Source organism: Culex pipiens, chromosome 2 (genome assembly GCF_016801865.2).
Source record: "Culex pipiens pallens isolate TS chromosome 2, TS_CPP_V2, whole genome shotgun sequence".
Classification (NCBI taxonomy): domain Eukaryota; kingdom Metazoa; phylum Arthropoda; class Insecta; order Diptera; family Culicidae; genus Culex; species Culex pipiens.
In genome coordinates this window covers 190874991-190947079 of record NC_068938.1, presented here as the reverse complement: position 1 = coordinate 190947079, position 72089 = coordinate 190874991, and the positions used below count along the sequence as shown (strand labels likewise).

The window sequence follows — 72089 nt, the reverse complement described above, 5'->3', positions numbered from 1 at the left end:
AATAAATAATAAAGTTAAATCATACTTTATAATAGGTGCAAGTCATTGGAAGGGACACTACTGATCTAGGAAAAATAGCATTTTGATAAAATGAGCCTTAAAACGGTCCCTAAGCCTTATTTTGTACTTTCCATATATTATAAGAAAACAAAAGTTAAGGAGCGGCCGTGGCTGACTGGTTACGGTGTTCGCTTTGTAAGCGAATGGTTCTGGGTTCGATTCCCATCTGCTCCCAACGAGAAAGTTAAGAACACATTAATTTAAAATGATGAATATGAACGAAAAATCTAAGTCGCTCGAGGCGGGGTTCGATCCTCCGTCCTTTGGATTGGTAAGCAAAAATGCTAACCACTAGGCCATGACGACTTGGTGAGCATGGACTGGAATTAGGAGTACTTTTACAGAGAGCGAGTTGTGGCGCTATAACCACGGCAAATAGTGTCCAGGGCATTCGTGGAAATACAATGTCCTATCCCAGAGGGTCCCGGAGTACCAAACCTTCTTAGCATGGTGCTCCCAACGAATACAACCAAAATCTCGGAGCGTATGGTGGTGTGTCCCCACGCTTCTTCCTCCCCTGTCGATTCAGAATTGTGTTGTTGTTCGAACACTCAGTGCTCAAACTCAACCCAATTACGAGTCATCTTTGCGATACGGCTTTACGCAGTAGGCCTGGCCGCTTTAACGCTTGTGATGTTTCAATGTATTCCGATGCAATGGCGCACTACAAATGTTAATAAATGACAAGAAGAGTGCTAGGCGTCATCTAACCTAAGGCACTCTCCAGGATCCCTTCGAAAGATTGGCTGCGCTAGGGTCTGATTAGATTAGATTAGATTAGATTATAAGAAAACAAAAGTTTTGAAAAAAAAACTTCATTTAACCTTATGCCCCGTGGCGTTTACGTCGTTTTGGCGGTTATGTGGTAGTAGAATCAGCTAATTGCATTGATAGCAACAATTCTTCATACTGGAAATAATCAAAATTGTAAAAATTACGGCCGTACGAGCGATTGTTCCTCTTGCCCCATATGGTCGTCTTGCCCCACCTTCCCCTATATCGTCAATACTTGGGTATTTTGGAAACTAATGATTGCAAAACAACTGGACAGGTATATAAAGCATTTTTAAACACTTTTTTTCATTCAAATGTTAAAACCATGGCTAGCAAATTGAATTTTTATACTTTTTTAGTCATTTGCATCACAAGGGGCATGTGTTTTTAAAAAAATATCTATTTTGAGAAGAGATTTTTAGACCGATTTGGTAAATGTTTGTGATAAACTTTTCAGAAAAAATAAGCAAACGGTAAAAATTCTCGATTTTTTTAACTTTTAATGACTTATAGTCCAATTCATATGATATATAATATTGTTTTCGAATTTTTTTTAACATTTTTTAGGTGGCAAAGAGTAGCACCTTTTGCTTTAGAGTTCAGGATTCTCAAACCAGAGATGTGCATTTTCGAAAAATATATATTTAAAAAAATAAAATTAAATTTAGATAAAGTTAAAATATCGTCAAACAAAATTTTGAAAATCATTTTTATGATGAAAAATCAAACTTGCAATTGAAAATGACTTTCAAAATATTTTTTTTTAGTTGTTCAGTTTTTTGCTATCTAAAAATACTTTATCAGCGAGGAAAAGCGCACCTGCAAAAAAAATATATATATTTTCGGAATTTTCCTATTTGTTGATCTCTGAATGCTGGTTGCTGAGATATCCTAAAGGTAAATTATAGGGAATTTTCTCAGCTGAGCAGTTCTCTACGGAATCGGTCTTTTTTCTTTAATTTTAATTTTTGTATTTTTTAATCCGGCTGAAACTTTTTTGGTGCCTTCGGTATGCCCAAAGAAGCCATTTTGCATAATTAGTTTGTCCATATAATTTTCCATACAAATTTGGTAGCTGTCCATACAAAAATGATATGTGAAAATTCAAAAATCTGTATCTTTTGAAGGAATTTTTTGATCGATTTGGTGTCTTCAGCAAAGTTGTAGGTATGGATATGGACTACACTGAAAAAAAAATGATACACGGTAAAAAAAAATTGGTGATTTTTTTTATTTAACTTTTTGTCACTAAAACTTGATTTGCAAAAAAACACTATTTTTAATTTTTTTTATTTTTTGATATGTTTTAGAGGACATAAAATGCCAACTTTTCAGAAATTTCCAGAATGGGCAAAAAATCTTTGACCGAGTTATGATTTTTTGAATCAATACAGATTTTTTCAAAAAATCGAAATATTGGTCGCAAAAAATTTTCAACTTCATTTTTCGATGTAAAATCGAATTTGCAATCAAAAAGTACTTTAGTGAATTTGTGATAAAGTGCACCGTTTTCAAGTTATAAACATTTTCAGGTAACTTTTTTGAAAATAGTCGCAGTTTTTCATTTTTTAAAAATAGTGCCCATGTTTGCCCACGTTTGAAAAAAATATTTTTGAAAAGCTGAGAAAATTCTTTATATTTTGCTTTTTCGGACTTTGTTGATACGACTCTTAGTTGCTGAGATATTGCCATGCAAAGGTTAAAAAACAGGAAAATTGATGTTTTCTAAGTCTCACCCAAACAACTCACCATTTTCTAATGTCGATATTTCAGCAACTAATGGTTCGATTTACAATGTTAAAACATGAAACATTCGTGAAATTTTCCGATCTTTTCGAAAAAAATATTTTCAAAAATTTAAAATCAAGACTAACATTTCAAACGGGCCAAACATTCAATATTACGCCCATTTGAAATGTTAGTCTTGATTTAAAATTTTTGAAAATATTTTTTTCGAAAAGATCGGAAAATTTCACGAATGTTTCATCTTTTAACATTGTAAATCGGACCTATAGTTGCTGAAATATCGACATTAGAAAATGGTGAGTTGTTTGGGTGAGACTTAGAAAACATCAATTTTCCTGTTTTTTAACCTTTGCATGGCAATATCTCAGCAACTAAGAGTCGTATCAACAAAGTCCGAAGAAGCAAAATATAGAGAATTTTCTCAGCTTTTCAAAAATATTTTTTTCAAAGGTGGGCAAACATGGGCACTATTTTTAAAAAATGAAAAACTGCGACTATTTTCAAAAAAGTTACCTAAAAATGATTATAACTTGAAAACGGTGCACTTTATCAAAAATTCACTACAGTACTTTTTGATTGCAAATTCGATTTTACATCGAAAAATGAAGTTGAAAAATTTTTGCGACCAATATTTCGATTTTTTGAAAAAATCTGTATTGATTCAAAAAATTATAACTCGGTCAAAGATTTTTTGCCCATTCTGGAAATTTCTGAAAAGTTGGCATTTTATGTCCTCTAAAACATATCAAAAAATAAAAAAAAATAAAAATATTGTTTTTTTGCAAATCAAGTTTTAGTGACAAAAAGTTAAATAAAAAAATCACCAATTTTTTTTTACCGTGTATCATTTTTTTTCAGTGTAGTCCATATCCATACCTACAACTTTGCTGAAGACACCAAATCGATCAAAAAATTCCTTCAAAAGATACAGATTTTTGAATTTTCACATATCATTTTTGTATGGACAGCTGCCAAATTTGTATGGAAAATTATATGGACAAACTAATGATGCAAAATGGCTTCTTTGGGCATACCGAAGGCACCAAAAAAAGTTTCAGCTGGATTAAAAAGTACAAAAAAAATCGAATGACCGAAATCTCAGAGAATTGCTCAGCTCTTTAATATGTTTTGCAATGGTGCTTTTATCTCATAAAATATTTATGAAATGCATAAAACTGAACATTTTTCGGAAAAAGAATACTTAAAAATGCCTTTTTCTTAAAAACGATGCTCTTTACCAAAAAAATGTTCAAAGTAATTTTGGATAGCAAATTTGAATTTGCATTTAAAAAAATATTTTCAAAAATTTGCTTGACAGTATTTTTGTCTTAGTTTTTTTTTCAAAAATCACATTTTTGCTTAAATTTATCAGATTTTGAACTACCCTAAACTCTAAAAATCGAGTTTTGCCTAGTACCTTATTTTTCTGGTTCAAATTATAACCTACAACTTTGTGAAGACACTAAATCAATCAGAAAATCTTTCCTCAAGAAACAGATTTTTATAAATTCACATGCCTTTTTTTTAAGACCAGCAAAATAGTATGGAGACTTGTATGGAAAAGCTAATTGGCATAGAGAATGCATGGACAAAGTATTTTTTTGTTTGGGCATTAGGGTGACCTACGCCGTGTTAGGGTGGTTCGAAAAATGGCAATTTTCGTCGATTTTCGCAAAAACCACTTTTTTTCAAAAAATCATATCTCCGCGCCATTTCATCCGATTTTAGCTGTCCTAGACGCAAAAGAAAGGTGATTAGTTTGGCTATTTGGGAAAAATAGTAAGAAGTTTCAAAAATCTAGCTTAACATTTGAAAAGGTCGTATGAAAACTTAAAATGCTGTTTTGAAGGTCTCGGGACCAAAGAGCCTATGTCTGAAAATATTTTTATCGGATTCCTCGGAAAATTTCACATAACATAACAAAAAATGGTGAAGTTATGTTTTCGATACTCTGAGATACGATTTTTTGAAAATAAAAACTGGATTTTTCGACGCGCCACGCGCAAAAATGGGAAAATGACGAAAACGGCAAAAAATCGACTTTTTTCACTAAAACTGCGATAACTTTAAAATTTCAGCGATGACCTATACATGTTAGGGTACCAATTTTTTTGTAATTAAAAGACGCAACTTTTGGTACCATAACATCTATCGCTGAAATTTTGAAGTTATCGCAGTTTTAGTGAAAAAAGTCGATTTCTTGCCGTTTTCATCATTTTCCTATTTTTGCGCGTGGCGCGTCGAAAAATCCAGTTTTTATTTTCAAAAAATCGTATCTCAGAGTATCAAAAACATAACTTCACCATTTTTTGTTATGTTATGTGAAATTTTCCGAGGAATCCGATAAAAATATTTTCAGACATAGGCTCTTTGGTCCCGAGACCTTCAAAACAGCATTTTAAGTTTTCATACGACCTTTTCAAATGTAAATCTAGATTTTTGAAACTTCTTACTATTTTTCCCAAATAGCCAAATTAATCACCTTTCTTTTGCGTCTAGGACAGCTAAAATCGGATGAAATGGCGCGGAGATATGATTTTTTGAAAAAAAGTGGTTTTTGCGAAAATCGACGAAAATTACCATTTTTCGAACCACCCTAACACGGCGTAGGTCACCCTAATGGCCAAACAAAAAAATACGGGTCTAATTATTTTGGCCAAGGATCCCCCAGAAAAAAATTGAGCTCAATCGGAAAACTTTTTTTTGGAATCATGCTGTTTTCGTGGGGAATTGCTGATATAAGTTACTAAAATGAAATGATGTTGATAAAATGAAAGGAAAGTTAAAAATGTTTTACAATTTATTATAAAATGTTAGCAATCAATTGTTTCTTCCTTTATTCTAAATGGAAATTTTTAAAATGTTTAAAAATAATGCACTAAATAATATAAAAACAGATCAAATTATGTAAAATTTTATGAGATATTTCAATCAAGTTGATTCCAGAATAAACCTCTTCATAATTATGAAATCAATATTTGATAAGGTCAATCCAATCACAAAATCAAATCGCAAAGGGTCGTTTTCCTTAACTTTTGACCTTCCTCCAAGCAGACTCACTGTCCCAAGAGCCCACCCCGCCCCGCCGCTCCAAGTAGATCATCGTTGACCATCTCATCTCATCTTCATAACGATCCGGTCCCGGTCTTGGGACATGACACATGATGACCACTTCTTCCTTTATACCCACAGCACACACACCCAAGAAGATATAAAGTTTCAAGTGTGTTTACCTTCCGTGGTCTTCTTCTTTTTTGAGGTTCTTCAAGACATTGTCCACAGCACCGTAGGAAAAAGAACCCAATAATGAGCAACGGCCCCAGAACCGTCATTAGCATTCATTTATTCATGAAAACTCGTAAAAAAAACTCAACTCCGGGCCTTCACGTCTCTCTCTTCAAGCGACAACGGATCACTCTTTTTCGGAGGCCCGACGAAACCCCGGCGGTGATGGACACACTCGGACAGCTGGTGTGGCGCTCTGGGGACTTGTCAACCTGCGAGGTTCTTAAGACGACGGGGACAAAAATCCGCGCGCGCTGGCGAGAAACTTACGTGGTCGGGGATGTTAATTTGCGCCTCAACAAGCTTCCCGGTCCGTAAATAATAATTAAAATGTTAATGCTGACGTGACACCCTGTCAGGTGGGAGAGAAAGACCTGGCAGGGGTCCGTCCGTCCGGCAAAAGTGGCCACTTCTGGAGTGAACAATTGGAGCACTAATACACAATACAAAGACCCAGAAGATCTCGAGGGGATCTCCCCAAAAAGTTCCCGCCGAGGTGTCATGTGGCGTGTGAACTTCTTCAATGAATTTTAATTTGCTGATTAGTCTGATTTTGCCGCGTAAGGAATGTTGAGCATCTTGAACCCGAAACCAAAAACGGGTGTGAGTTATTCTAATTGTTTTCCCAAACTTGACGCGGTCTCAGCTTGGGTAATAATCGTAAAGTTACACATGTTATCGCACAAAGGGTAATAATGTAGCAAATTTGTTGCGTTATAATTTTGGCGTCTAATGTGATGGAAATAGCGCCGGATTTGGAGCGAAATTAATAAGGTAGGCAGTAGATAAAAATCTCATATGGCTTCAGATAAACGTCAGACTATCAAGGAGATGATAATCGAAAAAGTATTTCATGAATACAAATCTAAGGAATAAATTACTTGTTTCCGAATAAAACAAGAATCCAATTATTTATTTGTTATTCAATTCTTTTTAAAGGTCCTATAAGGCTGGTACAAATTTTATGTGAAGTTTTTGTCTCTCCAAAGCAAAAATAAATATTTTTTTTCAAAATATTTAAAAATTTCGATGGAAATTGAACTGCAATCAGCTGAAATCAAGTTAAAATGCATTTCTCCTGCGTTTAGAATCATTTTTAGTTGCTTGGGTTGACTCCCCCCTTCCCTTCGACCCTGGTCAGAGCCGAGCGACAAAAACTTTGAAAAATATTTGCATCGGCCTAAACGAATATGTTTCATATGTTTATAGGTTATTTAAAAAAAAATCCATGTTTGTATATTATTTAAACAAACATGCATTAACAGTTTTATTGTTGGTTTTAAAAGCTATTTTTTTATTCAAAAAAAAAAATTAAAGTGGAAGTGTGATAAGTTGACAAGTTTTACCTCATGCAAATCATGTATTCAAATAAAAACAATCAAGCGATGAAAAAATCATCGACACATTTTTTTACTTAGCACAATGAAATTTATCGAAACAAAGCAATAGCAATCTCATAGGTGAATTCGAATGTAAAACGTTTTATTCAGTTTAATGTGATATTCCTTATTTAATTTAGTTAGTGAACTTGTAAAATTTTGCAAACGGTGTGAAATTTGTAAATTTTCGAGAAATTAGATATTTTTCTCAATTTCAATGCTTAAACGTAATACAAATAAACAAATTTTTCATTAATTCATTCATTTAATTTTAAATTGATTTAATGTATTTTTTCCGAAGTCAAAAAAAGTCATTCAAATCAAACAAAATTTTAATCATCAAATCAAAACAAAATACATTTCTGAAACATAACTAGAAGTTGTTGTAATATTTTAAAATATTGTTGCTTTTAAAACAAATATTGGAGTTTACACAGCTGAACAAAAATTGTATTATTTCCAAGTTTATACACACTAAAAAAATAATAATATTACACTAGACGTAATTGCAAATCTAACGTAAAATACAAGCATGTAAATTCAAAACATGCGTAACATTATGTGTTCTTGAACGCAAATGGATTAGTTTTCTTGTGCATTCACGGACACATAATTTTACATCTAAGGAATCGTAATATTCGCGCACTCTTGATGCACATACCTAGAGCGTGTTATTTGATGTAATTTTCAAGCAAATCAGACCCAATTTTATTTGTTCTCAGATATTTCACTTGACCGTGCAGCGAAACGTCAGCCATGTTGAATTTAGCTGACGGATGGTGCGCTTGAGAACAAATTTCATTTTCGCGAAACCTTTGAAAAAGCAGTAACTATCTTTCACTGAGTATCAGGGGAACGTTAAAAACATTGTAAAAGGTAAGTTGATTGATTTTCCGTTGAAAACTAAAAACAATCTAACAATATTTGTGCTTTTACAGGTGCGCGTGTTTTGTTTCGCCAGCTTTTCCATCATTTGGTACAGCTCCGGATCTCAACCTGCGCGAAGGTTGGCGGAAGAAAAAGCTCAGTTCTTGGCTTAAACGGTCAGTGTCCATTGCGGATCCGACGGAATTTGACCAGCAAAGGCGATCTGATGAAGTTTCCCGGCCAACATCAAAACACAACAAGGCACAGCGTGTCGTCGAATCGATTGAGGTGACCACTAGTAGCTGGAACCGGTGTCTGAAAACAATGGGGGATGTGACTGTCTGAGAAAATCTCCCGCAGAGGAGAAATCGTTGAAATCAGAAGTGCTAACTAAAGACAAAATAATAAAAAAGTGTGAATTGTCATGAAATAACGAGTGTTCGAATAAAAATTACTTATTTGTGAATAAATGTGGTGTTTTTCTCCCAATCCAATAAGAATTCTCCCAGCCCAATAAGAAAAAAAAATCCAATAAAATTACGTTCGATGTAATTTTACACGACCATGTCCAGTCTTGTTTGGGTCGTGTAATTTTAAAATCAGACTGAATTTTACGTCTTATTTGACGCTCCAGTTATGTGCATCAAATAGACAGAATATTACAGGATTTTTTCGAAGTGTGATATCAATTCATTTCAAAAGTAAACAAAACATTTATTCTGATAATGAGAACATTGCACAATTTTTTGTTCACGTGAATTAATAAATTTTTAATAATAGAATAGCAAAAAATCTTTTATGAGAGACATTCAGAGGATACAGATGGTATTGTTTGCCCATTTTTAAAACGTTTTGATTAAAATTAACGAATTTAACTGAGAATCAAAACATATAATGAAATTTTCTAAAAGGAACTTTGAATTCAAAACATTTTAGGCCATAAAATCAATTGAGCCATCTTAATTTTACAAACTTTTAAATTAATTCATACCCTGCCTCCCCTCCAACATTCAGAACTGTTAAATTTTCGCCTGCAAGAATTTTAAAGATTTTGTATCGATACCTTGCCAGATTTTAAAATTTTTGTCCTGGGTTCGTTTGATTGACCCCGTCGAAATTTTAATTATAATTTCTGTTATGTTTCTGCCAGAAGATTCCAAAATATATTTATTTTTGTATAAGGCCGTTGCAAACATTTTTCAAAGTTTATGTCGCACCTCCTCCCCCTTTCCTTCAAAATTGGTTCGAAAAATCAGGGGGCAAAAAAATATATTTTTTCAATAAACTTAAAAATTTCGATGGTCTAATCCACTGAAAACAATCTCAAATGCTTTTTTCTGCATTAATAATCATATTTAGCATGTTTGGGCCCGTTAAAAAATATTTGGAATTTTTAATGAAATTCCAATGTACAGCTTCGCAAAAACTTATTCTCCCGCAATTTTTTTTGTCAGTATTAACATATTTTGGAAACTTGTAAAACAAATTGACAGGTGTCTAATGCATTATAAGAAAAACTTTCTTCATGCAGATGTTAAAACTGAATTTATTCTTTTTAACAATTTTTTTTTGCCCCCTCGACTTTGGTCATAGCCGAGGGACATAAACTTCAAAAAATATTTGCAAAGGTCTAATTTCATTATAAAACATATTCTTGTTTCCTGATTTGTGTTTGAGATTTGTTGTTCAAATTTTTAAACAATTATTTAATTTTTTTGCCCCCTCCCCCTCGACTTTGGTCAGAGCTGAGGGACATAAACTTCAACAAATGTTTGCAACGGCCTGATTTTATTATAAAACATTTTCTTGTTTTCTGATTTGGGTTTGAGCTTTGAATAACATTCTGGAAATTTGTTTCAGATTGATTATATAGCAAATAATTTTGCTTCTTGACTTTTTCAATGCAATTTTTGAAGGCTATTAAAAACTATTTTATTGAGCTTAATAAAGTTATTTTATTCATTTTGACTGAACAATCTGTTAAATCGAATTGGTTCGATAAATAATGTCATGTTTAGAATAATTTCATATTTCTCAAAACAATTAAAAAAAAGGAAGAATAGATTTTCTATTCATATTACGTTAAAAATTGGTACAGAAAATTAATAATATTAATTTGTGTATAAAAAGAAATTTATTAAATTTCGACATAAATTTTTTATTTAGGTAATTTTAACATTTTGAACATTCCGTGAAATTTGGTGTTTTAAAATTAAGGTCCCCTTGAAAAAAAAAAGGAAAATTTTGAGCGTAAAAAGTAACGAGAGGATTCATGAAAATATTGAAATATTGATGTTCTTTCAAAATTTGTCATTATGTTTATCACGTCTTACATTCGTTGGTTATAAAGTAAGCTTCATGATAATTCAATTGCCGGTCATATTTATATTTTTTTTCCTTAACTAAGATCAAGAATGTATAAATTCCAGCTATATTTGAGAATATAAAAAAATGCTTGAAATTTAAAAAAAATAAAAGAGTTTAAAAATTGAATTTACGAGCCATGGTTTCAACATTTGAATGAAAAAAGTGTTTAAAAATGCATTATACACCTGCCCAGTTGTTTTGCAATCATTAGTTTCCAAAATATATAAGTATTTATTGACGATTTTTTTTTTTTGCGAAAAAATGTTTTTGCGGTGCTGTGCATTGGAATTTCATAAAAAATCAAAATATTTTTATTCCAGCTCAAACATGCTAAATATGATTATCAATGCAGAAATATGTATTTAAGATTGTTTGCACTTGATTTAACTTCTATTTTCATTAAATTTTTAAAGTTTTGTGAAAAAATATTTGTTTGCCCCCTGATTTTTCGGACAAATTTTGAAGGGGGGGGGGGGGGGGGGTGACATAAATTTTAAAAAATATTTGCAATGGCCTAACCACAAATAATGCAATTATTTAGCAAATAATACAATGATTTATTTGGATAAAGATTTAAATGAGCGATTCTCCCTGAATCCCGGAAAAAGATTTTATTTGTTTTTTTTTTTGGCTCAAACTTTTGGTGTCTTTGGCAAAGGATTGATGAGGACTATTTAGTCAAAAGCTACATGGATTTTTTTTATCTGCTTTTTGAATTTTGTTCGCAAATTCGTAATTTTTATTTTTTGAAATTTGTTGATATGTTTAAAAGGACATAAACTTACCACTTTTGAGCCATAAAGAAGAATTGGCAAAAAATTGTTCTGCCATTGAAAATTAAACCTCATAAAGATGCCAATTAGAAATGTTCGGAAAATTGTGATTTGGTTGCAATCAACCCTCCAATTGCTTTTTTTTAAGCTTTGCCAGAAAAATATGTACTGTCAGACTGTTAATTTGATTTTATGTTTCTACAATGTCTATGAAGTTTTTTTGTCCATTCTTTTTTTTATCACAAAAGATGCCTTTGAAACATTTAAGAAATATGTATGTTTTGAGTTCTTGACATTTTGCAGAACAAAAATTTATTTAAAAATAGTTGAATTTGTTTCAATGTGTAACAAAAAGTCTCCTCCTTCCAGAGCTTTAGCTAAATTGAAAAAAAAACAAACAAAATTTGTTTTTGGTTTTGAATCTGCATTTTTTTAGTTTTTTATGTAGTTGAATTACTTTTTTAAAAGCATTTTTGTATTATTGAAAAAAGGTTTTAACTTTCATTAGAAACCACATTTAGTTCGCGTAAAATTACGCAAAAGAAACAAGAAATAAATTTAAAAAAAAGTAAATCTTTCCCAGTTCCTGAGTGGAACACCCTTGAAGAGTATCGGGGCCGGCATTTACAAAGCGGATTCAGTGGCAGTTTCATTCTCAACTTAATGTTAACATGTTAAGATTAATGTTAACATTCCATAGGTCGCCTCCCTAAGGTGTCGTGATAAGGTCCAGTTTGGGACGATACACTACCTTCCCTTTACTAAGCAATCGATTCCAGAAGGGAAAAGATCACCAGTTGTGTTGGTCCGAGCCGGGATTTGAAACCCGATCTACCGCTTACGAGGCGGAAGCGTTACCACTGGGCTACGTGGCTCGGTCAATAAATTAAACCACTTGTAAAATTGTACAATTCACCTTTATAACATCACACTCCATCACCGCAATCAATCGTCTTTCCATCACATCTGCATAACGGCAAATTTGAACCCCTCTGGACACATTCCTGCTCCAGGTGCAGCTAAACCGTTTCTCACCTTGCCATTTAGTTCCCGGGGCCGGTCTTCTAATCTACCCTTCCAGATCCGAAGCCTCCGAAGCTCCAGCAATGGGACATACTTCATAGCAACAGAGAGCGTGCTGCTGGTCCAGCGATAAATCATGGACCAGTTTGGGAAGCAACACTGGCTGGGAAAACAAGCATGCCTCACTAAATACCCTCCGCAATCACGAGACAGAGTTGCAGTGGAGGACACTCCGTCATACCAAAGGCCATGCCGGCACAAGAACAGATGAGTCCATGGCCACGACAAACGACGAGGACGGAATTTCACGGAAGAAATTGCTTAAAGTATACAGAGAGATGCTAATAGATAAGTAGAGTTCTTTGGGTTCTTTCCGAGCCTTCAGGAAAACAAAGACCTGTTAATAACATAATTTGTTGTTCATTTGTTTAATAACAATTTAAGTCTGTGTTTTATGGTTTTTTTGTTTTTTTTTGTTTTTTTTTTTTTTTTTTTTTTTTTGACAAAATAATTATAAACGCGTGTAAGGCATATTGGCAATAAAAAAATATTTGAAATTTAACAAGATTTGTTCTAACAAAACTAACTAAGTTTGCTCAGGATCTCCGAGACGTAATGATAACATAATTTGTTATTTCTCCGTGTTGATACATTGAAGTCTACACTATTCTTTTTTTATAATTTAAACTTCAAAGCATATCAGGATTCACAATTTTCTAGGCTAAAAAGGCTAGTCAGTAAAGTTGGTTTGAATTTAACAAATTATGTTTTTTCAAGGAAGTCACCATTCACTCGGGATCGCCAGCGCATGACACATAGTTATGCCCGGGGCACTATTATGGAAAAGCCATTTTATTTCACCTCTCGCTGGCAGAGGCCAAATCATCCAAAGGCCAACCCGGGCCACGGCAATGGCACCGGCGTAGAATTTATTTTCCTATTTGTTTACCTTCACACGCGATGGATCGTTTGGCGTAAAGGCCTTTTTTCCCCTCTCTAACTGCCATATCTTTCATCGTCGTCGTCGTCGTCGTGATACATTGTGATTATAAACACTTGTTGGAATGGTTGGACTGAGAACGTTGTCGATGGCTTTCCTCGTTGGATAAATGCCAACCCAAGTTGGGATGAAAAACGGGGAAAGATCACCAGTTCCAAAGACCCCGAGGGTGATTAGGATCCACGGGATGAAAGATGAAATCGGTAAATGGATTTAGAGGATAGAGGTGGTTTGTCGTGGGGTCGTTTGCAGCGGAAATTTATTTCATTAGTATTATGAATTATTGCTTAATTGTCACAAGAGTGCTCGAGGGTGTACGAGTGTGTAAAATTGAACATAAATCAGTGAGATTTTCAATGGATCACATGATTTTTTTATGTGAAAAACAAAGTTTTTGCTTTTTTGCTTTTTGCTTTTTGCTTTTTGCTTTTTGCTTTTTGCTTTTTGCTTTTTGCTTTTTGCTTTTTGCTTTTTGCTTTTTGCTTTTTGCTTTTTGCTTTTTGCTTTTTGCTTTTTGCTTTTTGCGTTTTGCTTTTTGCTTTTTGCTTTTTGCTTTTTGCTTTTTGCTTTTTGCTTTTTGCTTTTTGCTTTTTGCTTTTTGCTTTTTGCTTTTTGCTTTTTGCTTTTTGCTTTTTGCTTTTTGCTTTTTGCTTTTTGCTTTTTTTTTTTTGCTTTTTGCTTTTTGCTTTTTGCTTTTTGCTTTTTGCTTTTTGCTTTTTGCTTTTTGCTTTTTGCTTTTTGCTTTTTGCTTTTTGCTTTTTGCTTTTTGCTTTTTGCTTTTTGCTTTTTGCTAGTTTTTAGTTTTTAGTTTTTAGTTTTTAGTTTTTAGTTTTTAGTTTTTAGTTTTTAGTTTTTAGTTTTTAGTTTTTAGTTTTTAGTTTTTAGTTTTTAGTTTTTAGTTTTTAGTTTTTAGTTTTTAGTTTTTAGTTTTTAGTTTTTAGTTTTTAGTTTTTAGTTTTTAGTTTTTAGTTTTTAGTTTTTAGTTTTTAGTTTTTAGTTTTTAGTTTTTAGTTTTTAGTTTTTAGTTTTTAGTTTTTAGTTTTTAGTTTTTAGTTTTTAGTTTTTAGTTTTTAGTTTTTAGTTTTTAGTTTTTAGTTTTTTAGTTTTTAGTTTTTAGTTTTTAGTTTTTAGTTTTTAGTTTTTAGTTTTTAGTTTTTAGTTTTTAGTTTTTAGTTTTAGTTTTTAGTTTTTAGTTTTTAGTTTTTAGTTTTTAGTTTTTAGTTTTTAGTTTTTAGTTTTTAGTTTTTAGTTTTTAGTTTTTAGTTTTTAGTTTTTAGTTTTTAGTTTTTAGTTTTTAGTTTTAGTTTTTAGTTTTTAGTTTTTAGTTTTTAGTTTTTAGTTTTTAGTTTTTAGTTTTTAGTTTTTAGTTTTTAGTTTTTAGTTTTTAGTTTTTAGTTTTTAGTTTTTAGTTTTTAGTTTTTAGTTTTTAGTTTTTAGTTTTTAGTTTTTAGTTTTTAGTTTTTAGTTTTTAGTTTTTAGTTTTTAGTTTTTAGTTTTTAGTTTTAGTTTTTAGTTTTTAGTTTTTAGTTTTTATTTTTTAGTTTTTAGTTTTTAGTTTTTAGTTTTTAGTTTTTAGTTTTTAGTTTTTAGTTTTTAGTTTTTAGTTTTTAGTTTTTAGTTTTTAGTTTTAGTTTTTAGTTTTTAGTTTTTAGTTTTTAGTTTTTAGTTTTTAGTTTTTAGTTTTTAGTTTTTAGTTTTTAGTTTTTAGTTTTTAGTTTTTAGTTTTTAGTTTTTAGTTTTTAGTTTTTAGTTTTTAGTTTTTAGTTTTTAGTTTTTAGTTTTTAGTTTTTAGTTTTTAGTTTTTAGTTTTTAGTTTTTAGTTTTTAGTTTTTAGTTTTTAGTTTTTAGTTTTTAGTTTTTAGTTTTAGTTTTTAGTTTTTAGTTTTTAGTTTTTAGTTTTTAGTTTTTAGTTTTTTAGTTTTTAGTTTTTAGTTTTTAGTTTTTAGTTTTTAGTTTTTAGTTTTTAGTTTTTAGTTTTTAGTTTTTAGTTTTTAGTTTTTAGTTTTTAGTTTTTAGTTTTTAGTTTTTGTTTTAGTTTTTAGTTTTTAGTTTTTAGTTTTTAGTTTTTAGTTTTTAGTTTTTAGTTTTTAGTTTTTAGTTTTTAGTTTTTAGTTTTTAGTTTTTAGTTTTTAGTTTTTAGTTTTTAGTTTTAGTTTTTAGTTTTTAGTTTTTAGTTTTTAGTTTTTAGTTTTTAGTTTTTAGTTTTTAGTTTTTAGTTTTTAGTTTTTAGTTTTTAGTTTTTAGTTTTTAGTTTTTAGTTTTTAGTTTTAGTTTTAGTTTTTAGTTTTTAGTTTTTAGTTTTTAGTTTTTAGTTTTTAGTTTTTAGTTTTTAGTTTTTAGTTTTTAGTTTTTAGTTTTTAGTTTTTAGTTTTTAGTTTTTAGTTTTTAGTTTTTAGTTTTTAGTTTTTAGTTTTAGTTTTTAGTTTTTAGTTTTTAGTTTTTAGTTTTTAGTTTTTAGTTTTTAGTTTTTAGTTTTTAGTTTTTAGTTTTTAGTTTTTAGTTTTTAGTTTTTAGTTTTTAGTTTTTAGTTTTTAGTTTTTAGTTTTTAGTTTTTAGTTTTTAGTTTTTAGTTTTTAGTTTTTAGTTTTTAGTTTTTAGTTTTTAGTTTTTAGTTGTTTTGAGTCACGCTAAATTTGGCCTTAAAATCTAGGTCAACGTAGCTTTTTCAAGATTGGTTTTGGAGATCCTGTTCAAATCAATTTTCTTTCAAAACTTGAGGTAATAACAGTTAAATTTTATCGTCCCCAACTTTCTTCGTCCATCATCTAAATCATGTTGATGCTCATTGTAATTTTATTCAAAATGACCTCCTCTCATTCCAACAAACACTTCTTTATCCTCGTGTTCACCCACAAAATCAATCGTGCTCACCACCCGGAAAATAGAATCTAACGGGCTGAGCTGAACCGCTGCCAAACGGGCATAATCCGTTGAGATATGACCTCAACACCACTCTCTCTGCCAGAGAAGGAGGTGGTCCCGATAGCGGGTCAGTACGATAAATCATTCTCGGGTGGTGGTCCCCAGTGATTCCGACGACATAATCCCACTTTGAGCACCACTTGGAATGAGGCGCGGCCCGTTTTTTGGGCTGTGAAAAAGTGATTTTTAATAGTTTGACGGAATTCTTTGATCGAAAGCGGCGTGATTTCTGCGAGAAACTTTAAGGTGTGAACACAGGGAATCCATCATCATCAGAAGAAAGTGCTGCAAAAAGAGGTTGGTTGTAATCTCTGGTAGGAAACAGATCTTCCTGGCGTGATCTCTGGGAGGTGCCACAGGTCATTTTCTATTAGTTAGGCATGTTTTGAGACGAGCGATGCATCTCACCTCGTGTCGGTACAAATTGCAATTGCAAATGGTACAAATGACTTCTGGGATGCTAATTGAGGAAACGTTCAACGCTTGCAATGGTACCTGTTGCCGTCAGAAGAGGTGTGTGCTGCTCTTTCTCTTTCCCTAGAAGAGTCATTAGTGAGTTATGCGGCGTCCGTTCGGATGGGCCTTTGATCTTACTTGGAAACTGCTCCGGGGAAATGTGTGATGTGCAAAGTGTGATGTGACGGCACAGTACTTGCATGGTTGGACAGTTCACAAGAATTTCCTATTGTAGTGCCAGACAGAAATAGACTGTAGTTAAACAACCTGTTGATTGCTCAGAGCTGAAAGTTGAGACGTAACTTATTATGCTTCAGACGTAAAACTTAGGTTGGATATTCTGTTAGTTCAAGAAAAAAAAATCTGGTTTAAGTATGTTAGCTACATAAGTTGCGACAAAATTCAATCTCAGAAATCAAAATAAATGGCACAAAATTTGAATCAATGACTTTTTTTTATCGGAAATGGAAGGACAAAGTTCACGTTATAGCTGTCGGCCACTGACTTGAACAGAACAATTTATCTAAATGCTCAAGTTTTACGGGTTTATTTCTTTTCAAACTTGCTCATATAATTTTTATTTGAGCAACTTAAATATGTTTGACCCTGGCAGGCTATAAACTGAAAAAAAAGGTTTTAAATTTATTTTTGAAATATGTTCCTACTGGTATGGTTTTTCTCATGATTATTAGTTTTACAACATGCATTAAGGTAGGCCACACATCCATGCACCATTTTTGAAAAAAAGTTTTTTCAATATTGTTTAAAAGAATAGTTACGTTAAAAAATCGTAATTTAAATTCCGGGGTGACTTTGATAGTCAAAGTTTTACTATGGTTGCTGATATAGTTTTAAAGAAAACAAAAAAAAGAGATGTTTATATTTAGTGAACTAAGTATAAATTTTAGGTAAAATTGTTAAGAAGTCTGAATTTTGCCAAAAGTTTGTTAAAACTAGTTTTGTTTATAAAATTATCGAATTATATTACATTTTTAACTCAATTCGAAGCACGAATCGAAAGTTTTACCTTTTAAATGAAATTTTTTCTACTGAAAATGCCTATAAATTTGGAAATTTTGTTTAATTCTGTTTCAAAAACACATAAAATTTATTTTTATAAACTAATTTTACCTTCTCCTAGTGCAAAATTGTCCAAAGAATCCAAAAATGCATTCCGTTTTACGATTGAAGATCATGTTTGTTGAAAAATAATGACGCTTTGAGAAGATTAAAATAATGTTATTCATCGAAATTTTCTAAATTATAGTTAACTAACTTTTTGAATTTTTCAAAATTTTATGAAAAGGTCTAAAAGGTTCATTCCGTACTCCGTTGTCCTTTTCATTTTTTGGAAAAATCTCAAACCTATCAAAGTAACCCCGTTTTACGGTATGTCAATGTTTGAAATTCTTTATCTTGAGAAGGGTTATTCTGATCGGTTTGGTGTCTTTGACAAACTTATGAGTTATAATTAGGACTTTTCGAAAAAAAAGTTTCATCGAAATTTTTTTTTTTTTTTAGATTTTCACATTTTATCATTTAAATTTGGACTTTAAAAACTTATTTTCTAATTTTCAATACAACCTTTTGAACCATAGTGCGTCATCTGGTTTAGGAAATATGAAATTTTGAAAATATAAAAAACCAGGGCAAAAAAATACTTAAAATAAAATACTCATTTTTCAAAGCAAACATGAATTTGCATTCGAAAAGAAATTGCATTTTTTTGAATATACAGTTCTCAAGTTGTAACCAATTTTAAGCATTTATTTTCGATTTTTTTCGTTTATTTTTGAATGAAAAGCAACTCCAATCTTTCAAATAAAAATAATTTCATAATTTCAAAATCAAGCAAAACTTTTTAAAGTGTCCTTAAATCGGTAGTTCATGCTAATAAAAATAATTTAAAGTTTTTTTAAATTTAATTGAATAAAAAAATTCATTTATGTCTATTGAGAAGTTCAGAAAATTTCGCAAGAAAACATTTTAAATAGTACCAATAGTTTCTGAGATACACAGTAAAAAATTGTGTAAATTTGGAAGGTGCAATTTTGGAAGGTTGAATATTACCTCTTCTATGATGTAATTATACCTCAATTTAGACTGAAAAAGCGATATTACACCAGAAAAGTGGTAAAATTACACATTTTCAGAGGTAAAATTACACATTTTGACACTTTGATAAATTCATTTTTATTGATTCAAATTCTTTGTGAGGCTGTATCTCTGAAACTAACTGCCCGATTTTAAATGTTCCAGACGTTCCAGAAATTGTGGAAATATTGTCTGCTTCTCAAATATTTTTTTTAGAGGTGGATTCTGTTCAAGAATTAGTTTTTAATCTCAAAAAACCTAAAAAATAAGTTTGTCAAATTTTGACTAAACTAAATTAATATTTTTCCGGTTTGTCAACTGATAATTATAAAATGTCAAATCAGGGTTGCCGCCACAAGATTTTTCCGTAAACTCTGTTCCCAACTTTGAATTAATCGGCTGTTGAAATGTAGGCCTCATCTCAGCTTAGGATTCAGTTTCACACAAGTAATGCTTAAACAACGAAATAAATTATATGATATGAAATGAGACCACGGACTAGAAAAGACAAGAAAAACAAAAATATTTCATGAATTTATTGGAATTTTGTGAATTTTACAGTAACATAACATACGTGTAAAGAACTTTGTGCTACTTTTTGCTTAAATATTTTTGAAAATTTGCTTGAAATTTTCTTTTATTTTTGTATCACCGCTCCTCCCTTGACCTAAGGAAGGAGGAACAAAAACATAAAAAAAATTATTATCTGCAAATTTTCGTTTAGAAATTTGGCGTTATTTTCTGCAGTTTTGTTTTGTAAAATTTTATACTGAGTGGAAACATAGCATCTCAAACCATCATAATTCAAAGATAACAACTTGCCAATTTTTTCCAATGGCATCAACTTAATTATTTTAAATCAACAGAAGAACATCAATAGATAAATGTAAATTTTATTTTAAGCATTGAATGTTGAATGTTGAAAGTATATTGAATTTCGGCATTTGTAGCTTAATAACGTTTTCTTAATTCATACTTATCAAAACTCACAACATTGCCAAAGCCATTATATCGGTCAGAAAATCCATTATTCTGATACCGTAAACTGGGGTGACTTTGATAGCCCGGGGTGACATTGATAGAAATTTGATTTGGCCAATAATTTTGATACATCCAATGTAACAATCACATGTATGCATATATGTTCGATAATAAGCTATCCCTTAATGCTTACATACTCAAAATTCTCAAAAATGTTTGGATATTAATTTGACGGGCATTTTAAAAACCTATCAAAGTCACCCCGGGCTATCAAAGTCACCCCAGTTTACGGTACCAATTTTCAATCATTAACATAGTAGGTATGTATGTATATAATAACAATATAATACAATATAATAACATTCTAATACAAAATTGCTTTTTTGTCAAAGGAAAAGCTTCTTGAAAGTTTAAGCCAGATCAAACAATATCAATACCTTCTCCGTAGTGTTTCACAGAAAAAAAAAAGTTGAATTTTGGAATGATGAAAATTTGGTAGGTTGAATATTGCCTCTTTTTTTGAGTAATATTACATAAAAAATGTGTAAAAATGTAAACCTGATGAATATTCATCAAAAACTGATGAAAATTCATCATATTCTAGGGTAAAATTCATCATTTTTTTAGCCACAAAATCTGTCACCATTTCCTGATGAATATTACCATCATTTTTTTTCTGTGTTGTTAAAAGTTCCAAAAGACATGAATAACATGCTTTGAAAGATATTTGTAGACATCCATGTGTATGAGCTACTTTTTTGCTACTCTTTTTGATTTGTTTTAACCAAAATGAATAGATAAATTCGGCGAATTTATTTACAGTTTTGAACAATATTTTTTTATTTTATTTTTAATTTTTTCTTGTTATTTGGTCGATTGTTTTTGATAAAAACCAAGCTTTTAATTATTTAAGGATTTTGAAGAAAAATCTCTGAAATGCTCACATAAACATACTCTCTTTTAAAATCCCGGATCTCCAGTGTCATCCCACAACCCGTAATTCCTCCTCCGCGATTCAAGCGGACGCGCACGACATACTCAACGACAGTCTGCAATTGCTACCACACCGCGTTCCTGGTCATCTCCGCCAGCCTGTCGTAAGTCAAAGTCGATATCCTACGCCAAAACAAATTAAATTTATTACCGCTAATGGCCAGGGTTGACGCACCGAGACTTCTGGGCCTGCAGCTAAGCCCGCCCTCGGGCGGCCACAGAAACCACTTCTTCCCGCGAGGTCCTAGATGTGCGTAGTACGTGATTTTATTAGCGAGTTGACCACATCGTGTGTGGTTCCAGGAGGGAGGGGAGACGACTTTGGCCAAGCCAGCATGAAAACGGTGATGAATAGCGGGAATTAAAAGAGCTCGCACAGGGAAGATGCGCTGGACCGGGGAGGATCTATGATTAACGGTGGCCACGGGTTCCGATGGTTGGTTGGCACTGCTGGTTTAGTTCAGGGCCGTGATTGGAATTCAAAGTGTGGCCCCAGGGCAGATGTGCGCAGAGGTTCGTAATGATGGTATTTACTTTTATCATTTTACTGGCTGGTTATGGACTCGAATGTTTGCGGAGGGGTTTTATCGGTTCAAGCTTATTGGGCTTATTGGTGGGAACGAGTTCTTGGCATTGATGGGGAATTCCAAGTCTGTTTTCTATCAATACTGAAAAGGCAGAATCTTCCCAACAAATTTCTGTTGAAATCTATCGATGAATACTGAACAGATAATAGAATCTACAATTGTCTCCAAATTGTTTTTACAAAACTCCGCAGAATTCTCTTTGGAGAATGCAACCATAGTCCCCGTGGATCCACGAAGACGTTGCCGTCGTGATCGCTGGGACTTTCGAGACACGCTCAAGTAAAGTGAAAATCATGCTGAGCCCACTCCTCTGATGATCACGAAGATGGTTCGCAGCTGGATCAGGATGAGAAAATTTGGTTTGAATTTTGGAAAAATATTATTAGCTTATCAAATCCATAAAAGGTAACAAAATTTAAACCACATCAAATTTATTTTTTAAAATATAAATGAATCTTTTTTCGATTATTCAAAGTAATTACTAATTCTCCTCCACTAGAACCAACTGAAAGCTCTCTCTCATCGATTGTGGACTGGAACCTGGAAAGCACTGGATGAGAGGCACATTTCTGCAGAACGTCCGCGCCAAGCATCGATGCTCGCACCAAAGCTGATCTTTTCTGCCCACGGGGTTCCACCCCGGACGAGACTTGCATAAAAACCCACTCGAGCTAGAACGCGAGCAAATCGTTCTTATAGGGGATTCTGGGCAAAAATGTAAAAAAAAAATAACTTTCTGATTGAAGGTATCAAAAAAAATTAAAGAGTTTCTCAATCAGCAACCTCCCATAAATCCAGAATAAATATGCATACATTTCTTGCTGATTCACTTTTTCCTTTGCCTCAGTCTCAGCCTCTTCACCAAAGTCAAACGTTCCGACTGGGTCTCCGCTTGAAGAAGCTCACCACCACCGGAGGGCCAGGATTTGCTCCGTGTGCTGGAAGGTGTCGTGATTCCGATAAGCCCGGCTGGGACCCAGAACCAAGACCTGCTGCAGCAGCGCGTGGTGGCAATTGGCGGCGACGGCTCGGCGGTGATTCTCTTTGAATGTTATCTTTGTTCTAACGAAGTGAACGAGTTTTGTGGTGATTTAAACAGAACTGTGAAAGTTTCTTAAGTCGAAGTTAATGAAATAGACTTAACTGTTTGGAATTTACTAGATCTCAAAATGATCAAATGTAATAAAATTATCCAGTTTCTCCAAATAAAGCAAGATTTTTTTTTATATCCAGAGTAGACCGTCCCAAAAAAATGTAAAGTTGTCAAATCTTCGGTGCTCACCCCTAGAATGATAGATTAGGATGTCAGGAACAATGTTTTCATACAACAATTCCCAAAAATGGTTTACAACTCGCGCGCGGAGCTTGGATGAAAAAAGTGCATTTTTTCGAGTATTTTTCAGAAATGCGAGTAACAATCATACTAAAATCATTCAAATTTGGTCGCCTTGGGCTTCAACCGTCACATTGTGAGAAAATCTCATGTTTTTTTCATGAAATTTTATTTACAAATATCGTTTTTGAGCGAGCAAAATAAAAATTTCCAAAATATATTCCTTCCCGTTTGTTGTCTTAGTAGCCAATGTTTTATGCTAAAAACGCTTGTATACCAAGAATTTTGAAAATTCGACACTTTTTGTTCACTAAAATGCAAATATCTCGGCTTTGCGTGGACATAAATTTAATGTTAAAAAAAGCAAAATGATCTCCGTAAAATTTCCTATAAGCTGATGGCATTAGTTTTGGCTGCAATAATTTTTGGCTCGTTTTGGGGAGTAATTTTTGAATTTTTTTGGCTAAAAAATACATTTTTTTTTCTCCCTAAAACGCCCTGCCATGCCCAAACACAAGCTTTTATGGACTATATCTGTACAGGAATGTGTTCAGGGGACATTAAACTATAACTTGAAGCCCAAGGCGACCAAATTTGAATGACTTTAGTATGATTGTTACTCGCATTTCTGAAAAATACTCGAAAAATGCACTTTTTTCATTCAAGCTCCGCACGCGAGTTGTAAACCATTTTTGGGAATTTTTTGTTGTATGAAAACATTGTTCCTGACATCCTAATCTATCATTCTAGGGGTGAGCACCGAAGATTTGACAACTTTTCATTTTTTTGGGACGGCCTAATCCAGAGTGGTAAAACTATTTGCAGAATTACACATCTATCTTCAATAAAATGGAATAATTCGTTGGTACAGTACAAGTTTTCCGTTAGGTCCGTTCACCTGGTAATGATGAGAAATGAGTGTAAAGATGATTTATCCACAAACTGGTTGAAATATTGCCAGAGCTAGGAACCATATGATTCCGACTGACGGTTAGCTTACTCTATGCTGAGGCTGAGGATCGTTTATAAATTACGAGTTTTTTTTTGCAATTTCAATTCAAAATGATAAATAAATAATCATTTTTAACAAAAAAGTTAAGTGTGGCATGCCTTGAATGTAATTTAAAAACTTGCACTTATTTTTAAGTATGAGTCATTTTTTTTTTGGTTCTCTGAAACTTCAATCAAATGAAAAAAGTTTATCTATATTTAGGTACTGCATTATTTATTTATCAATTATTATACTACCGTAAAACTTGTCTCAAGATTTATATTTTTCTAAACATGTACTGGGATAGGCCGCACAAACCGAGCAGACGGAAATAACGCGGGGATACATTTTTTTGATATTTGGAAATACTAGGCCAATAAAATTTTATGTTATTTATAACAAGATTTGTTATTCGTCGTTATGATTTTGTTGTTATTGGATTGTTATTATAATAAAAGACAAATAACATTTTGAGTTATACTTCGAACATTTTTTTGTTATTTTACCAACTAATCCGATCATCCCAATAGCAAAAGGAGTTATTTTTCCATAACAGGAAATGTTATTCCCAAGTTGTTTTGGCTTTTGACCACACTGATTGTGGTTTTTAAATTTATGTTATAATAATATAAACTGTTATTATACTCTTATGCATAACACTTTTTGTTATTTTAACAGTACTTGTTATTGAAATGGCATTAATTTTGTTATTACTGTCTGCCCGGGAATGTTTATGTACGGGTACACCAAAACTCCCAGGCTAAAATGTCAAATTTGGCGGGGTTACAAAAATCCCGGGAACCGGGAATTTTTTCAACCAATTTCCCGGGAACTTTCGGAATTTCCCGGGAAATTAGTTAAAAAAATCCCGTATCCCGGGATTTTTGTAACCCCGGGAAGTAAAATTATTGAAAATCGTTCTGATTCTGATTCTTGTCAATATTATGCAACAACATTGTATAGGACTGTTACTTTTATGATCAGAATAAGTGTGAGGATCGAATAATAGCTGATAAAATGTGATTTTTTGAGCCGTACTTTGATTAGTACAATTGGTTTTAAAATGGTCCAGAATATTTTTTTTTATCAAGGTGTTGTGACAGTAAGAATAATAAATGCATGCCCCATAACCATAAAGTTGCTTTTAAACATGCCTGACCAGAGTGAATTTGATTTAGAAATAAATTTTAAATTTTAGATTAACGTTGACAAAATAAAAAGAAATCATGACTGGTCTTCCTGATATCAGTTTATGAACAAAATAGTGAAGTATTAAATTCATCATAAAGTACATAATTCTCATCTTTTTTTACATGACACACTTTATGTTAAAAAAAACTGCTCAAAATTTTGTTAACCTCTCTAGCATCTTTCATATATAACGAAGTAGTTTTTTTTTTTCAATTCAATTCAGTTTATTTCTTTAGTTTATCGACTAACAGTAGTTTTGTAAGTGCAGTACAGAGTTTTGGGGGATCCTTTCAGCTGTGTATAAGGCATTTATCACAATGGATACAAATAAAGTTGGTTGTAAAGGAAACAGAAAACAGGAAAACAACTCGCAAAAAACCTGTCACTATTGCTGGGAAGTAGTTTTTTAGATTTCTTTTTTTATAATTTCAGTTATGGTATGGTTTATATTATAATGTTTTCGGCTTGATTCCATTTGAAAATGTATTCATAGAACAACATTTTTTTATTAACTGAAAATAAAATAATTTTACAATCAGGCTTGATTTTTTTTTTATTTTACCTCTAAGGCAAATGAAGCTCTGTAACATCATCACTTCACACATTAATTTCTCGAAAACTATTAAATGAATTTAATCAATTCTTTAAGCACAATTCTTTTTGAAATATTTAATGATATAAATTCAATTTACATCAAATTTGTTTAAAGAAATAAATACGTAAAAAATCTCGATTTTGCATTTGTAAAAGTTTTAAACAAAATCCCTCTTTTTCTCGAGCTTAGGAGATAACGTGTAAAAAAAAGTTTCATTAAAATTGTTATTTGAAAAAACCTGGGTTACTTTGATAGTCATTCTGTGTCATACAAATTTCAACCTAAAAGTGTGCAAATCAAATTGATAACGTCAAATTCATCATCAGTAAGGCTACTTTGATTGTTCAAACATTTAAAAAATTAACTATCGAGTGTTTGTTTAACTAAGTTTTATAAGTTTCAAAAACATAAATGTTTGGTTAAGCAAATCAAAAGTTCCAGGTTTGATCTAAATTTATAAGAAATTTTGTTGTGATTTATCATCTTTTTTTTAGACTTAAAGAAAATTTTCTGAGTTTTTTGAAAAAAAAAAGAAAGTCCCCGTTTTTGAAAAATATTTGCAACGGCCTCATGAGCTCTATTTTAGAAATAAAAAAAACGTTTTTATAGTAAATATTTAATTAGAAATTCATAACCCGACTGCAAAATTTTTTCACGTACTTGCATACCTAGAAGTTTGCCGAAGACACCAAATGATATAAAATAGTTCCATTGTCATTTGCGGTTTTCACGCAGAAAATGCCTCCTGTTAAATATTGGCATAATTGAAAAAAAGACTTATGAATTTTTTTTCGGTAATTAAAAATATTGTTTTTTTAAGTGAATAATTTCTTGGAGTATTTCCTATCAAAAAAGATTATTAAAATCAAATGATACAATTTAAAAAAAATCAAGGTTTTTGAAAATTACTCATCCATTTCAAAAGAGCTAAAATAATCTAAGCTAAACGTAATCGAGGTATAACCCCCCAGTCTAACATCTCCACCATTCACAAGTGCAAACCCCTACGAGTACGAACAATCGAATGACAGGAAACAGATGGCTGTCCGAGTCCGTCCATTTGCATTTCTCCCTTTGGGCTGCAGTGCAGAGGGATCAGTTGAGTATTGCCCATTGGCTCAGAATGCAACACTCCAGCTCTGGAAGTGTATGATAAATATCTGCACTTTTCTGCGCCCGCACAAATCACACCTTTTGTGCTCACTTGATGGTGTGATTTTATGGGATTGGATCCTGAATGGCATAATTTGTTAGAACTATTCTTTTTAGTTTGAACCTTCTGAAAATTGTCTCTAGAATTTCAACTCCAGCAATCCACCCTATCCACGATTAGCAATTCGTGATTGACGGCTGACGGCTCTTCGGCAAGCCAAAGCCACAACACTGAAACTGGACAGTGTCACTCGAAGCTGATGTGTTGAACATATTGATGACTTGCCCTTCGGGGACCTGTCATCATTAGGTACAGAAGGTGGAAGCTTCAAATGGGTTTGGACGTGGAAATATTTGCCAATACCGTGAACCCATACAGATCGGGAAGTCACGCCGCTGGAAATGCGTGACCGTCATCGTAATGAGGTTTAGAGTTTGGTCCGAGCTGTTTCCTATAGATTCCTGGACGTTTTAATTTTTAGAATTAGTCATAATATTTGAATCAATTCCAACGAATTTTGCGTCTGATTTCAGTTCAGTTCAACGACCTTTTTTGTCCATCAGATCGTCACCTCCCGAAAAAGCGATTCTAACGCTTGGGACCATCCATAAACCATGTGGACACTTTTTTGGTAATCTTTTACCCCCCCCCCCCTTCGTGGACAATTGTCCATACAAAAAAAAACTTTTTTGTATGGATCGTGGACAATCGCCATACCCCCCCCCCCCTAAAGTGTCCACGTGGTTTATGGATGGTCCCCTTCAAAACTTTCATCTTCCATCGGCCATCAACCTTCAAATCAAACGGTAAACCGGTGGACCTTTGATTTCGCCGACGCCACCTCAACCACCCGCGCGACTACAAGAAGAAGCACTTTTGGGACCTCCGCCGAAAGCTTGATTGATAGTGATAGTAGTACCTCTATACCAAGCTGGTGGCCAAGCCTTGGTTGATGATCGTAATTCCCGCCGGGCGTCCAGTCTTAATTCCATTAGTCGGCGCGAGTTGGGCATGTTCAGCGTATCTTCATAATTCAATTTCGATCCAAAGTGATGACGGAGCTGAAATCTTTCCGTGGGTTCGAACTGATAGAGAATAGATTAATCAAGGGCAGCGACCCCTTGCGGGGAGCTTCTGGACAGGAAATGTTCTCAGGAGGGGTTGCCGTTTTCAGGTGGGATTGATCTGGAGGTGAACTTTGAGGAGTTGAAGGTCGTCTTCAAGTTGAAATTACCTTTCTACAATAAAGAAACTTTAGAACAAAATTCAAGTAACGAGAACCTCGTTGACCCAATTCCCAAAACCAACTTCAAATTTGAATACCATCACCTTCTCGAAGAGTTCCGTAACCAATTTCTCCGGAATAAATCGATGACAAAGCCCGTAAGACACGGCGGCACCGATGAGAACCTCAATAAAACCACTTTCGATTGGCCACGGTGATCCTCAACGGCGGCGTCGTCGTCTTGGCCGATTAAGCCACATAATCGAAATAGCTTTCTTCCTTGGTCCGGTTCTGGGCCAGGAATTAACGTCTATATTTTATGCAGGCCGACTTTGGCCAGTCATCGAGGCCGGTTCTATTGGTTTATTGCGCGGCTTATAACGGGGTGGACACTCTTTTTCGGGAACGCAGCCAGTCAACTGAGATGGTCGTAAAAAAACACCGTCATATAATGTGAAGTCCGTGGCTGATTAACAGAATGAAAATCCTGCTTTTTATGGGGAGGGAGGCAGCTCATTTTGGGGATTTGAGTCTCGGGAGAGCCTGGAGGTGAATCCAAATTGGGCATGTTTGCTTAGTAGGTCATCGTTGGGGTGATAGTGGCACTATGTTTGAAGAAATGTGGACATTTTTATGATTAGTGTTGTAATGATAAGTTTTGAAGTATAACTAAAATATTTTTTTTTATAAAAATTAGCAATCAACCATGTTTAAGTTTAACTCTTTCAGATCAATTACGATAAAGTTTATGGTTGCCATTTTCGGATGCAATAACTATTTCGGACCACTTTCAAATGATCCACAAACATTTTCATAAACAATCGCATCATCAAATCCTGTGCCACATAAATTCCAACCAAAATCGAACCAATTCCGAGGCAAAACTCATCCCAGAACCAAACATTCACCCATAAACTGACATATCTTATTGGAGGAGGATGTCGAATTGCACTTTTTCAAGAAACGCTAAACGCCGACAGGCCACCAATCTACCAAAACAGAAGCCGCTGGACCTGATCTTGAGGCTCTGGTGCTTCTGGACCGCCGATTCGATCCGATCCGATCAACGCCGGGATAAGATAACGAGAATTTTAATTAAGCTATTTAGTTGGTCCGCCCAGCCGCAGAACCTCCTGACTCTGATGAGTTTTTTTTTTCTTTCTTTTTGAGAGACCTTAAGCGAGACCTTCTACACTGTCGAGACCCCTGGAATGTGCCTGTGCTGATAAGCTCAAGTTTGTTACGAATTTATCTAACTGCCGTTGCGTAGCACATCCACACTAGCTTCAAACTAATTAAGCCAGGTTCAATTACCTTGCAGCATCCCTGTTGGACAGTTTATGCCCCCGGGGCCAGAATCGGAAGATAAACTTTTCAGAAAACAAACACTCACCCTCAGGGGGGAGAGAAGGAAAAGTCCCGCAGAGTGTTGAGCTGAAAGAAGGAGGGCGCGCACAGAAAGTGCAAAAAAGTTGCTGAAATTAAATGATGGTGAGCCAGCATGATTCTGAGCTAAAACTTTGCCTGCTTGCTTCTTTTTGAGGAGGACAGAGATTGAACGATGAAGATATGAAGAAGAAAACGGGCGCAATTAACCGGCGAAATTTGTGACGTGACGTGGACTGTGGAAAAATCAAACAATTTTAAATAATATTTTTTTAATAATTTGAAAAAAAATAAAATCATAAAATCATAAAATCATAAAATCATAAAATCATAAAATCATAAAATCATAAAATCATAAAATCATAAAATCATAAAATCATAAAATCATAAAATCATAAAATCATAAAATCATAAAATCATAAAATCATAAAATCATAAAATCATAAAATCATAAAATCATAAAATCATAAAATCATAAAATCATAAAATCATAAAATCATAAAATCATAAAATCATAAAATCATAAAATCATAAAATCATAAAATCATAAAATCATAAAATCATAAAATCATAAAATCATAAAATCATAAAATCATAAAATCATAAAATCATAAAATCATAAAATCATAAAATCATAAAATCATAAAATCATAAAATCATAAAATCATAAAATCATAAAATCATAAAATCATAAAATCATAAAATCATAAAATCATAAAATCATAAAATCATAAAATCATAAAATCATAAAATCATAAAATCATAAAATCATAAAATCAAAAGTCAAAAGTCAAAAGTCAAAAGTCAAAAGTCAAAAGTCAAAAGTCAAAAGTCAAAAGTCAAAAGTCAAAAGTCAAAAGTCAAAAGTCAAAAGTCAAAAGTCAAAAGTCAAAAGTCAAAAGTCAAAAGTCAAAAGTCAAAAGTCAAAAGTCAAAAGTTAAAAGTCAAAAGTCAAAAGTCAAAAGTCAAAAGTCAAAAGTCAAAAGTCAAAAGTCAAAAGTCAAAAGTTAAAAGTCAAAAGTTAAAAGTCAAAAGTTAAAAGTCAAAAGTCAAAAGTCAAAAGTCAAAAGTCAAAAGTCAAAAGTCAAAAGTCAAAAGTCAAAAGTCAAAAGTCAAAAGTCAAAAGTCAAAAGTCAAAAGTCAAAAGTCAAAAGTCAAAAGTCAAAAGTCAAAAGTCAAAAGTCAAAAATCAAAAGTCAAAAGTCAAAAGTCAAAAGTCAAAAGTCAAAAGTCAAAAGTCAAAAGTCAAAAGTCAAAAGTCAAAAGTCAAAAGTCAAAAGTCAAAAGTCAAAAGGTAGTGTGAAAAAACGAAAAAGGGAAAAATGACTTCCGTTCGATTTTTCAACTTTAAATCGCAATGTCAAAAAGTCAAAACCAGCAGCCTCATGATGACCATCATGATCGCGCCACACCATCATCCCTTCTGTGCTTGTAGCAAAGTGCAGCAGTAGCTTATGTTTGTTTTATGCTCTCTTCAAGTTACCCCGCCCTCACTCAATCTCGTCTGATTCATGCCAGGAGCGCCAAAGGAGACTACCAGGAGAAGAGGGCGGATAAATTAAAAAAGTTTCCGCTTGGCTAAATTGGGGAAAATAAAGTTCTTTGGCCAGGCCATGTCAAAAGTCAAAAGTTAAAAGTCAAAAGTTAAAAGTCAAAAGTTAAAAGTCAAAAGTCAAAAGTCAAAAGTCAAAAGTCAAAAGTCAAAAGTCAAAAGTCAAAAGTCAAAAGTCAAAAGTCAAAAGTCAAAAGTCAAAAGTCAAAAGTCAAAAGTCAAAAGTCAAAAGTCAAAAGTCAAAAGTCAAAAGTCAAAAGTCAAAAGTCAAAAGTCAAAAGTCAAAAGTCAAAAGTCAAAAGTCAAAAGTCAAAAGTCAAAAGTCAAAAGTCAAAAGTCAAAAGTCAAAAGTCAAAAGTCAAAAGTCAAAAGTCAAAAGTCAAAAGTCAAAAGTTAAAAGTCAAAAGTCAAAAGTCAAAAGTCAAAAGTCAAAAGTCAAAAGTCAAAAGTCAAAAGTCAAAAGTCAAAAGTCAAAAGTCAAAAGTTAAAAGTCAAAAGTTAAAAGTCAAAAGTTAAAAGTCAAAAGTCAAAAGTCAAAAGTCAAAAGTCAAAAGTCAAAAGTCAAAAGTCAAAAGTTTAAAGTCAAAAGTCAAAAGTCAAAAGTCAAAAGTCAAAAGTCAAAAGTCAAAAGTCAAAAGTCAAAAGTCAAAAGTCAAAAATCAAAAGTCAAAAGTCAAAAGTCAAAAGTCAAAAGTCAAAAGTCAAAAGTCAAAAGTCAAAAGTCAAAAGTCAAAAGTCAAAAGTCAAAAGTCAAAAGTCAAAAGTCAAAAGGTAGTGTGAAAAAACGAAAAAGGGAAAAATGACTTCCGTTCGATTTTTCAACTTTAAATCGCAATGTCAAAAAGTCAAAACCAGCAGCCTCATGATGACCATCATGATCGCGCCACACCATCATCCCTTCTGTGCTTGTAGCAAAGTGCAGCAGTAGCTTATGTTTGTTTTATGCTCTCTTCAAACTACCCCGCCCTCACTCAATCTCGTCTGATTCATGCCAGGAGCGCCAAAGGAGACTACCAGGAGAAGAGGGCGGATAAATTAAAAAAGTTTCCGCTTGGCTAAATTGGGGAAAATAAAGTTCTTTGGCCAGGCCATGTTAGAATTAAATTAAAATCAACCTGCTTCAATTAGGTGCGGATTTAACCCTCATTGCATATTTTGAAGATGTATTTTGTCCTTTTTTGAAAAATTTCTTAGAGTTTTCAATATTAATTTTTATTATAAAATACAATTTGGAAGGAAAAATTCCTCAGTAGCCAAGGGTTAAGGGGTAGCCATCAAAGCACTGCAGAAGAGCTGACGTGCTCCAATGTGAAGGGATTTTCCCAAAATGTTGGGATCTGACTGAGAGCTGCTGGCTGGTCATTCGCAGATGCATCCGGCGTACTAATTAGAGTAATGAGTTTCGAGAGGACATTAGCGTTTGATTTAGGGACTAATGAGAAGAAAGTTGATTTGGAGTTAAACTTGTTTTTTTTTTAAATCTAAAATACAAAAATACAAAAAGAAACGATAGCCTTTAACCTTTCAACAAATATTTGTTAGATTTCAGGAGAAATTTCACAGTTTCCCCCCAAAAAAATGTTCCCAGCTCCGGGATGCCAACCTCATTTTTATCTACAGCCCAATAATCCTATATCAAAGTGAAGCTTCTGGTTCTTCTACGATTTCCAACCCGTTCGACGCACAAAATTCCAATAAATCCCAGTTTGCCAACGGCCCACAAAACGATTCGACTAGGCAAATCCAACTCCAATCAGGTTTTGAGCCACTCATTTGCATATTATACACTTGAGCATCCCCGCAGCATCAGTTCGGTCTGGCAAGTCAGCGACGAGCCAATAAATATGTTTACGAGATGTCATAAATTTCGCGTTCCAAATATGTCATTAATTTGCCGTTTTATTTTCTCGAGTTAGTTCGCAGTCCACGGGTCCCGGAGTGTGATCGGTTCCGAGAACTGGTGATGTAGTGTTAATTTTGTCTTGTTTTTTTTGCGCAGACCTTTGCTAAGGAAGTTTGTTAAATATGCAAAAGATGATACTACCGGTAGGGAGTATCTGGCAAGATTGGCCGAGGCGAATTTTCATGTTTGTTGTGACCTTATTTGTGTCGATTTAATTTTATCATTGTCTTTTTTTCTGTTTTCAATATGTTTAATTTTCAAATGTTTCGACAAGATTTATATAAATATGCATTTTTTTCTGTTTTCTCGAATGTAAGCTAAATATAACCCTTTTTTTGTCGTGTTTGGCTGACTAAAAGTTTACAACCTTCGATTTCCACCCCGCGGTGCGTCGATCATAACACCAACCTTGCCGGTCTGACCAAGCTTGCCCATTGGCGTCATCTATTTCACGGATTCGGTTGGAAAATTTGAAACCCCTCGATCACTCCTCCAACATTTTTGAAAGTCCTCAAGTTCCGTCTCTAATCTGCTGCATAATTTATGGTTTCCCCCCTTTAGCTGCCTGGAATGCCATTTCCCCAACCCTATGAAGAATCCCTACGATTTCCATCGACCCCGGAAGACCAACTGGTGTCGAAGCTGAGTTCCTAGCGAGGTGCGCACAAATCTATGCAGATGAGTGTCGTCGACACCTTCCGTCGACACCTTCTTCGCACACTCTCTTGGGCAGGAAGACGTGTCCTTCCTCACCGGTAATTGGCAGGTCGGAAATGCGAGAGTGGAATGCTAAATTGGACTAACGAGACGTGGTTCCATCACCGGGCGGAAATACACCCTAATGGATTTGTTGAGGGGGAAAAGGGATGGTTCTGACCTCGACCTTTTGCTTTCGGGATGAAGTGTGATGCTTGTTATTCTGATGTGAATATTTATGGTCACGGAGGGCTTAATGGAGTGGTTATGGTTTATGCTGGTATGAATGCCAATTTATGGAAGAACGATGGTCAAAAATGGTCTAAACTTAAAAACTGTAATCGCTTATCAAACCAAGACGGAAAATTTCTCAGGAGCTGCCTTTTAAAATGCTCTGAAACTTTCTCTGAAACTGCCACTGAAATTGTGACTGAAACTGTCACTGAAACTGCCACAAAAAATGGTACTGAAATTGTGACTGAATCTGCATCTGAAACTGCCACTGAAACTGTTTTTAAAACTGCTGAAATTGTGACTCGAACTGCTTCTGAAACTGCAAATGTGATTTATACTTGAATTGAGACTGAAACTGCCTCTGAAATCTGCCAATGAAATTGTGACTCAAACTGCCTCTGAAACTGCAAATGAAATTTACACTTAAATTGAGCCTGAAACTGCCTTTGAAATCTGTCAATAAAATTGTGACTCAAATTGCCTCAGAAACTGCCACAAAAATGGTACTGAAATTGTGACTCTGCAATCTTCCAATGAAATTGTGACTTAAACTGCCACTGCAACTGCATCTGAAACTGCCACAAAAAATGGTAATGGAAATGTGACTGAATCTGCCTCTGAAACTGCCACTGAAACTGCCTCTGAAATCTGCCAATGAAATTGTGACTCAAACTGCTTCTGAAATTGCAAATGAAATTTATACTTGAATTGAGACTGAAACTGCCTCTGAAATCTGCCAATGAATTTGTGACTCAAACTGCATCTGAAACTGTTTCTGAAACTGCCACAAAAAATGGTTCTGAAATTGTGACTGAATCTGCATCTGAAACTGCCACTGAAACTGTTTCTAAAACTACTGAAATTGTGACTCGAACTGCTTCTGAAAATGCTAATGAAATGTATACATGAATTGAGACTGAAACTGCCTCTGAAATCTACCAATGAAATCTTGACCCAAACTGCCTCTGAAACTGCCACAAAAAATGGTACTGAAATGTGACTGAATCTGCCTCACAAACTGCCACTGAAACTGCCTCTGAAGCTTCTCTTGACATTGTGTCCCAAACTGCAAATGAAATTTATACTTAAATTGAAACTGAAGCTGCCTCTGAAATAAGCCAATGAAATTGTGACTCAAACTGCCTCTGAAACTGCCACAAAAATGGTACTGAAATTGTGACCAAATCTGCCTATGCAATCTTCCAATGAAATTGTGACTTTAACTGCCACTGCAACTGTATCTGAAACTGCCACAAAAAATTGTACTGAAAATGTGACTGAATCTGCCTTAGAAACTGCCACTGAAACTACCTCTGAAACGGCAAATGAAATTGATACCTAAATTAAACTGAAATTGTCTATAAAATCTGCCACTTTAATTGTGACTCAAACTGCCACTGAAACTGTCTCAGAAACTGCCACAAAATATGGTACTGAAATTGTGACTGAACCTGCCTCTGAAACTGACACTGAAACCGAAACTGCTGCTGAAATTGTGACTCAAACTGCTTCTGAAACTATAAATGAAATCTGCCAATGAAGTTGTGACTCAAACTGCCACTGCCGATAAAATTGCTACCAAAACTGACAACTGGCTTTGAAATAGCCACTCTAACTGGTGCTGAAATTGTGACTGAAACTGCCTTTGAAAACATCCAATTAAATTGCTACTAAAGTTGAGACTGAAACTGTCCATGATATTACTACTGAAACTACCTCCGAAACTGCCTAGAAACTGAAATAGAGACTGAAACATCCTCTGATACTGTCAGCCCTAAAACTGCCATAAACATTTCTACTGTACAAAAAAAAAAAACAAACCATCCACATTAACGACCCCCGGGTCTTTTGTGGTCTCTATTGCAAGTTTCTGCTCGAACCTAGGAGTCCGAAGGCTTGAATGGGGAGAGCACCCAAACCTCTTTCTACTCCAAGGAACCTTCCACCCCAGTGTTTGAACTGACGACCTTCGGATTGCGAGTCCAACCGCCGCCAGCGATTCCACCGGAGTAGGCTTGGTTTGGTGTGTTGTTTGTACTTATGGCATGGAGACTACTCCTACACCTGGAATGACTTAACGGCCTAACAACCAAGGCCGGGACCGACATTTTACTTCCTCATCTGATGGAAGGTTGCAGCAGATGGGAATCGAACCCAGAATCATCCGCTTACAAAGCGGACAGCGTAACCATTCGGCCACGCACTGCCACACATTTCTACTGTAACTACCTCTGAATCTGCAAATGAAACTAATAGTGAAACTGCCACTGAAGTTGATATCCAAGCTTTGACTGCTTTATTGAAATAAGATTGAATACATAGAAATTATTACAATTTTGAATAATTGTGAAAATTTTCTTCGTCAATTTAACAGTTTTAAAAACTTCGCTGCCATCCATCCACCTTGCTCGGCTTATTCCTCAAACATTTCCACAGTCCCTCTTCCTTCACCTCCACCAACTCCCGCTGTGACCGCCGACTCCATCCTTCGTCACTCCAGTCGTCAATGAATGGGCTCATAACACAGCCGCGACACTTGTGGTCATGCTCAGCTCCGAGAAGGTGTCCAATCTCGTGAACTACAACGGCAGCGTTTTGCCGGCTTTGAACCGTATCGATCCGAACCACGGCAGCACTCGGAGTTTGTTTGCAAATACTTCTCAGATATGCCGCAGATGGCATGTCAAGATCGCGGAATCCACTGAGTAGAATGACTGTGTCTAGGTTAGCTTTTGTCACGTCGATATTCCTTACAAAGGTTTGAAAATTAGTTAACGTTGCGACGGTGTCGTTAATGATCGGGATTTCGTTGTGATCCTTCCACATGGTCACGTAAACGAGGTGGACGGATACGTTGATTGGACGGAGCAATGCGTTGGATTGCTTCACCAGACTGAAAATGTACAGCTTCGCCTGATCGTCATCCTGGTCGAACTGCTGGTACAGAGCGTTATCCAGCACAAGACCCAGTTCGATGAGGTGTGATTCGTTGGTAACACCTACAAAAATAAGGAATTTAACAACATTTACAAAAGTTGTATTGAAATTTAGCTTACCAGTCTTCAAAGACTTTTCTGTTGTACGTTGTTCGGAAAGCCTGACCAAACTAAGCATTATTCCCAAAATAAACAGAGACGAGCTCACAGCGATCTTCATTGTACGTGAATTCCACATCTTAGATTTTCGTATTACTGAGCCCGATGCTTCAACCAAGCCTGAATGTGACCGAGTGAATATGTCTGATTTAAAAAACAACTTTTTATAGTAAACGGCTCCGAATTCCAAACAACTGGGGAAAGTTTTCTTAACGTGGTGTTTTGTTTTGGTTAATCCAGCCAGTTTGGTTATTTTGTTTAATAACATTGCAATCAATAATTCGATGCCATCGTGCTCTGTAGTTCTAACTTATAGCACGGGTATGAATCTTCAAGCAATTTCAATATGGCGACTTGTATCAGAAGACAGTGAGGCATTTTTGCTAGTCCTCACTGTCCTGTGTTCTGCGTGCACTTCTGCAAACATCGACCACACACATACTAACACAAAGCGCCACCAAGAGGCAAAAGGTAATCACGAATATTTTTGGCACTTTCGTTAGAAAATATGCGGTTTTGCAAAAACAAATAACAAAACCAACTTATAAGTGTAGTTCGACTATCAAACTTGGGAGTCGTTGCTGATTTGTTCGAAAATTTGTTAAAAATAATATGTTTAATTGCAAACCCCTTTTGGGCGGACATTTCCGTTGTCACCTTTTAGTTCCTTGGATTAGCCATGGATAAATTCACAGTGTAATAAACAGGGCAGCTATCACCACGCGGTGCCACCGTTTTGAAGGAAAAAAACTTGCTCAATCCACCTATGTGGTTGGAGCCTTTCTCACTTATTACCAACAATGGCTGATATGATGGAATTGTACAAAAATTTCATCTATTTTTTAGATCCGGAATAAAAAAGTATATAAATATCACCTAAGTGGCCATACCTCGAGACAGTGTTGTCAGATCTCCAATGTTTTGGAATCGTTGGAAAGTTCTTCTGATAACCTAACCAACGATGGATCGGATGGTGGACCCGGACATAGTTTACATACATTTAAGTGAGATTTGTTCAGTTTTCGATTCTGAGTCGATATGTATACATGAAGGTGGGTCTACGACGTTTTTATACAAAGTTCATTTTTAGTGCAGGATTATAGCCTTCTCTCAGTGAGGAAGGCAAAAAATGATACAGGTTTTTCAGACGAGTTTCAATCCCGTGCTTATAGATAGGAATCCCAGCACAAGAGAGCAGAGGCATCGAGTTTCAGCCGCATTCATTGTTATCAGCTCAGCCACGATCACCCTCCGCTAACTCTTGCAGCTTATTAACTTCATATTCTGTGTTAAACAATCTACATCTTACCTTTAGACGTACTTCAGTCTTTTAAAATCGTCAAAAAAGTATTTTTCAAATTTGAACACTATCAAAAAACTTTGAAGAAAAACACCTCTTAATGTGCAGAAATTAGCCCAAGGCTTGGTTCACGCCATATTTGAGAAATTAATGCTAAACATAAATCACAAAAATAAAATAAATTAAATATAAAGCATAAATTGCAAAAATATTCATGGATTTACTTCAAAATCAATTTGTTTCATTTTCGAAAGGGTAATTCTCCACCAACTCACAAGAAATCGGAAAAACAATGCCCCGACCCCTCTTCGATTTGCGTGAAACTTTGTTCTAAGAGGTATCTTTTGTCCTTGATCAAGAATCCGAGTTACATTTTTCGATATCTCGTAACGGAGGGGCGGACAGAAATATTTTCAAAAATTCTGCCATTAAATTTTTTCGTTACTCGACTATATATTTTTTGGGATATGTCATTTTAAGGGAAATTCAATGTTCTTTTTGAATCTGCAATAATCCAGAACTGTATTTTTTCATTTAGAACCAAATTTTTAATTTCGAAATGTCATGTTTTAATTTCGAAATTGTCATGTTTTTGTGTTTGGTTTTTAGAGGGTAACAATGTTCTAAAAAAATGTAGAGCAGACAATTACAATATAATGATGCATAAACATAAGAAGTTTGCAAGTAAACATCGATAACAAAATTTTCAAAATACATAATAGGTATATTACTGCCCCTGATCGCATAAATGTCCCATATGCATTTTCATCGATTTCGAGTTATTGATGCAGTTTGGTTCAAAATCGTGTGCTCTTTCAAAAGAGCCTGTAACATCAAGTACTTTGTTTTATAAATCAGGAGGAAATCAAGTTTTTTCGCGAAAACATAACACGTAGCCTTATGTATGGGACAAACTTCAAATGCGTTTTTCTCAGCTTGTTGTTTTTGCATATCGGACATTTATGCGAACATGGGCAGTATAAATGTATGAAATTCTGTATCTTGAAAAGGGATTTTCTGATCAATTTCTTAGATGTCTTCCAGATCTTATGTTTTCTGAAGTATTTTCGGGCCGGATCTAATGCTTGATAAAAGTTGAAAAGTAAGCAAATGAATAAACTTGTGTTGCATATGAAATTTATATATCTTGATTTTGAGAAACAAATATAAACATAATTTTCCATAACGTGTTTATTTTTATTTTGAATTGTATATAATTGCATTCTACTTTTATTTGAAGTTTTTTTTTAACAAATTTGAAGTAAACGCATTAAAAGCTATTACCAATTAAAATTTGGTGTCTTTCTGTACATTTTTATCCACTCTACTTCAACCAAAAAAATGATTTAAATTTATTTTGAACCAAAAAAAACAAAAGAAAAACATCAAATTATACATTTAATTAGCAACATTTTTTTTCTAAAGCATAATAACAAACAAACTTTGTTCATTACAATTTTGTTATGAAATGTGAAAATTTGATCTCCATCTTTTTTTCAATTTAGACACTCAACGTATTTATTCAATATTTCATTAACAACCTAAAGGTTCAGTCATTATGTTATTTTGAAAAGCCGACGCGGGCCAGATGGAATGGTTTCACCGGCTTCATCCGGCCCGCGGGCCGAAAATTGGGTTAGTCTGGCTCAGGACCTTCTAGAAAAAAAGTACACGTAAAAAAATTCCACATTTATTCAACTTTTTGCCTTCCTCACTGAGGTAAGGCTATAATCCTGCTTTAAAAATGAACTTCGTATAAAAACGTCGTAGACCCACCTTCATGTATACATATCGACTCAAAATTGAAAACTGAACAAATGTCTGTGTGTATGTGTGTGTGTGTATGTGTGTGTGTATGTGTGTGTGTATGTGTGTGTGTATGTGTGTGTGTGTATGTGTGTGTGTATGTATGTATGTGACCAACAAACTAGCTCATGTTTCTCGGCACTGGCTGAACCGATTTGACCCGAACTTGTTGCATTCGACTTAGTTTAGGGTCCCATAGATCGAGTTTTATACAGATTGAAGTTTCGATAAGTAGTTCAAAAGTTATGTATAAAAATGTGTTTTCACATATATTTGGATCTCACTTAACTGTATGTAAACTATGTCCAGGTCCATAATCCGACCCATCGTTGGTTAGGTTATCAAAAGACCTTTCCAACGAGTGCAAAACATTGAAGATCTGGCAACCTTGTCTCGAGATATGGCCACTTAAGTGATATTGATGTACTTTTTTGAAGCCGGATCTCACTTAAATGTATGTAAACTATGTACGGATCCACCATCCGACCCATTGTTGGTTAGATTATAAAAAGACCTTTCCAACGAGCCCAAAACATTGAAGATCTGGCAACCTTGTCTCGAGATATGGCTACTTCAGTGATATTGATGTATTTTTTTGAAGCCGGATCTCACTTAAATGTATGTAAACTATGTACGGATCCACCATCCGACCTAATGTTGGTTAACTTATCAAAAGACCTTTCCAATGAGTCTAAAACATTGAAGATCTGGCAACCTTGTCTCGAGATATGGCCACTTAAGTGATATTGATGTACTTTTTTGAAGCCGGATCTCACTTAAATGTATGTAAACTATGTACGGATCCACCATCCGACCCACTGTTGGTTAGATTATAAAAAGACCTTTCCAACGAGCCCAAAACATTGAAGATCTGGCAACCCTGTCTCGAGATATGGCTACTTAAGTGATATTGATGTATTTTTTTGAAGCCGGATCTCACTTAAATGTATGTAAACTATGTCCGGCTCCACTATCCGACCCAACGTTGGTTAGGTTATCAAAAGACCTTTCTAACGAGTGCAAAACATTGAAGATCTGGCAACCCTGTCTCGAGATATGGCCTCTTAAGTGATATTGATGTACTTTTTTGAAGCCGGATCTCACTTAAATGTATGTAAACTATGTTGGTTAGGTTATCAAAAGACCTTTCCAACGAGTCTAAAACATTGAAGATCTGGCAACCCTGGCTCGAGATATGGCCACTTAAGTGATATTGATGTACTTTTTTGAAGCCGGATCTCACTTAAATGTATGTAAACTATGTTGGTTAGGTTATCAAAAAACCTTTCCAACGAGCCCAAAACATTGAAGATCTGGCAACCCTGTCTCGAGATATGGCCACTTAAGTGATATCGATGTACTTTTTGGAAGCCGGATCTAAAAAATAGATGAAACTTGTGTACAGCCATTGTTGTGAGGAAGGCTTCAACCACATAGGTGGATTAAGTTAGTTTTGTACTAAAAGTTGAATTCCCAATATACGAATTGTTTTATCTGAGATAATTTTTTTTATATGTTTAAAGGGACTAAAAACGTCATCTTCATAGTCGTAGTGCGTGATGGTGCAAAATTTGGTTTAAGAAATATGATTTTTTGAAAAAATCTTGTTTTTTGTAACATATCGAAAACCTGGACGAACAAACTATAAAAATATTTTTAACTTCATTTAACCAATAATATAAAATTATTTGGAATAAATACATGGATTTTACAAAATTTAAGCACTTTCTAGTATAATTTATGTTAATAAAAGTTACAAGTTGAAAAAATTGCTCTAAAATGTCCAAGGCAAGTAACCTGCAATGAAACAACACAAGAACATGATGTTAAGCTAGAAAACTATTGATTTTCGTAGAGTGTCTCATTGTTCCTGTCAAGTGCGTCTACAATGAGACAGTTGAATAACTTTGGCTGTAGACGTCAGATCGATCTCATATTTTGGGCAATGTTAGAACAGATTAAATGAAAGAAAATTCCTCGAAAAGCTCATTAAAACATGATGATAAAAAAAATACAAAAATCGTTGAAAGTTTAAAACCAAAAAATGTCTCATTGATGACTACTTTACCCTTATCGATTTTTTTGTTGTTTTTTTAAAGCTTAGACAATTTTCTACAATTTTATATTTTTGCAAACCGGGCAATTGGTTTCTGAGATATAGCCACACAAAGAATTTAAATTAATGAAAATGATTTTTTCTGAGTGTCACCTAATTAGGCTGTTATTTTTAACTGACAGTATCTCAGAAACAATTGGTCCAATTTTCAATGTATAAAAATTAAACTTTTGTGAAAATTTCAAAATCAAGCTTTACTTCTGAAAATATCTACAAAAATATAATTTTCCAAATTTTATTGTGTAGAGCAAAATATTGTGATTTTTTTTGCGTGTATGAGTTTAGTTTTTTTTGCATTTACTTGACCTTTAGTTGTAGTTCTTAAAACTATCTACAAGAGCAATCAGTAAAATGACTCAAAGTTCGTTTGTTGCTATAACATAATAAAAATGTTACTTACGGATAGGTACTTGTCTATCAAAGACAACTTCACTCACAATATGAGGTAACATGAAGGCATTATACAAACTGAATTCCACCAAGAGCAGGTCTGACCAGCCCAGCACTGTGAGGACGTAAGGGCTGCAACTTGTACGTGCGCACGCTGTAAGAGAGCATCGGTGATCAAAGGAAGCAAAATGCTGATGGCTCACTTTTTTTCTCTGCCCAGCTGTGAAGAGGAAAAAGTGGATGGAAATTCCGACACCGAGTTCCGAAGCCAAGCCCCGTCTTTAAGTGATACTGGACGACCCATGGACGGTGGAAAATCAACGGGGTTGGACGCTAAAGAGGGAGGAAATCGAAATCGTATTGCCTTGCGATGCCATTATCGATACTTTTGCTTTTATTCGACGGCCAACCCGCTCTCATCTCTGCTGGGAAGCTGCGAGAAGCTGAAAGTTCGTGGAAGGGCAAAAAAAAGACAAGGAACTGGCCGCTGCTGGTTCGATGTAATTTCCGCTGAACGCTGCAATTTGGAGCGAATTTATTGGGTACAATTTTCCAGAAGTGGTTCGACGTCGATGCCGCCGCCGACATGGTCGTGTCGTGTGAAACTGCTGTTGTTGGATGGAAAAGCGCTACTGGATCGGTGCTGTCGGGGGGGAAAACGATTTTGATTCGGAAAACGTGACAATGGAAACTGGATAGACGTGAATGTGATTGTTGGCTACAATTGCAGTTTAAAAAGCTGATCACCTTGCGAGGCGAACAAAAGGATAGTCGTCAAGTCGGGGGCTAACGAGGAAGCAGTTGCAAAAAGCTGCAGATCTCTCCCACAATAACTCTGCCAAATTGCAATTGCGGCGAGAAGATTGCGCTAATGAGTTTCGAGGAGGTTTCTCACATGGACGACACCTCGCAAACGCAAACCTGGTATGATCTAACAATGCTATTGTAGCAAACTGACCGGGGTTGAGCAGGGTGGCTACTCGAATGCAATTTAAAAATCGCATAGAAAGCTGGGATCATTTTTACCAACACAAAATCGGGAAAAGTTGCCCCGACCTCTCTTCGATTTGCGTGAAACTTTGTCCTAAGAGGTAACTTTTGTCCCTGATCACGAATCTGATGTCCTTTTATTGATATCTTGTGACGGAGGGGCGGAACCTTTCATTTTTGAACATGCGAAAAAATAGGTGTTTTTCAATAATTTGCAGCCTGAAACGGTGATGAAATAGAAATTTGGTGTCAAAGGGACTTTTATGTAAAATTGGACACCCGATTTGATGGCGTACTCAACATTCCGAAAAAAACGTATTTTTCATCGAAAAAAAACTTAAAAAACTGTGCCATTTTCCATTACTCAACTGTAATTTTTTTGGAACATTTCAATTTAAGGGAATAAAAAGTACTATTCGATTCTACATAACCCAGAAGGGTATTTTTTTCATTTTGAACAAAAATATTCATTATAAAATTTCGTGTTTTGAAAACTTTACAGGGTTATTTTTAAGAATGTTACAATGTTCTGAAACTTGTATATTTTTTAATGTGTATTCCCAAAATTCAAAATTTATGGAAAAAAAAAGACTTAAAGTGCGTTGTTTAATTAAAAATTCAAAAAGAAACCATATTTTATGTATTCTTCATAGCTTACACACAATTGAACAGGGTGTATCAATAAAAAAAATTAATCAGCAATATATTTTTTGCCGCCTGATTATTTAAGTAAGTTTTGAAGGAGGGGGACAAAAATTTGAATGGCTAATTGTCGCAAGGACGTCAATGATTGCATGATGAAATTTGAAATACTTTCAAAATACATTTGTTTTAGGATACAAATTCGTTCAAATCTTTATAAAACGGCACAACAGAAGCATGCGAAACATGCTACACCCGATTTATTTAGGAACAGATACATGTCAAATTGAAAAATATAGAGTATTCAAAATCATGTTCAATTTATTTTGAAAATGACTGATGACTTCACCTCAAAATCACTAAATATTCCCTTTGCAAAATTATACCCAGAATTTGAAATTTTTAAACTGAAAAATTGTAACTATTGTACTATGACAAAGGCAAAATAAGGAAATCAAACGAATTTTGTAGATTTTTCTGATCCTTTATAAAATATTTGCCAAGAATGCTTATTTTCCTATAATTAAAACTTAATTGAATTTATCTCGATAAATGCACAACACTTTATAAAAATCTGTTCGATCATTTTGATTACAAATCAATTTTTTAATCGAAAGTAAAAAAATACTTGATGTTTCCAAATGTTTTCAATGTTTGATGGCAACAATGCTTATTTTTTGCCTCTACTAGAACAAATTCAAAAAATGTTCATTTTAGTTCACCAAAATGTACCACAAGATCAAAATTGCGATCAAAATTGCGATTGAAAAATATAAAGTATGTAAAAACTTTTTTAACAATTATTGTAATCAACTACAATTTTGCAAAAGAAATCAATAATCAAAATTACCATGCTTAAGACTTGTATACAACTTTTAGAAATTAAAAATGTGTGAATCGAAATACGTATTGAAAATCTTCTAAAATTTGGAAATTAATTTAGCTTAAAAAACAAAAAAATACACAAAAGTTTCATTTTTCAACAATGAAAATCGAATAAACTGTTTTTCGAGTTGAAAACTGATAGCCAATTGAATTTTGAAATTGGAAATATATGGGCAAAATTTTATCGAATTAAAATGAAAAAAAAAACAGAGACTTTTTTTTAAAAGGTCATATAAATATTTAAAACACAATAGCTTATATGACCACTTAAAAAAAATTCTAGAAATTTAAATCTCGAAAAAATATTATTGGGATCAACTCATCATAGTTTTGGGTTTGAAAGAAAATTCTAACAATGCATTTTCAAATTATTTAAATAATAAAGTAAAGAAAAATAAAGAAAGGAAAATTAAAAAAAAAACGTCTTTTATGGTATTACAAAATGCATAAACAAAATGATAATTTCATCAAGTGACATCATGAGAAAGTATAACTGATTGATTTAATGTCTCGGATAAAATTAGAACTATTCAGAAGAAAAGTTAAGCTTTAAAAAACATCTTTAACAATTTTCACTTTTTAATGCGAAAAATTGAATTCAGAACAAAGTTGTTTTTTATTTCCAGAAAATGGTTTTTTTTATATCTCAAAAATTTCATGGAAAAAATCACTTTTAACAAGCTTTTTAAGTTTTCCAAAATTTTAAATTTAGCTTTTTTCCAACATTCTCGCTTTCTCGACTCAAGTGGCCACCCTGCCGGGGCTGAGCCATGGTGGACTATGTCAGACAGCTCTCTCATTACCACCGCGATCGTCGACTGCAATTGAGGGTGGTTGGCTGACCAGTGAACAAAAGATCGTTTCGATTTCATTCGCTGCTTTGTTGTGTGAGCATAATAAACTTCCCCAAATTACTTTCACTGTTTGCTTGTGGTGAAGTAATATCTAAGGTCAACAGATATTTTATTAGTTGAAAAAGGCTAGTTTAAAGCGATATTAAATCTCGTTTAGAACGAGATTTACAAGTTTGCTTCGCGTTTCAAAAACACCTTTCCTTGATAAAGTGAACAATAAATCAAGCAAATAACTAACATATACCTCATCTGAAGAAAACTTCCGGTGCGATCATCCTTATCTGAGTACATCTCCAAAGGTGAACAGTTAATTATTTTCCAACATTGTATGCAGCGCTCAAACTTCTTCCCAACTCCTAAGGCTAGCCAATAAAAGCATTAAATAAAACAAACAGCACCCATCAAACAGAGAAAAAAACAACGATAAAGTCACACATTTGCTGTTTGTTGGTACGCGCAGCGATCAAAAAAATGGTCCAGCTTTTACTACTCCCTGGAGCCACCGCCGGGACCGTTACCGTTATCGTAATCTCAATATACTTCTGGCGGCGCTGGTTAGGTCCAGTTGGACCGCTTTCTTACTGGTTGATAGGCCAGAACTGGACATGTCTCCGGGAGAAGTACAGCACACAGCCAGTGACACAGTGAGCCTTTTTTGGACTTACGCTTGAGACTGCGGATTCCGGTTCTAACTGGGTTTAGGGGAGTACTTGTTTTGACGAGCTTAACTTAGTAACGTAACCTCAATGCGAACAAATCTCCCCTATTTCAAATCAAGCACATTGATGAAAATAAATGTCACCCGGGGCTGGAGGAAGCTGTTTCTGATACTTTGTACGCGAACCAAGTTGGAGTAGCAACTGCGCGATCAGTTTGATGCAATGCGTTAGATAACGTCACCGCATGTCGTAGAATTGGAAATGAGTTTTTCCCGGGGCTTTTCTATCAGTAAGTTGTGTGTTGTTGCTACTTCCCAGCATCCCGCGGGACCAACTACGTGTGCTCTCCCCAAAGGAGTACTTCACTGCATATGGATGGAAGAGTTGGCACAGTTCCCTGTCCAAATAAGGCCGGTTGGCCCCGATAGGCCCCCACCGATAGATGGCTTCGGGATCTATCACGGTACCCAAAGGAGGTGATAGACTCGAGATTGGCATGTGAAAAAAATAAGGAAAGACTGGGTCCCCAGAAATGAAGAATTCCCCTGGGTGACAGAACAAAGTGGGTTCGGGGAAGTAGGTGATCGTCTCGGCGATAGAGAAAAATAATCGAGTTGAAGTGTGTGCTTAATGGAAATGTTGACGTCAAAAGGGGGAGGAAGGGAGAATCTTAAGAATGAAGTTTGATGTGGGGCAATCACATTCCGACATAGTGTGAATAACTGGGATGACAGCGAATGAATTAAACATTTGGAGTCTCGGAATCAGGTCAGAATCTGGTGCGAGATGGGAAGTTATGAAGATGTAACGGCTAATGAATTGTGATCCAGACTGAGATGATTAGATCGAGTGTTGTGGAAGTTACTAATTGAAATGTTTCCTAATGGAATGGAGAATGAAGTAAAAAATAAAAAAATAAATCAATAAAGAATTTATCGTCCACTGAAACTCACTATCAATTTAATTATTTATTTTTAATATTCTTCCAACCCATCGAAGCGAAAAATCAAACTCCACTTTTCATTTTCCAGCGCTTATCATTTGCCCGAAACATTTTTTCCGCCACATAATTACCAGTTTATTACGACCCATGCACTTTTTCGGGTGGAGACCTTTGCCACGGTTCCCCTCTCTCGTTCCCCCGAACAGCCGTATGGATCGTTAATTGAATTCGATAAAATCGAAACCCGCGACCGCCATTTACACGCAATTAAGCGCTTCGTTAAGGAGATAAAAGAAATGGTCGGCGAGTTCTTTTTTTCTCCTGCTTGGCTGAATGTGTTCGATTGAATGAATTGAAGCTAAGACAAATAAATGATTTCTTTTTGAAGAGGATATTTTTTTTCTTTTCTTTCTATTTGACTTATGCGACGTGATTTCAGTGAATCTTCAGTCCATTACATAAGAACACTGAACAATACTTCATAGAACTTTGAACTGTTGTATTTTGATCAAAACATTTTACAGACTCAAATTATTGAAATAGATACTTTGACCCTTGTGACTCTTGCCAACCCGACTTTGTAAGCCAATTTGGGAATAAAAAACTGGAATTTAACAATTTTAGTTTTGCAATTCCGTCGTAAAACTACATACATTTTCTGTCATTCTTGAACGACGAAACAGCCTACTTTCTGCACCAAAAAATAACAGAATCGGTCTGCTTTTCCGCACTGAAATGAAGTTTGACTTTTCAGCACTTGTTTGGAAAAGTTATACTTTTCAACATTTTTTCACTTTAAATGATTGACTCAATACATGGACATTTGTCCTATAATTCTGTTCAAAGAGTGTTTTTGGATTGCAAAAAAAGTTGCATGGAACTCCAATCCAATCCAATCCAATCGAACACAAGCGCAGCCAGTCCGAATAATGCATCCGGGAAGAACTTACGGTTAGATTACGCCTCAAGTTCCTTCTTGTCATTATTAATGTTTGCAGTACTTTCGAGAACCCCCGAAGTGTATTACACTCATTAAAGCGGCCCGACCTACTGCGTTGCATTAACCGCATGAGACATATTCTATGAACGGATCCCACATTTCATAGAACCATCAGGGGAAGAAGAAGAAGCCGGGGACATACCGTACCAACCGGTTCGAGTTATTTATAGATTATAATGGTGTGTGGTGAGTAGGGGAATCGTTGGGGAAGGGATTATTGTATTATATAGTAAATGACCTTGTGACATTATTTCACCACTACGGACTAATTCACTCAAGGAGTATTAATCCCTTGGTGGCCGAATGTCTAGAGCATCCGACATCTAATCCAAAGGTGTGAGTTCGAATCCCACCTGATTCTATGCGTTTTTTGTTCATATTCAAAGTTCAATTACAGTCGAAAAATTTCAAGGAGACCGGTCGGGAATCGAACCCTGAACCTTCCGCTTATGAGGCGGGAGCCGTAGCCATTAAGCCACGGGCCGGTCACAAAAAAAAGTTGCATGGAACTCGTTCCAAAACTTGATTTTTTCAGCACTCATGGTAGTTATCCATCTGGGTGAACATCGTTGGATAAATATACGACTCGTGCTAAAAATAATCTACTTTCGCGACTTGTTGCATAAACTACTATTTTGGAATTCTGTTACGAAACTACTTATTTTACCTGTCAATCTCGAGTGACGAAAAGGCCTACTATTCATCGCATAAAATAAAAGTAGAGTAGTACAATTTTGGAAAAATTCGCGATTTTTGCATCGTTAGTTTTTCAATACAAGTCTCTATACAATGTTAGGGGCTGATCATACAAAAGAGGTATTTCATACCTGATTAGGACTTTTCGAAAAAAAGGTTCACTTAACAAATTAACTAACGATTTTTTCACTTTAAGTTAAATTAAAAAAAAATATATTATTCGAAAAAATATATATGTTAAAAGGCCTTTAAAAGAAATCTTCTAATCCATAGTGCATGAGGGGGTAAAATCTGGCTGAAGAGATATGAATTTTAAAAAAATCGTGTTTGTTTGGAAAATATCGAAAACCTGACAATTTTTTTAATTAAAACTATTTTTTTTAAGCAAAATCTAATGTGCAATCGACAAAAAACCTAGCAATTTTTGTTGACAAAATGTACCTTTTTCAAGTTGTAGCTATTTGTCGGCAACTTTTTTCAATTTCTGTTCGTTTTTATTGCAATTTTAAATAACTTATTAAAGAAAAGCACTCATATTTAAAAAACACTGAAAAAATATTCTACCACTTTCTCTCTGAAATGAAAAAAAAAACTGTTTCCTCACCAAGAATTCAAATCGATGAATTTTTCAAATTTTTAATTATTTTTTCAACTGACGATATCTGGGTCCGATTTTTAATGATGAAAATGATTTTTTTCTAATTTTATTAAAAATATAAATTTGTGAACTCGTAGAGTACTGAAAAAAACTTATCAGCATCCAATAGAGGCTGAAAAATTCTACTTTTCAGCATTTGTGACAAAAATTTATACTATTCGTTACTGTTGTGGAGTTTGACACATATCTTGACGTCAAATAAAATTCAAGCGTATAAACAAACGTTTCCTTTTCAACTCGTTTCAAAAATTGAGTTTTCAGCAATCTTCATTTTTATAAATGTACGACTCTGATGATTATATATTTAACAAAACGTGAAATTAATAGCATCATGATTTTAAAAAATTTTTGAAGAAATTTAGATTCGTGTTCAACAGATTTTCATAATAAAACATCTTTTTCAAGCAATTTTCATAACTTTAAATATAAAAATTTAAAATGATTGCAGACAATTTTTAAGAACACATAATCTAAACAAAAATCTTTAAAACATGATTTTGTATGATTTAAAATTTTGTTCAATATAAATCAATCAAGTTTTTATGAGTTTTTTATGTGGGTGTTTTATAAGAACAAAAATATAGATTAATTGGAATTTGGAACAAAGTTTTAAATGGCTTACCTTTAAGAAGGAATATCCGCTTAATTCTTACCTTATCTTTGATATTTCTGCAGCATGGTATGAAATTAGTTTTTGTCAAACTTGAAATAGTGTTAATATTATTTTTACAAAATTTAATGTAGCATAAACAACACTCAAAACAAAAAATTAATAGAACCTGGCTTCTGATCTAATCTGATTTTATAAATTTCCATCAACCCTTTCAAAATTAAATTTCCCTTAAATTCTCGTTAAATTGCAAGGTTCTAAAAATCTTTTAGAATATTCAAGGTCAAAATAAACTTTTTTTACATTTCTTATACGATACCTTCATGACAACAATAAATCTTTTCGTGCCCCAATGACAAAAGAAGCGAAACACCAATAACAACTTTTTAATAACTTCATTAAGGTGGCACCCATTTCAAGCTGGGCTCATTTGCAAAATACTCATCGGTACCCGATGGGTACCATTAATCATCCCCGTATATATGCAGATTACCAGCAAATTGGTACGAACTCCTTGCGTCTACCCCTGGGGGCAAATTGTTTCTGGGTCTTGGCCCATGACGCGTACTTTAAAGCGTTTCATCTGCTCGGGCTACAAACCTTCCAAGCCGTCATCATCATTACCATCGGTAAGTGCACAACACACCTCCAGAGAGAGAGAGAGTTATTTGTCGAAAATTGTGCTCAACTTCTGGTTAAACTTTCCCTTTTTGGCCTAAAGGGCGCATGAACTCTCTCTGGTGCCAGTACGTGTCCATATGGCATTAATTTGATTATTATTAAATTTTTTGTTGTTTTATTTGCCCACAATAAAAGTGGGGTTTTACGATTCCGGAGAGCATACGCGTGCTTGGCGCGTATCGTACGTTTGTATAACCGTTCATAAATATAACTCTTAACGACCCTACTTTAGATAAATTTAATCAAAATTTGGCAGTGAGGAAAAAATCTTCATGTACTCGTTGAAATTCGTTTTGAGAGTGTTGAAGAGATTTTCGTCTTGCAAACTCTTCAACAAGGGTCACTAAGAGTTGCTCATCCCCGTAAGATTGCACTCTTCCTCGTTCATGTCTTTAAGACAGCAGCGTCGAGGGAAAATAAAAAGGTCTCTCACTGCAGTAATAAGATTATCCCTTCGTTGTTTTGGCATGGCTTTGCGGACCAAGCCTTCAACAATCGTTGCTCGAGAGTCAGGTTGATGTCGTGTTTGGTTTATGCCACCAACCTACGAAAGGAAATGAAGAGGGTGCTGCCTTTTGAGCAAGTCGAACCAGAGAGGGGAGATGTGACTGAAATAAGATGTTGTTTTGTTTTTGTTTTTTTTTTTGTTTTATTTGACGGGAGATTTTACGAGCTGCAAAGGGGAGAAAAATATAAGTTGATTGCGGTATTAGTGCAAGTGGTCGTAATTAAGTGAAGGGATCGACACGTTATGGAAAACTCATGAATGATGCTTGAGAAATTCGAGACAATAAATATGGCAATTGTCGTCTGAAAGAGACTATAAGACTTTTTTTTATGATCGAATGTTTATAATAATTTATTCTAGGACTCTAATCAAGATCTACAAAAATCAAATGAATGCTAACTTTGTTCAGAATGTATCAGGCAGGATAGTTCCGATTTCATTTTGAATAAAAATCCAAAATAAGATCCTTCAAATCCATCCGCAAACATACCCTGCCCACCACCCATAAATGTCCACACTAATTCAACAGCGCATAAATAAACCGTTATCGTAACTCACATTCGCCATTAAACATCACTCTCCGAGTCCAAGATCTCGGACTCCGGACCTCCTCACATCCAACGTCATGTGCGTTTCTCAGCATTTAAGGCGCAATAAATTTTCATAATTTATTCGCCATTGACGGGCGACGTGCGAGTGTCCAGCCCCGAGGTCCAGTTCTCTTACGGAGGGGCCTTATCAAGAGAGTGTTTAGACCTCCAACCTTAACCATATGGCGTTAACCGCGTTGTTGTGTCTACTTGAGGAAAGACGAATCTCTAATTGAAATCATTTGTAATCTAAACCATCGTTTGGAACGGCTCGTTATGCACGTTTTTCGACGAATTCTCGTTTGGGAGGCTGGGCCGGGCCTCCATCAGGTTCTCCGAGATTAAGCCAACTGTTCCATCATTTGTCGCCGTATTAGGATAGCGGAGAGTGCCTTGGGGGCCTTCTCCGAGAGACCTAATCTTGTCAACATCTAAGCACAAAGTCTCGGAGGTTGCGCCCCGGCTTAGCGGAGAATGGAAGATAAATTGCTCATAAATAACAATAATTGTAGTATTTTTCATCTTTAGCTGAGGGTTTGGTCGAGATTTTGGAGTTGAAATTGTTGGATAAGGCTAAAAAAATGTTTTCAAATTGATTTGTCTGAGACTTTCTTGTCCGAATTGAACATTAAACTGTGTAAGAAAGGTCCCAAAATCTCACTGCTAGCTGACTCGATCAAAAACAAGCTTCATACGCATTCGTGCGGTGGTCTTCGGCGTCCCCCGTTGGACAGCAGCACAAAAGCACGTGGGCCAGCCCAGCTCGGACGACTGGTCGGTTTGAAATGAGCCTAAAAGTGAGGGAAAGATTTTTATCAGTTTTCGTGAATAATGATGTCGGTTTTCGGGAAGCACTTCTAGCCGGCAGTGAGTAGAGGTTGGATAGTAGCAGCAGTCACCTAAACGGTAGCCTTGACCAACAAAGAGATAAATAACACTCTTCAGGGAGAAGAAAGGAAAGATACTCGCCTAATGGTCAACTAGAAGCCACTTGGGTTACAAATGATGTATAAAGAATTACGCACTTTATAATAATGTCTTCCGGGGAAGAAAGATTGTGGTTTTTGAAGTGAGTGTCGTTTTTATTGTGAGGACTTGGAAGGCATTTAATTATTTGAAATATATACTGTTTTGATCAGTCATTTGCAGGTTACATAACAATCTTGATTTTGCCTTATTTCTATCGGTTTGAGAAATCATTTTCTAAAACAGGAATCAATAATAATAACAACAAAAATTTGAATATTAACCCAACCTGTTCTGTCTTATTGTAAAGAGACCAGAAATTTAAGTAAACAAATTGGCTAAAAATGAAAAAGAGATTTTAATTGTTTTCTGTTTTCAAGATAGTTTTCAAACTTACAGAATTCAAAAATTTAAAATAAATTAAGATTTATAGACGAAACAAACAGATGTGCAATTCTCTAATAAAACCGGAAATGGGTTTTAATTGTAAGCAATTTTCCACGAAATCGGTCTTTTTTTTAATTTGAATTTTGGTATTTTTTAATCCGGCTGAAACTTTTTTGGTGCCTTCGATATGCCCATAGAAACCATTTTGCATCATGAGTTTGTTCATATACTTTTCCATACAAATTTGTCAGTTGTCTATACAAAAATGATTATGAAATGATTATCTTTTGAAGGAATTTTTTGATCGACTTGGTGTCTTCGGCAAAGTTGTAAGTATATATAAGGACTACACTGAAAAAAATGATACACGGTAAAAAAATTGTGATTTTTAATTTAACTTTTCGTCGATAAAACTTGATATGCAAAAAAAAATAAACACTATTTTATTTTTTTTCTGATATGTTTTAGGGGACATCAAATGCCTACTTTTCAGAAATTTCCAGGTTGTGCAAAAAATCTTTGACCGAGCTATGAATTTTTAATCAATACTGATTTTTTTTTAAAATGGTAATAACGGTTGCAAATTTTATTCGATGTGAAATCAAATTTGCATTCAAAAAGAACTTTAGTGAAATTTTGTTAAAGTGCAACGTTTTCAAGTTAAAGCCATTTTAAGGTAACCTTTTTGAAAATAGTCGCAGTTTTTCATTTTTTTAAATAAGTGCACATGTTTGCCCACTTTTGCAAAAAATACTTTTGAGAAAATTGTCTATGTTTTGCTTTTTTGAACTTTGTTGATGCGACCCTTAGTTGCTGAGATATTGCCATGCGAAGGTTTAAATTTAATGTTTTCCACGTCTCACCCAAACAACCCACCTTTTTCTTACGTCGATATATCAGCAACTACAATGTTATAACACATTCGTGAAATTTTCCGATCTTTTCGAAAACAAAATTGAATCAAGGCTAACATTTCAAAAGGGCGAAATATTGAATATTTGGCCCTTTGGAAATGTTTGTCTTGATCATGATATAGCCACCCAAAGTTTGATATCAGCGGTATATTTGCAGTTTTTTGATGTTTAAAAAGAGTGACCTTGAGCGACCATCTCTTATTTTTTATAAAGTTCATAAATTTTTCTATAAAATTGTCCAAGACACGTCTGGTTGCAGATTAAAGAAAAATAAACAGGAAAATTGAAAGGTTTTTAGGTCTCATCCAAACAACCCTTTATTTTCTACTGCGGATGTCTCAGCAACTAATTTTTACTTTCAGCAACGATTTTCAATGTGAAAAAAATATTTTTACGCTAGATTTGTTGTTTTTGTCAAATCTTGAATATTTCAAAAACTAATGATTGCAAAACAACTGAACTATTGTAAAATGCATTTTAAAACATTTTTTTCATTCAATTGTTGAGACTATGGCTTGTTATTTCATTTATATTTGTTTACACCGGCCAGAGACGAGGGACAAAAACTTTTAAAATATTTGAATCGTCCTAAAAGGCATTTTTTGATCATGAGGTTGGTACTGAATCCGGTACCAAAGCAATGACTTTTTGAAAAAGTACGATTTTTTTGGAAATAAATCGAATATATTTTCAAACAAAATTGGAAGATTCATGTTTAGCAGCAAAATCCAATTTGAAACCAAAAATTTCATTGCATTTTATTTAAATTCACTTTTTCCAAGATACATGTTTATTTAGGGATAAAATTGTCTAAAAAAGGACAACTTTTTGCGATTCAAAAATATTTCATGACCGAAGGAACCCTTGCCAAGTATATTTTCAAAAAGCTGATAAAAATAATACAATTTTATATTTTTTTTTACACTGACAGTTGGTTTTGGAGATACAAGATTTCAAAAGCAGGTCAATCAAAAATTCATCCATGGCTTTTTATGAACATTTTCTACAAAAAAAATGTGAAATTCAAGGTATAATTTCATATTTTTTTCAAATTAACTGCATCTATCTTGTAACCTTCAATTTCACTGCATTTAATTTGTTTCAGGAGGGACGTCTTTTTGCCTTCCTCACGTTACTGAGGAAAGGCTATAAAATCACTCGAAAAATGAACTTCTCCATTAGACCTCCTACACCCACCTTCATGTATACCTATCGACTCAGAATCAAATTCTGAGCAAATGTCTGTGTGTGTGGTGGGATGTTGATCAAAAAATTGTCACTCGATTATCTCGACATTGGCTGAACCGATTTTATCCGTTTTGGCTTCATTTGATCCGTCTTGGGGTTCCATAAGTCGGTATTAAAACTTATGCAGTTTAGTTAAGTACTTCAAAAGTTATGCTAAAAAAACGATTTAGCAAAAGTCCGGAAGATTGTAAAAAGGGTGGTTTTTGTAAGAATACCCGTCATGCATACATTTTCAGAAAGGTATTTAAAAGACCTTTCTAACGAGTTTAAGACATTGAAGATCTGACAAATCTATCAAAAATTATAAGCACTTAAGAGCGAGTCCACGAACAGGGCATACCCCTTTGTATGGGACGTCGTTTGGACCTCACCAATCTGCCTGAAATTTTCAGGGGTTGTTTGTACATATATAACTAGCATCTGGCCAAAATATGAGCACTCTAGGTCAACGGGAAATGGGGCAAATCGGGACACAAAGTTTGAAGGTTCAAAAACGTCAAAAATCTTAAAATGGCTATAACTTAGGCAAAATTCAATTTAATTTCAAAATTCAAAATGCATCTAAAAGGGCTTAAAAAATGCAACAAAATGCAGGGTAGAGCATCTCAATTGGTTATTTCTAAAGGGAGTTATTGGCATTTTAGTGAAAAAATAGCATAATTTTCAAACTCAAATAAAAAAGTGTTCCATCCAGATATCAACTGAACGCTTTGGGTAAGGCAGTTTAACATATTAAATAGACACTTTTACTTTAAGTGATTTTTTTGGTTGTAAATTTTTGCTCGGGGGACCCCTTAGATCCCATTTCTTGGTGATAATTTTATCATATTCGTGTTCCTGAGACAATTTTACAATAGAAACATGTATAAAAATGTGTATTTTCATCCATTGTTACCCTTTAAAAAATAAAAGTTAAAAAAAATTGAGAAGCTGCTTTTTCTGGTGTCATCTAGTATCCTTTGAAACGAACTTGATTTTCAATAAATGTGAATCGAAGATTTTTTTTAACTTTTATTTTTTAAAGGGTTAAAATGGATGAAAATGAACATTTTTTTACATGTTTCTATTGTGAAATTGTCTCAGGAACACGAATATGATAAAATTATCACCAAGAAATGGGATCTAAGGGGTCCCCCGAGCAAAAATTTACAACCAAAAAAATCACTAAAAGTAAAAGTGTCTATTTAATATGTTGAACTGCCTTACCCAAAGCGTTCGCAGTCTCAGATGGTAGTCCCAGATGCCCTCTATAAGCTGCAGGTCGAACCGAGTTGATATCTGGATGGAACACTTTTTTATTTGAGTTTGAAAATTATGCTATTTTTTCACTAAAATGCCAATAACTCCCTTTAGAAATAACCAATTGAGATGCTCTACCCTGCATTTTGTTGCATTTTTCAAGCCCTTTTAGATGCATTTTGAATTTTGCAATTAAATTGAATTTTGCCTAAGTTATAGCCATTTTAAGATTTTTGACGTTTTTGAACCTTCAAACTTTGTGTCCCGATTTGCCCCACTTCCCGTTGACCTATTGTGCTCATATTTTGGCCAGATGCTAGTTATATATGTACAAACAACCCCTGAAAATTTCAGGCAGATTGGTGAGGTCGATGCGAGATGGGTATGCTTTGCTCGTGGACTCGCTCTTAAGTGTTATTTATACGCTTTTTGGAGGCCGGATCTCAGATATGTTGATAAAAACGTTGTCCGGATCTCTCATGCGACATATTGTTGGATAGGTATTCAAAAGAGCTTTCCAACGCGTCCAAAACATTGAAGATCTGACAACCCTATCAACATTTATAAGCACTTAAGTGTTATTTACGCACTTTTTGCATTTTGGATTTTTTTTAAATGTGAGGAAGGCGTCAACCAACTTAGGGTGGATTAAGTAACGTTTTTTTATAATTTATCATTTCTATGATTTTAGTTTTCTTTTTTAAACAAACTGTATTTAACCAAACGAATCGATCTGAAACAGTTAAAAACAAAATGTATTTAAAGTGAAAAAAAATCATTCAAAAATAAAATGGCGAAGGTGTTTCGCTCAAGAATGGCATGCTTAATCATGATCAAAGCATTACTACCAAGGTCACGTTACTAATTACAACTTCCCACCAGCAAGCATTTTTCCACTCGATAAAGCATTCAAGTACCACACATTGCAACATAATGAGCAAGAAAATATGATGCCATGGCTAGGAGCGGTATAAAAGCTACCCTATTTCTGAAAGCCGGAGCGTGAAATTTCGATCATCCTCTCCGCACTTGCATCCTCCCCATTATTTGTGTGGCCTCAAGGGCAGCCATGGAGAACGTGATTATGGGCCATTTTTTGCGCTGATGGCTCTTCCCCCTTCAATCGGTTATTGATTTTATGCAAAACGAGCAACGGCGGCGATGCACTTATGTTCAACGAACTAGAGGAAATGATCCACTTGACCTAGTTTGAAAGGGTGTGTTCAAGGGATGAACATTGTTTGAGCTTTAAATTTATTTATTTTTCACTGCGTCGGAGAATTTGAAATTATTTTCTGATTTCAACTGAGATATAAAGACACAATCTAGCTAAAAAATCTCAGCCATAAGCTTTAACATGCGCTTTCCCCCGATTTGGACTGCCAGAAACAAATGGTTTATGAATATTACAAGCAATTGCGCTTTTATTTACTTTGGTCACATGCAGTTCCAGTCTCAGTTTGGTACGTTACAATACTTCTCCGTTTCCCATCCAAAGCTGGACCATATTGCGGACAGGGTTGGGTCCTTTTGGCACAACATGCTGTGTGAGTTCTGTTGACTTTCAGCAAACTCCAACAACAAAGTCAACGACGGCGACGACCCACAGATGCTGTAAATTTGAATCGTTATTGGAGTACATAAATTGTTGCTTATTTGTTTATGACATCGATTGCCGGCGCGCGGAATGTGCACTTAGTTCCGTCCCAGTATAAGGTTGCCCCTCGCCGTTAACTTGGCTGGCTGGAGACTGTTCCGGAACGTGTGGGTTTGATGGCTGGGACTGAGTTTGACTGGGTCATGCAATGGACAATGCACTTTTGCAAACTTTTTGTGTATGTTTTTTTTTTGGGTTTGTCCTAAATGAACTGGTTTAATTTTTTTTAACTTTTTTCAATAAAATAAATTCTTCAAAAATGTTAACATTATCCAACAGAAAATGTGGTTTGGTTATTTCTTAAAATGAATTTAATGTTGGCAAAACTACACACTGTAATTTAAATTTCTTACAATAACCAAATATGCAATATCTCTGTATATCTTTCAACTTATCCTCATAATCCAATCCACTTTAACAAACATAATTGACAGCTCGCAGGCAAATGTGTCAATTAGCGTTGATACGTCCCGACAGTCGGTGACGTGTGCGCGCCCTCTCTTAATGCACTTTCATATGGCACTTGGTTGGCCCTATAGCATTCGCTACCCGGCTACCTCAAAGTAATCAACTCTTACACACAAAGAGCTCAAGATGAAGGTGAAATGCTTTCCGCCCAAACAGACACACACTCACTTCACATATGAACGACTATTATAAATGATTTTATGCAAAACGCCTGCGAGGCCTCACGAACAAAGCGAACGACCTGACCATAATTGTTGTGCCAATCCTCGGGTCTGTCATCGTTTTCCAAATTCAAACCAATTTCTGCATTATTGTGCTGACACGACCATTCACGGAACCGGCGCTGACATTTGTTGATGACTTTATTTCAACTCATTTAAAAGAATCGCAGCTGAGCGCCCAACAATACGGAAATGAATAATGAACAAACTAATGAAAAACGCGTGCTCGGAAAGCACAAACCGCAACTTGAAAAGGTTGTGACCATTTAAAAGTTTGGCCCAATTGAAGTCTCAACAGTGCGTTACTAAACCACCTTTTCAAAAGGTCTTATTTTGCATTTTTCCAACAATGAAAAAGGACAAGACCGCTTCATAAAACCCCCCAATATTTGTTCCTTTATTTGCATTCACTTTGGACACACGACTGCGACGGTGAGCTTTCAAAGCAAGTTGATTGTGTTTGTTTTCCCCCCACGGCTCACAACGAGTCGGGGGTTCGTCGCTTGTGTACACGCATTTTGGATCAAGTCTCGCCGCAGAACGCTGCTGGGATTTGGGCGTTTTTTTGTGGGTTATATTGCCGGCGAGTGTTGTGTTTTTCTTTCCATAGCCATTAGCATTAATACGTTAAGAGTGCACTTAACCGTGCCTGGCTTATAAATAACGGATTTGCATTAAAAGACACACAAGGATGCGAACAACTTCGATTTCGGGAATACCAAGCAAATCAATTAGCATATATTTGGAGGAATTTTTTTTAAACACCAAATTGATGTATTCCAAGGGTTAAATCGCAGATAAATGTTGGTCAATTGCTCAACTCTTTGCCAAATGGGATTAGAAAATTGGAGTGGAGTTCAGCGCGGAGGTCAGGCGCCACCTGGTCGGCGGAGAGTTCCTTCTTTTAAATTAATAAAATAATTCTCCAAACTGGGATCACCACGCAAGGGCAAATCGTGACCGTCGTGGGTATTGAATGAATTTGTGCAATTTGATATTTTTAGACCGGGGATGATGAAATGAATTTTCAGCCTGCGCCTTGTTACTTCAGTGGAGATAGTTAATGTTATTGGAACATTAAATTATTTTTTTTAACTTGGTGTATTTTTCTACCTCAGTTTATCATTATTACCGTAAAATTTACTTTATTCAAGCAAGGAGACGGAGAAAAATGAGTTCTGAAAATCGTGAACAAGCGTTCATGAAATTGGGAATCACGAACAAATTGTTCAAATTTCATGGTACGTTATTCAAAAACGTGCCATGGCATTTGAACACCTTGTACGTGATTCTCGTTTTCATTTCACAAGTTCCGGTACTAATTCTTATCCGTGTACTGGTCATGTTTATTACAATCTTTTGCGCTTGAGTGTATGGAGGTGCAAAATATGGTAACGATGTTAAAAAAATATGATTTTTGGAAACTTTAGAAACTGTGGTCTCACAAAAACATTAAACTAAACTTTTTCCAAAAAGTGCATTGTTTTAAAGTAAACAAGATTTAACAAAATTGTTCTTTTTACCGACAAATTTCGGTAGTACTTGGGAATGATACTTTCTGTCATTAATTAACAAGAATGATTCAATGTATTCTCTAAAATTTAAATAAAGGAATAACCATATCACACTTTAATCTTAACATGTAAAATTGTTAGCTGCCTACTTCTGACCACTTCTGCTCACCACATCTTGAAACTGAGTTAAAAGCACCCCTGCAAAAAAAAAAAGAAAAAAAAATAGGCTGAGCAAATTTGCTGAGCAAGTTGCTGAAAAACAGCCTCTTTAAGAAAAAATTGTGTGAAAAAATTGTTTTTTTTATTACAGTGTTACCAACTATACAAATGGTGAAATTTCGAAAGCTATTGGATCAAATTGCAATGTTACAATATTAAACTTTCATTTTGGACAACAATGTTGACGATTTTGTGGACAGGTTTTTATTAATGAAAACAATTTAAGCTTCATCTCAACAACCAGCTATCCAGTCCGTTAAAAAAAATAAACGAAATTTTTCAACTTTTCAAACATTTTCTTGCTGGGTTCATTTTTATTGAAGAAATATTTTAACTTTGCAATAAACTTTTTTTTATAAAATTTCAACTTGATCATGTTTATAACTTGAAAGCGGAGCTTTATTTAATTTTTGAATAATTTTTGATTGCAAATTTGATTTTGCTTCTCAAAATAAAAATCCCAAATATTCAACTTGACATATTTTTTTTTTAATCTGATTTTATACAATCTAAAACTTGAGGGAAAAATTATAAAAAAATAGAAGATTTTATTTTTTCTGCAAATTTAATTTTTAGTAACAAAATTTTAAATTGAGGCAACCCATAACATTATTTTTCTTTCAAAAAACCATGATATTGGTATCAGATTTTGTGGAAATATTTATTTTTTTCAAATTTCAAGTTTTTCAAGTCCCAAAAATAGATTGAAAATTTGCCAAATTAGCTCTTATTTGAGGAAAATAAAATTAATATTACAATAAACTAACAAACACGAAAATATATGTTTTTCTGCTTATTATGATTTTGTTGCTGTATCCCATAAACAAGGGAATAAATATTTTAGGCCATTTAAACACTTTTTCAGGAAATTTATTAAACTTTTTGAAAAAAAAAATCGGGAGAAAAAATATGGAAATTGATCATTTATGTCAGATTTGTTTAAAAAATTGTGCATTTCATCAAAAATTTCTGCTGGATTAAAAAGATAAAATATTTTTTGTATGGTATGATATCATATTTACTTAAAGACATAAGTCTCTACAAAGTTTAAGCCAATTAAAAAATATGAGGAGGAGATCAGCCCCTGTAAACATTCTTATTGATTTAAATTTGAATTAATAAGGGGAATGTTTTTTTTAAGTGGTATAAGCGTCAATTTTTTTAAAAACCGATAGTGGAAATAGTTTTTCCAAACAATTTAATATTTTTATGTTCTATTTCCATTTCTTGTGAAGATACAGCGGCATTATTTTTTTTAAAAGGGTTTTTTGATGATTTTTGGCAATTTCTATATGACAGGCTTGATTTTTCAAACAAGTTTGTCTGTGAAAGCATTTTAATTGGATCCCGAGCAGACGGAAATAACTTGGGGATAACATTTTTTGATATTTGAAAATACTAGGCCAATAACATTTTATGTTATTTATAACAAGATTTGTTATTCGTCGTTATGATTTTTTTGTTATTGAATTGTTATTGTAATAACAGATTAATAACACTATTAGTTATTCTTCGAACAAATCTTTGTTATTATTTTTTGTTATTTTAACAACTAATCCGATCATCCCAATAACAGTTGGAGGTATTCTTCCATAACAAAAAATGTTATTCCAAAGTTGTTTTGGCTTTCAATCAATATCGGACCAATAACAAATTTTGTTATGATAACATAAACAGTTATTAAATTCTTATGCAAAAATTGATTTTTCAAGAAGATTCCATAACACTTTCGGTTATTTTAACAGTATTTGTTATTGAAATGGCATGAATTATGTTATTGCCGTCTGCCCGGGATGGGCTTACATATATAAGCTTAACTACTGTGCTCATAACTAAAAATATAGAAATTTTCAAAAATCACCAAAAAACCTATTCAAAAAAAAAATACCGCTGTATCTTCACAAGAATTGGATTTAGGACAATGGACAATAGACCACTTTTCGAAAAAATTAGACCACTTTTCAAAAATAAAACAGAATTAGTAAATAAGTTTTTATTTTGTAGGAGTGACTGCATTTTTCGTAAGTCTTTGTAACATGTTAGGCAATTGTCTAAAAAATTTTGAATGAAAAAAAAATCGTGGACTCGAATTAAAAATTTAACTATTAGCTTAAAAAATTAAAAATCTCATAAAAGTGGCATGTATTTTTCTTTCAGTGTATTTTCTCAGAAAGCCCTCCAATTTCCTACAAGTTTGTTTTCGAAAACATTTTGATACGATGGAACGGCTTTGCGATACAGTTATTTTTAAATTAAAAAATACAAAAATATTTAAAACATCAATGCTTTTAGCAAATGCCATTTTCGAGTGCAATTGGCTCCATATACACAATGTTTCTCTAGAGTTCGTAAGAACGCTTTAAAGAAGCAGTAATCGAACTTCGCCACCCTGACGAGTCAACATTATGAGCCTAACTGAAAAAAAGCATAGATATCTTGTAAATGTAATTCACAATAAAAAATCTATGTGCAATCGATTCAGTTCACCCATAAAAACACACAAACTGCTGCAAGTAGAAAACTCATGTTTGCATAACAGCATTCTTCTGAACTTGCATCAATCCCCCTCCCCCAACACACCGCAAGCATCAATTTTGGCCGCCCCACACAACAGCTATTCTAGTCCATAACGGCAGAAAGCCCGTCATCATATTTGCCAGTCCGATGAATTCCTGCAGCCAACCCGAGAGGAGGCAGCAGCCACAATTTCCCCGTTTTATGCTGATGAGATTTTTTTTTATTTCGCTCTCAGCGCCAGCTGACCATCCCAGAAACAAGGGGTGGTGGGGTGGGAAGGTGGTATTCAAATCGGACGTACGTGAGCCCGCATAATGGTAAACCTGCCGGTCATCCCGTAACAATAACGATGTAATAATAGTGCGATTTATGTGCGGATCTCGGGGTCTATGATTCTGTGGAGGGGTACAAGAGCGGTTGTTCTGCATGTTTGATATGTGGTATTTTCGAGGAATTTCATCAGCAAAGTTACGAGCTAGCAAGATGAACTGCAAATAGTTTGACGGCGCCAGAGGGTGCAAATAACATATTTCATTGAATGAAGCGAAAACATAAAGTAAGGTTGGTTGGTTGGTTACAATTTGCTTTCAAAGAAATTTCTTCAGGATGTCCAACAAAACCAATCTCAACCAATTGTTCAAAAATTTCTAATTTCCCCTACCTTAACGAGGTGAAAGTGTCCAACTGACGCGCGTTTCTCCCGTCTAATCACCCGATTTCGGGGAGGGCATTTTGGCAAGTCATAAAATAAACGATTAGTCCAAATTGCTCCGTTTTCGGCGGAGGTCAAACCGCCAAACCTCATCTGCCTGCCACGATAGCTCATTATCTGGTTTACCATTTTCGTGTACCTACCAGCCAGCCATCGTAACGACCAACAAGTGGCCCAGTTTGGACCCCGAAAGTCACGTTAGCTCAATTTTGGTGGATTATAATATTCGGGAACGGCAAGCAAACAAACAAGACACTCCCCGCGAGAGCTTTCTTAATTTTCGAACCGCGTCGTCGTGGGCTGAGGTTCGCTGCCTTCCCCGGTTGAGGTCTCCGAGATCAAACAGGGGTCTCTTGGGGGCCGACCTCGCCATATAAGAGAGATGTCAAAAAAGGAACTACACGATGCTGGCGGACTAGAGTTCGTCATAATCATCTGCGGCCTACAATTTTGTGGATAGTTTGGAAACCCTTCACAAAAGGGTTTCGGGAGATCGGGAAGGTCTAACCTACGGCACCCTAAAATTTTGCGGTAGATTTATTGCAAGGTGGATAAAGAATGGCGGATTTCGCTTTCGACACTTTCGTGAACGTTTGTTTAGGCCGCGGCCGATTTCGATCTAGGATCCTAGCGATTTGGAACGAGGGTCTAGCGATCAATAAGGTCGAACGATCATAGCTTGGAAGTCCGCGATCGTGGATCGAGCGATTGGCCGGAGTAGATTATGGTCCGATAAGATATAATTTAACAAATTAATTGGACGGCTGCCGGAGTTGGATTGTGGTGGGATTTGGAAGTTTGACCTCGATTTTGGCTTTTGTGTAACTGGGGCTGGAGAAAGTCGGTCAGAGAATCGCACCCACGTGACCCTTTGGAGGTATCTCGATTCAAATATCGATTTTTAACTTCTGAGCTACAAAAAAAAACGAAAAATTACACTACTCGACAAAACAAAACTTGTGTCAAGGGATTGACGATATCTCATCCGTTCCTGAGAGAAAAGGCATCCCCGAATCCGATGCATTCGACAGAATTTGATTTTATGTCCACGCGGACTGATGCAAATCTGGTAAATTTTTTAACATAAAAAATCGAACAATTTAAAAAAAACCATGCGTCTCCTCCCAATTATATGAGCCATCTACAAGAATATGGAAGCGCCTGGTGCATAGCCATTTCCTTTAAGCACAACGGAAACAACCAATACAAATGTATAAAAAAGTTGTCAAGTTCTCGGGGGGTCCACAGCTAGCATTTTTTGTACGATTATAAAAAATAAATATTAAAAGTTTAAAATTAATTTATTTAAAAAACATATTTTTTGATTTATTTGTTTACTAAAATTTTATGTATCTTAAAGGTCTTAAAGGTCATCCAAGGACTCCCTGGAGTTAAGATCTACGAGTCTACCGCCGTAATAAGCAAAAGGTCGTGAGATTTTGACCCCGGATCATGTGCGTATAGCATCAATGGATATGGTAGACTACTATATGAATGTGTTGGGATGTTCATGGTCATCCAAGGACTCCCTGGAGTTAAGATCTACGAGTCTACCGCCGTAACAAGCAAGAGGTTGTCGGATTTTGACCCCGGATCATGTGCGTATAGCATCAGTGGATATGGTAGACTACTGTATGAATGTGTTGGGATGTTCATGGTCATCCAAGGACTCCCTGGAGTTAAGATCTACGAGTCTACCGCCGTAACAAGCAAGAGGTCGTCGGATTTTGACCCCGGATCATGTGCGTATATCATCAGTGGATATGGTAGACTACTATATGAATGTGTTGGGATGTTCATGGTCATCCAAGGACTCCCTGGAGTTAAGATCTACGAGTCTACCGCCGTAACAAGCAAGAGGTCGTCGGATTTTGACCCCGGATCTTGTGCGTATAGCATCAGTGGATATGGTAGACTACTATATGAATGTGTTGGGATGTCCATGGTCATCCAAGGACTCCCTGGAGTTAAGATCTACGAGTCTACCGCCGTAACAAGCAATAGGTCGTCTTATTTTGACCCCGGATCTTGTGCGTATAGCATCAGTGGATATGGTAGACTACTGTATGAATGTGTTGGGATGTCCATGGTCATCCGAGGACTCCCTGGTGTTAAGATCTACGAGTCTACCGCCGTAGCAAGCAAGTGGTCGTCTTATTTTGACCCCGGATCTTGTGTGTATAGCATCAGTGCATATGGTAGACTACTGTATGAATGTGTTGGGATGTTCATGGTCATCCAAGGACTCCCTGGAGTTAAGATCTACGAGTCTACCGCCGTAACAAGCAACAGGTCGTCGGATTTTGACCCCGGATCATGTGCGTATATCATCAGTGGATATGGTAGACTACTATATGAATGTGTTTGGATGTTCATGGTCATCCAAGGACTCCCTGGAGTTAAGATCTACGAGTCTACCGCCGTAACAAGCAAGAGGTCGTCAGATTTTGACCCCGGATCATGTGCGTATAGCATCAGTGGATATGGTAGACTACTATATGAATGTGTTGGGATGTTCATGGTCATCCAAGGACTCCCTGGAGTTAAGATCTACGAGTCTACCGCCGTAACAAGCAAAAGGTCGTGAGATTTTGACCCCGGATCATGTGCGTATAGCATCAATGGATATGGTAGACTACTATATGAATGTGTTGGGATGTTCATGGTCATCCAAGGACTCCCTGGAGTTAAGATCTACGAGTCTACCGCCGTAACAAGCAAAAGGTCGTGAGATTTTGACCCCGGATCATGTGCGTATAGCATCAATGGATATGGTAGACTACTATATGAATGTGTTGGGATGTTCATGGTCATCCAAGGACTCCCTGGAGTTAAGATCTACGAGTCTACCGCCGTAACAAGCAAGAGGTCGTCGGATTTTGACCCCGGATCATGTGCGTATAGCATCAGTGGATATGGTAGACTACTGTATGAATGTGTTGGGTTGTTCATGGTCATCCAAGGACTCCCTGGAGTTAAGATCTACGAGTCTACCGCCGTAACAAGCAAGAGGTCGTCGGATTTTGACCCCGGATCATGTGCGTATAGCATCAGTGGATATGGTAGACTACTGTATGAATGTGTTGGGATGTCCATGGTCATCCGAGGACTCCCTGGTGTTAAGATCTACGAGTCTACCGCCGTAGCAAGCAAGAGGTCGTCTTATTTTGACCCCGGATCTTGTGTGTATAGCATCAGTGCATATGGTAGACTACTGTATGAATGTGTTGGGATGTTCATGGTCATCCAAGGACTCCCTGGAGTTAAGATCTACGAGTCTACCGCCGTAACAAGCAAGAGGTCGTCGGATTTTGACCCCGGATCATGTGCGTATAGCATCAGTGGATATGGTAGACTACTATATGAATGTGTTGGGATGTTCATGGTCATCCAAGGACTCCCTGGAGTTAAGATCTACGAGTCTACCGCCGTAACAAGCAAGAGGTCGTCGGATTTTGACCCCGGATCATGTGCGTATAGCATCAGTGGATATGGTAGACTACTGTATGAATGTGTTGGGATGTTCATGGTCATCCGAGGACTCCCTGGAGTTAAGATCTACGAGTCTACCGCCGTAACAAGCAAGAGGTCGTCGGATTTTGACCCCGGATCATGTGCGTATAGCATCAGTGGATATGGTAGACTACTATATGAATGTGTTGGGATGTTCATGGTCATCCAAGGACTCCCTGGAGTTAAGATCTACGAGTCTACCGCCGTAACAAGCAAGAGGTTGTCGGATTTTGACCCCGGATCATGTGCGTATAGCATCAGTGCATATGGTAGACTACTATATGAATGTGTTGGGATGTCCATGGTCATCCGAGGACTCCCTGGTGTTAAGATCTACGAGTCTACCGCCGCAACAAGCAAGAGGTCGTTGGATTTTGACCCCGGATCATGTGCGTATAGCATCAGTGGATATGGTAGACTACTATATGAATGTGTTGGGATGTTCATGGTCATCCAAGGACTCCCTGGAGTTAAGATCTACGAGTCTACCGCCGTAACAAGCAAAAGGTCGTGAGATTTTGACCCCGGATCATGTGCGTATAGCATCAATGGATATGGTAGACTACTATATGAATGTGTTGGGATGTTCATGGTCATCCAAGGACTCCCTGGAGTTAAGATCTACGAGTCTACCGCCGTAACAAGCAAAAGGTCGTGAGATTTTGACCCCGGATCATGTGCGTATAGCATCAATGGATATGGTAGACTACTATATGAATGTGTTGGGATGTTCATGGTCATCCAAGGACTCCCTGGAGTTAAGATCTACGAGTCTACCGCCGTAACAAGCAAGAGGTCGTCGGATTTTGACCCCGGATCATGTGCGTATAGCATCAGTGGATATGGTAGACTACTGTATGAATGTGTTGGGTTGTTCATGGTCATCCAAGGACTCCCTGGAGTTAAGATCTACGAGTCTACCGCCGTAACAAGCAAGAGGTCGTCGGATTTTGACCCCGGATCATGTGCGTATAGCATCAGTGGATATGGTAGACTACTGTATGAATGTGTTGGGATGTCCATGGTCATCCGAGGTCTCCCTGGTGTTAAGATCTACGAGTCTACCGCCGTAGCAAGCAAGAGGTCGTCTTATTTTGACCCCGGATCTTGTGTGTATAGCATCAGTGCATATGGTAGACTACTGTATGAATGTGTTGGGATGTTCATGGTCATCCAAGGACTCCCTGGAGTTAAGATCTACGAGTCTACCGCCGTAACAAGCAAGAGGTCGTCGGATTTTGACCCCGGATCATGTGCGTATAGCATCAGTGGATATGGTAGACTACTATATGAATGTGTTGGGATGTTCATGGTCATCCAAGGACTCCCTGGAGTTAAGATCTACGAGTCTACCGCCGTAACAAGCAAGAGGTCGTCGGATTTTGACCCCGGATCATGTGCGTATAGCATCAGTGGATATGGTAGACTACTGTATGAATGTGTTGGGATGTTCATGGTCATCCGAGGACTCCCTGGAGTTAAGATCTACGAGTCTACCGCCGTAACAAGCAAGAGGTCGTCGGATTTTGACCCCGGATCATGTGCGTATAGCATCAGTGGATATGGTAGACTACTATATGAATGTGTTGGGATGTTCATGGTCATCCAAGGACTCCCTGGAGTTAAGATCTACGAGTCTACCGCCGTAACAAGCAAGAGGTCGTCGGATTTTGACCCCGGATCTTATGCGTATAGCATCAGTGCATATGGTAGACTACTATATGAATGTGTTGGGATGTCCATGGTCATCCAAGGACTCCCTGGAGTTAAGATCTACGAGTCTACCGCCGTAACAAGCAAGAGGTCGTCGGATTTTGACCCCGGATCATGTGCGTATAGCATCAGTGGATATGGTAGACTACTGTATGAATGTGTTGGGATGTCCATGGTCATCCGAGGACTCCCTGGTGTTAAGATCTACGAGTCTACCGCCGTAGCAAGCAAAAGGTCGTCTTATTTTGACCCCGGATCTTGTGTGTATAGCATCAGTGCATATGGTAGACTACTGTATGAATGTGTTGGGATGTTCATGGTCATCCAAGGACTCCCATGAGTCTACGAGTCTACCGCCGTAACAAACAATAGGTCGCCGTTTGGCTTAAGTGGTAAGCAAGGATATACGCACAAGATCCGGGGTCAAAATAAGACGACCTCTTGCTTGATACGGCGGTAGACTCGTAGATCTTAACTCCAGGGAGTCCTCGGATAACCATGGACATCCTAACACATTCATATAGTAGTCTACCATATGCACTGATGCTATACGCACATGATCCGGGGTCAAAATCCGACGACCTCTTGCTTGTTACGGCGGTAGACTCGTAGATCTTAACTCCAGGGAGTCCTTGGATGACCATGAACAACCCAACACATTCATACAGTAGTCTACCATATGCACTGATGCTATACACACAAGATCCGGGGTCATAATAAGACGACCTCTTGCTTGTTACGGCGGTAGACTCGTAGATCTTAACTCCAGGGAGTCCTTGGATGACCATGAACATCCCAACACATTCATATAGTAGTCTACCATATCCACTGATGCTATACGCACATGATCCGGGGTCAAAATCCGACGACCTCTTGCTTGTTACGGCGGTAGACTCGTAGATCTTAACTCCAGGGAGTCCTTGGATGACCATGAACATCCCAACACATTCATATAGTAGTCTACCATATCCACTGATGCTATACGCACATGATCCGGGGTCAAAATCCGACGACCTCTTGCTTGTTGCGGCGGTAGACTCGTAGATCTTAACACCAGGGAGTCCTCGGATGACCATGGACATCCCAATACATTCATACAGTAGTCTACCATATCCACTGATGCTATACGCACAAGATTCGGGGTCAAAATAAGACGACCTATTGCTTGTTACGGTGGTAGACTCGTAGATCTTAACTCCAGGGAGTCCTTGGATGACCATGAACATCCCAACACATTCATATAGTAGTCTACCATATCCACTGATGCTATACGCACATGATCCGGGGTCAAAATCCGACGACCTCTTGCTTGTTACGACGGTAGACTCGTAGATCTTAACTCCAGGGAGTCCTTGGATGACCATGAACATCCCAACACATTCATATAGTAGTCTACCATATCCACTGATGCTATACGCACATGATCCGGGGTCAAAATCCGACGACCTCTTGCTTGTTACGGCGGTAGACTCGTAGATCTTAACTCCAGGGAGTCCTTGGATGACCATGAACATCCCAACACATTCATATAGTAGTCTACCATATCCACTGATGCTATACGCACATGATCCGGGGTCAAAATCCGACGACCTCTTGCTTGTTGCGGCGGTAGACTCGTAGATCTTAACACCAGGGAGTCCTCGGATGACCATGGACATCCCAACACATTCATACAGTAGTCTACCATATCCACTGATGCTATACGCACAAGATCCGGGGTCAAAATAAGACGACCTATTGCTTGTTACGGTGGTAGACTCGTAGATCTTAACTCCAGGGAGTCCTTGGATGACCATGAACATCCCAACACATTCATATAGTAGTCTACCATATCCACTGATGCTATACGCACATGATCCGGGGTCAAAATCCGACGACCTCTTGCTTGTTACGACGGTAGACTCGTAGATCTTAACTCCAGGGAGTCCTTGGATGACCATGAACATCCCAACACATTCATATAGTAGTCTACCATATCCACTGATGCTATACGCACATGATCCGGGGTCAAAATCCGACGACCTCTTGCTTGTTACGGCGGTAGACTCGTAGATCTTAACTCCAGGGAGTCCTTGGATGACCATGAACATCCAAACACATTCATATAGTAGTCTACCATATCCACTGATGATATACGCACATGATCCGGGGTCAAAATCCGACGACCTCTTGCTTGTTACGGCGGTAGACTCGTAGATCTTAACTCCAGGGAGTCCTTGGATGACCATGAACATCCCAACACATTCATACAGTAGTCTACCATATGCACTGATGCTATACACACAAGATCCGGGGTCAAAATAAGACGACCTCTTGCTTGCTACGGCGGTAGACTCGTAGATCTTAACACCAGGGAGTCCTTGGATGACCATGAACATCCCAACACATTCATACAGTAGTCTACCATATCCACTGATGCTATACGCACAAGATCCGGGGTCAAAATAAGACGACCTATTGCTTGTTACGGCGGTAGACTCGTAGATCTTAACTCCAGGGAGTCCTTGGATGACCATGGACATCCCGAAGTACCCATAGACCTTTGAGATACATAAAATTTTAGTAAACAAATAAATCAAAAAATATGTTTTTTAAATAAATTAATTTTAAACTTTTAATATTTATTTTTTATAATCGTTCAAAAAATGCTAGCTGTGGACCCCCCGAGAACTTGACAACTTTTTTATACATTTGTATTGGTTGTTTCCGTTGTGCTTAAAGGAAATGGTTATGCACCAGGCGCTTCCATATTCTTGTAGATGGCTCATATAATTGGGAGGAGACGCATGGTTTTTTTTAAATTGTTCGATTT

The 72089-nt window shown here is 35.6% G+C and overlaps 1 protein-coding gene and 1 long non-coding RNA gene across 2 annotated transcripts; one reads left to right on the top strand and one right to left on the bottom strand.

Moving 5' to 3' along the window:
- The first annotated feature begins 7717 nt into the window (after positions 1–7717).
- On the top strand, positions 7718–8451 carry LOC128093077 (uncharacterized). The gene is made up of 2 exons (XR_008212222.1): positions 7718–8120; positions 8183–8451. It is a non-coding gene; the product is annotated as an uncharacterized LOC128093077 (long non-coding RNA).
- A 27383-nt stretch (positions 8452–35834) lies between these two features.
- On the bottom strand, positions 35835–36815 carry LOC120414043 (snake venom metalloproteinase trimerelysin-2-like). The gene is made up of 2 exons (XM_039575063.1): positions 36623–36815; positions 35835–36565 (listed from the first exon to the last, which is right to left on the bottom strand). The coding sequence occupies exons 1-2, from the start codon at positions 36738–36740 to the stop codon at positions 35943–35945; spliced, it is 741 nt and encodes a 246-aa protein (XP_039430997.1). The 5' UTR covers positions 36741–36815; the 3' UTR covers positions 35835–35942.
- Positions 36816–72089: the final 35274 nt, after the last annotated feature.

Coding starts and splice junctions, on each gene's coding strand:
- LOC120414043 (XM_039575063.1), bottom strand. CDS start 36,740: ATGTGGAATTCACGTACAATGAAGATCGCTGTGAGCTCGTCTCTGTTT. Junction 36,566..36,622: donor AGAAAAGTCTTTGAAGACTG/GTAAGCTAAATT, acceptor TTATTTTTGTAG/GTGTTACCAACGAATCACAC.